General features: G+C 50.3%; 2 protein-coding genes across 9 annotated transcripts in view; both read left to right on the top strand.

The window, feature by feature from the left end:
- Nucleotides 1–3,122: 3,122 nt before the first annotated feature.
- Spocd1 (SPOC domain containing 1) lies at nt 3,123–29,983 on the top strand. Its single transcript, XM_076933510.1, has 13 exons — nt 3,123–4,101; nt 20,060–20,200; nt 20,649–20,706; nt 20,912–20,990; nt 21,680–21,836; nt 21,968–22,084; nt 24,497–24,622; nt 26,310–26,493; nt 26,629–26,779; nt 26,966–27,101; nt 27,501–27,590; nt 28,199–28,385; nt 29,191–29,983. The coding sequence occupies exons 1-13, from the start codon at nt 3,277–3,279 to the stop codon at nt 29,820–29,822; spliced, it is 2,883 nt and encodes a 960-aa protein (XP_076789625.1). The 5' UTR covers nt 3,123–3,276; the 3' UTR covers nt 29,823–29,983.
- Nucleotides 29,984–57,573: 27,590 nt separating this feature from the next.
- Nucleotides 57,574–60,948, top strand: part of Adgrb2 (adhesion G protein-coupled receptor B2) — a 37,256-nt gene continuing 33,881 nt past the window's right edge. For all 8 annotated transcript variants that reach the window (XM_076934128.1, XM_076934127.1, XM_076934126.1 and 5 more), the window contains exon 1: nt 57,574–57,730. The gene's annotated coding sequence lies outside the window, so the exon portion shown is untranslated. The remainder of the gene's footprint in view (nt 57,731–60,948) is intronic.

The following is a 60,948-nucleotide window of genomic DNA, read 5'->3' as shown; positions in this document are numbered from 1 at the left end:
AAATACAGAAAGCAAAGACAGAATGTTAGGAGGAGCCGGTAGCAGGAGCCTTCCGTCCAGGCCCTGCATTTTTTTCCTGTTTGACGTCATAGAATGCCACTTTGAAACAGCCTTTGAAAATACTACCTCTGTCCATCTTAAGACTCTTAAAATAGCAACTTGGCTGTGGCCAAGTCTGGAAAACACTACCCGTGGTGAAGGTTAATGCCACTGGTAGCTGTCACCTGCCCTAGTAGGACGTGACAGAAGACACTTCCCCTCAGTGACACTCTGAAAAAACGCCTGGATGCAGGAGGAAGCCATTAGAGAGACCTCAGCTGGTAAACACTGTACAGGAGTGTGGGTACCCCTCAGAAACTGCCACGGTCATGAGAAACACCCAAGGACTGACTAGGACACTTTAGAACAGGAGATAACAGAGCCAAGGGCACTCTGGTGTCCAAGCTGGAGCCTGAGACCCGAAGGTCATGGGGGATTCAGAGCTTAGCAGACAACCCTCACTGTGGCCGGCAGCTGAGCTGTAAAGAATGTTCCTTGATAACACACAGTGTAAAATAAGCAGGCGAGCAGGCAAGGCGTGCATGGGGCTTCTAGAAATATATACATTTGCACCTTTTTTTTTCCAAGCTGGAAATTACACTGAAATAAATAAGCTTTTAGGACAAACATTATCCTTAGGTTCCATACTTTTTTAAAAAAAGTATTTTTTGAATGCTTCTAAAAGAAATGGTTTTGAAATATCTAAAGCAGGAATTTAGACACATAAATCTACAATAGTAATGTAAAATTTAAAGATACCCCATTGCCGGGCAGTGGTGGTGCACGCCTTTAATCCCAGCACTTGGGAGGCAGAAGCAGGTGGATTTTCTGAGTTCGAAGCCAGCCTGGTCTACAGAGTGAGTTCCAGGACAGCCAGGGCTACACAGAGAAACCCTGTCTCGAAAAAACAAAAACAAAAAACAAACAAACAAAACAAAACAAAACAAAACAAAAAAGATACCCCATTGACATGGGGTATTTTTAACCCATGACAATATTTAAAAACACTGAGGACTGGAGATGTGGCTCAGTGGGCAGAGAGCTTGCCCAGCGTGCCTGAAACCCTAGCTCCATCCCTAGCACTGCATAAACCACAGTGCGGTGATTCATGCCTGTGATCCCAGCACCCTGGAAATTAGAAGATTAAGGTTACCATTGGCTACTTTCTAATTTCTAGGCCAGCCTGAGATTTATGAGGCCCTGTCTCAAAAAAAAACAAAACAAAACAAAACAAGCTAAAATCCATGACAGAGAAAGAAATTGATATATCAAATAGATGAAAGATATTTTCAAATATTGCTTCTATTCTCACATTTCAGTATGCCTTCATGCTTTCTTCAGAAGAGGGGAGGTGGAGGTGGCTTCCCAGAATCCTTTGCAACTGGTATTTTATTTGTTCATATCGATTTAATTTGGGACAGGGTCTTATATATCCAGGCTGGCCTCTTAACTCCAAGGCAGAGGACAATCCTGGTTAGCCTTCACATTTTTCTTTTCTCTTTCTTTCTTTCTTTCTTTCTTTCTTTCTTTCTTTCTTTCTTTCTTTCTTTCTTCCTCCCTCTTCCTCCTCCTCCTCTTTCTCCTTTTCCTCTTCTTCCTCTTCCTCCTCTTCCTCCTCTTCCTCCTCTTCCTCCTCTTCCTCCTCCTCCTCCTCCTTCTCCTCTTCCTCCTTCTCCTCTTCTTTCTCCTCCTCCTCTTTTTCTTCAACCAAGTAGCTTTGGCTGTCTTGGAACCTATTATATAGCCAGGTTGACTTAGAACTCACAGAGATCCACCTGACTCTGCCTCCTGAGTGCTGGGATTAAAGGTGTGGGCCACTATGCCCAATAAATGCAATTTTAAAAAATTAAAAAATATACAAAAACTAAAAACTTATTGGGGGGAAAATAGTAAATAAAGTCATTGCATGTGGGATCAATAACTATTTAACTAATCATAAATTATAATATATAATCAACAACTAATTATACTATTAATAATAAATATAAATAATTATTACTAATAAATTAAAGAATCATTTGGTTTTTAAAATTTAAGAATCAAGGGCTATGGGCATGGAAGTGTTATCCAGTTATGAAATCAGGCAAACTAAATCGACCACAAAGAAAAACCCCAAAGTTTCCCAGAGCAGAGAGTTGAGAAATGAGAGGAACTTTAAACTTTTCTGTTTCTAGACGTTCTATTGGACTAGAAGGCACACATGTGTTTAGATATATTGTATTCCAGACAATACTAAAAATATCTAATTAGGAAAAATAATCAGATTTGAGTTTAACAATCCCCATGGGTTTCAGACACCTCCTCCACTCTGTTTACGTTCTCAGGCAGCTTTCAGCATCCAGGGGGCCTGGGACTGCTTTGCCCACGCACCCCCTCACCACGCCCCGTCTCGTGGAGACAAATAATTGGCACTTCCTCCCAGAAGCCCTCGGCAGGGAGCGAGCGCCTCCTGCTGGACAAGAACGCCAGCACCCCTGGGGAGTCGTTGCTGCGCATCACCAGGCCCCGCCTCCCACCCCCATACGGGTCCGGGATCAAGGACCAGCTCCCCCGCATCACGTGCTCCTTCCCTCACCCTCTATCCCCCAAGAGTAGAAGGAGGAGTTGTAGCATCTCAGGAGTAAGCGATTGGAGTTTTAGGCTTGAGATCCTAGGGCGTTCAGGGACTGGCTTGATTCAGGGTGTGGTCTATAGGAGTGGGGTATTGGGCTGAGGTTTTCTGCTCCGTGTGGCGTAGAGCTGGGCTTTGCATTTCTAAGAAAATCTCCTCTTTTCTGCTCTCTCTGTGCTCTTGGGCAGTCTCTGAATCAGCTAGGATGAAGCGAGATACCTCATTTCACAGTGTCACGGATAAGTAGTGACTTTTACCCTATTCCATTTAACTAGAAAGCTCTGGGAAAGGTCAGAGGCACTGGTGCTATCTGGATAGCTTCCCTTCTGCGGTGGGCGGAGGGGGGGCGGGGCCCGCAAGGGGAGCACTTCTAGGAGGTGAGGTTGCCAGCTAGGGAGGACTGGAGGCCTGTTCAGTCAGGCTTTCCTTGAGACCACCCTCTTTTCCTCTTTTCCTCTTTTCCTTTTGACCAGCTTTTGGCCAGGGCTGGTGGACATAAGGACCTTTTCTAGGTTCCAGGACTCTCTGTGACTTCTTGGCTACCAGAAGCTCCAGAAGTCTTTGTGATAGATACATCACTGGACTTCCCAAATACAGCCCTGGTCTGTACAGAGGGGCCAGCGGGGATGGAAGGGGCCAGCAGCCCTAGTCTTAGACAAGCCACCACTGCCGAAGGAATAGTTTCCCCAAAGGGTGATGGAAGCCTCACCAAAGAGGGGCTCAGTGAGAAGGGCCTGCCCCCCTCTCCAGTCCTGACCCCTCGGAGGAGCCGAAGGAAATGCAGGAAGTGTGGCATCTGTCCCCAGGAGGAGGAAGAGGAGTCAGGCTTTCCCCTGAGGCTTGGTCAGACACCTGATGGGGACTGCAAGCAAACACAGGACCCTCTGGAGAGTGCTTCTCCAGAGGCCTTGGCAGGTCCCCAAAGGCTTCTTCATTCTAAGGACCTTGAGCCTGGAGAGCCAGGCAGCAGTTGGGTGCAATACGCTCCAGAAACTGAGGTTGAAAACATGTTCTTTTCTAAGGATGTGGTTCCACCAGACAGCCTCGATCACCTTTTTGAATTCCCAGGGCTCTTTGGAGGTGACCCCCTTAGTCTGGTCACCCAGGATCCTCCCCAGAGCCCAGCACTGTACCCAGAGTTGCTGACTGGGAATTCTACAGAGCAGCAGGAAGTGCAGCCCGCATTTGTGGTTGGCAGCCTTGGCACTCCACCTGAAATGGAGGGGCCGGACGACAAGGCCCAGCCAGGGTCCAGGATGGAGCTGGGGCAAGAACTTACTGCTCCAGCTGACTCCTGTGCCAGCTCCCCAGAACCTTTGGGCGGGCTCGATGGTGATGCACCCCTGGAGCAGAGAAGACCTACACAGGTGAAGGAGCAGCCTTGGCCAAGTCTAGACGACTCTAGCCAGAATCACCCAGAGGAACCCAGTAAAAATGATTACCCCAGACTGGTAAGTTGAAGCCGAGTTTAGGATAGAATGGGTCCCACGTCTCTCCTCTAGGTCATGGAACTTAACAGAGGTAACCATCAGTGTCTCTTAGTAAGCATCTTCTCTTGTACTTGTTCTGCTTGGAACTGAACCCAAGGCCTCATGCTCACTAAGCAGACACTGAGTAAACTATAGTCCCCAAAGCCCTTTTATTTTGATATAGGGGGTCTCACTAAGTTGCCTAGGCTGGTTTTGAACTCGCAGTAGCCTACAGTAGCTTTGACCTTTGGATTCTAATGCTTCAGGTTCTTAGTCTCTGGGACTACAGACGTGTGCTTACTAAGCCCAGCTTCCCAGATTCTGTAAATTGAAATTCTGGAGTCAGAAAAGGAAAAATAAACTACATTACTGAGTTTCTGTGAAGGCCCATCAACTGTTAGAGGCAGCAAGTCCTGGGTTCAAATCTTGCTACAGCGTACTTCCTAGAGGAATCGCCTCCCACTATTCTCTACTAACTTTTCTCTTAATTAGATATTAATAATATATACAATAAGCTGGGCGAGGCTGTGAATGCCTTTGATTCCAGCAGTCTGAGGTAGAGGCAGGCCAAAGGTATATCTGTGGAATTTGAGATCAGTCTGGACTACAGAGTGAGTTCCAGGCCAGCCAGGACTTCCTAGTGAGATCCTGTCTGAAAAAAAAAGGACACACACATCCTTCTTTAATGGGATAATGAGACAGGACATGAAATAATGTGTCCAGCATAAGAAGGGAAGGAAATCACTCCATTTCTCGTATGTTTGTTTTTTTCATAGTAATAGTCCTGCAAGACAGGAATTAGCCCACTTTACCAGATAGGGAAACTGAGGCTCATCTCCAGGTTCACACGGGGATAGAGTCAGGGCTTAGCCATGTTCTCTCTAGTCACTGTTTCTCCTTGCATTCATTGTAGTTTAATTATGATACTAATTTTGTTAATAATCATATCTAATGTCTACAAGCAGGGTTGGAAGATGATATTATTTCCCACATACTCAATTGTTTTTATATTTATTGAACATGTATTATGTGATAGGTGCTTTTGATATAGTTATCTGAAGCATAAAAAAGGAAATGACAGCCAGGTCCCAAACCCAGGTAGTTTGTCTTGTGTACTTGTGCGTTTGATGTCACCGGCTAGCTTGTTCAATATGCTGGGTGCTGAGTGTGTTATCTGAGATCTTTGTAACAATCTCTGAGGTAGACACTGATGGTATACCCATTGCACTGATTTGGTCACAGAGGCTCTAAGAGGTAAAATGACCAGTCAGGGTCAAAGAGCTCATTAGTAACATTGAGACAAGAGACAATTAGTTGCCTGTGCATTTATCCTTATTTGTGGGATAATTCCATCCCAACTGTATGGTATTATTCTTTTTTTTTTTTTTGGTTTTTCGAGATAGGGTTTCTCTGTGTAGCCCTGGCTGTCCTGGAACTCACTCTGTAGACCAGGCTGGCCTCGAACTCAGAAATCCGCCTGCCTCTGCCTCCCAAGTGCTGGGATTAAAGGCGTGCGCCACCACCGCCCGGCGTATGGTATTATTCTTGCAAGCATCTATATTTGGCTTTTGTCGAGATGGTGAGTCAAGGTCTTAGGTAGCCCAGATAGTCTCAAACTTCCTATGTAGCCAAGTCTGGCCTGAATTCCTGACCCTCTAACCTTCATCTTTGGATGGTGGGATTGCAGGAATGTGTCACTACACCTGGCTCAAAACCATTGCTCTGCTTGGTTGTTGTTTAGACTTGTTCTGTTATTTACTTTGCATATGTGTTTGTGTGTAGGAGTGTGTGTTTGTGAGTGCAGTAGTCAGAGTAAGCCAGAAGAGGGCATTGAATTCTGAAGCTGGAATCACAGGTGGTTGTGAACTTTGAAGTGGGTGCTGGGAACCGAACTTTGGTTCTCTGGAAGAGTAAAAAGCATGCTTAATCTCTGAGCCATCTCTCCAGGCCCCCAACTAGTCATCTTTAATTTCAAAATAATTTTAATTTGTCTTAGAAACTAAAGAGGAGCCAGGGGTGGTTGTGCCTGCCTTTAATCCCAGCACTATGGAGGCAGAGGCAGGCAGATCTCTGGTGAGTTTGAGGCCAGCCTGGTCTACAGAATGAGTTCCAGGACAGTCAGGGCTACACAGAGAAACCCTGTCTCAATAAAGAAACAAACAAACAAACAAACAAAAAACCAACAGCAAAAAACAAAACAACAACCACAACAAAAACGAAGATAAGAAGGAGATGCAATCTTCACGCTGCAGCAGCATCCAGGGCAATCTCTGTCTGTGTTCAGAACAGGTTTTTCAGGAATCTTTTTCCTACACCTGTCTTGTCTTACCCAAAACTGACATCATTGTATCATATTTTATTTTTCCTTTTGATATTTAAAATATTTCCCAGTTAGCTCCATTGGCAGGATACACCATGCACAGGGCTCTAGGCTCGCCACTGGGAGCACTGCATACGTGGGATGCAGTGGGGTACATCTCTGATTCCAGTGCTCAGGAGGTAGAAGGAAGAAGATCAGGAGTTTAAAGTCACCCTTGGCTACAGGGCGAGTTGGAAGCCAGTCTGGGAAATGAGAGAAAGCTTGTCTCAACTAAAGAGAAACAAAACAGAACAAAACAAAACAAAAACAGAAAAAGGCATAAAGCTTTTTGCAACCTACTACTTTTTTTCCTTTGAATATTTTTTTAAAAAGATTTATTTATTTACTTTATGTATATGCGTACATGTTGCTCTCTTAGACACGCCGGAAGAGGAAGAGGGCATTGGATCCTATTACAGATGGTGAGCCACCATGTGGTTGCTGGGAATTGAACTCAGAACCTCTGGGAAAACAGTCAGTGCTCTTAACCACTGAGCCATCTCTCCAGTCCACAACCTACTTTTAATAGGGGTTTAACCTCTCCTCTAGCCCACTACCCAGCAGAGGTAGTGGAAAAGAAAAGTTATTAGGCTCTGGGGGAAGTGGACCTGTTCAGCAATAGATGGAGGTGAGCTCCATCTTGGGCAGCAGTTCAGTCCTGTAGCAAACAGCAAATACCATTCAGCAGCTGCAGACCAGTCTTCTCGGCAGGCTGACACCAGGCATGAACCAGCAGCTGTCGTTCAATTCTGAAGGAACCGTTAAGGATAGGCTCGCCAATCGGCCTGAGGTGAGGCTGTTGAAGCAGCAAACGGTTGCATGAACCTCAGGAGCAGTTCTTTTGTGAGCTTCTCTCGATGGCCGCATAGCAAGGCAGAGCCAACCAAACCAATGCTCAGTGCTTGTCCCCCACTATCTGTGGAGTCATACTTACACTCCTTCATCAAGTGTCTGCTTCAGGAAAACAGTCGTTCACCTGTCTGCTTTAGCAAGACATCCTTTCATCTGTGTGCCCAGCAAAACATCATTTGACGTAACTAACTTTCCAAAGAAACTAGAAGTTTCTACTTCAGAACCCAGAGCTGGAGAAATGGCTCAGCAGGTGAGAGAGGTCCTGCAAAAGCATGAGTCCTGAGTAAGAAGCTGAGCATGGGGGCTGGAGAGATGGCTCAGCAGTTAAGAGCACTGAGGTCCTGAGTTCAATTCCCAGCAACCACATGGTGGCTCACAACCATCTGTAATGGGATCTGATGCCCTCTTCTGGTGTGTCTGAAGACAAGTACAGTGTGTTCATATAAATGAAAATAAATCTTTAGAAGAAGAAGAAGGAGGAAGAGGAGGAGGAGGAGGAAGAAGAGGAAAAGGAAGAGGAGAAGGAGGAGGAGGAAGAAGAAGAGGAGAAGGAGAAGGAGAGGAGAAGGAGGAAGAGGAGGAGGAAGAGAATGAGGAGGAGAGGAAGAGGAGAAGGAGGAGGAGAGGAGGAGAAGGAGGAGAGGAGGAGGAGAAGGAGGAGGAGGAAGAGGAGAGGAGGAGGAAGAGGAGAGGAGGAGGAAGAGGAGGAGGAGGAAGCAGCAGCAGCAGCATTAGCGGCAGCAGCTGAGCATGGACCAGTATGCATGTATCTCCCAACCGCTGTGGGGGATGGAGACAGGAGGCTCACTGGGGCTTGCTTGGAGCAGCCTGTCAACCTACCTCCAAGTTCAGTGAGATACGTTGTCTCAGAAAATAAGGTGGAGGTGTTAGAGGGAGACATTTTGCTCCTTCCTCTGGCCTTTGCAGCTGCATGGAGATGCTCACCCCTGCACAAGTGCGCACCCCCCACACACACACACCACACAAAAAAAAATCATAATTTTTTAGTAAAGCAAGAAGCTTCTTTGAATGCCTTTGAGACTACTGTTCGTTGGGAAGTAACAACTGTTTGAGGCCTGTGGCCTTCAGGCTCCCTTCATGAGTGTCTGTATAAATGTGAGTGTCTCTGCTCCTGGCCTTCATGTGTGTGAATAGGCTGTCAGACTGCACGGCGTGGTGCCGGGCTGCTCTGCCTCTCAGGCTCTGTACCATTTGAAGGTCTTTCCAGGTTGGTGCACATGGCTCTGCAGAAGTTGTGACTCTCCTGACACTGCGTCAGAGCTGCGTCTAGCTGTATCTGTCACAGCCGTGGGCATGTTGATGAGAGGATGAGCAGGGGCTTCCTTTCCTCATTTTTTAGCCACTGGAGGATTCTGAGAGCTGTCACTCAGCCTCGCTTTGCCTGATGACCCAAGCAAGTGCCTTCACCTTCCGGGATGTCACGCGGGTGTTAATAATGCTTACCTCGTGGGGTGGTGGTGAGGAGTCACAGTGCTGACACATTTGCCATTTAACTCAATGCTTGTGACAAGAACTACGCAGTTTTGTTGTGCAGGCTGGGGAGAGGTTTCTGGTACATCTAGCTTCTCCCCACTTCAGACAACTTACTTGGATTGAACGCTAGGGTTGGGGTTCCTAGGGTCACAACGTTTTCGGGGGGTGGGAGGCTTGTTGGAGTGCTGTGTCATAACCAGGTTTCCTGCCTGGCTTGGCTGGATGCAGCCCACGACTGCATGTCGCTCTGAGCATCGTTCTGGATACTGCAGCTCAGCCTACCATCCCACAGCTGCCCAAACAACCCGTTTCCATGGAAACCGGTGCCAGCTGCAGGAAAAGAATTGGGGCTGGGTTGTGACAGGGACGGGCAGTGGGTGGTTGAGGACAAGCTGAGTGGGGTGTAGGCAAGCATGGGCACAGAACCTGGCTAGTCATCTGCCAGAGCCCTTGGGGGACCCCACAACTTTTTGCTGGAGAGCCAGACTGAAGAGTTCAAGGTCAGGCTCTAGGTACACAGAGACTTCAGGCAGAGCTTTTCCTCTCTGAGTCGTAATTGCCTCCTCTGAAATAGAGAGCATCCACTCAGCCCGAGGACCACCCAGCTCTAACAGGAGAGCTTAGCCATGTTGTATTCTGCCTTAAAACTGGGAGTCTTGGAGGGGGAAGGGTGAAGATGCCATCCTTCCTTCCATCTTGAGTTCTGCAGTATCCAGAGAGGTCAGGAGCTGCTCTGGGGATGGAGTGGAAGGAGGGATGGGGAGAGTGGCTCTGCCAGTTTGCCTTCTTCCCTGGGGATGCCTTCATAGCTCCTCTAGCCTGACCCAGACACCCAGGCACAAGGTGCAGCCTACAGCTGCCAAGTGTCAGGAGGCAGGGAGGGAGGAGAGAATGTTCCCAGTGGGTGACCTAAGAATAGCATTTTGTCTGGGAGTGTAGCTCAGGGGTAGAGTACTTGACTAGCATGCACAAGGCCCTGGGTTCAATTCCCTGTGCTGAAAAGAACCAAACAACCGATTTCTTTCTCCTCTCCTCAATTCAGCTGCGTGTGTGTGTGTGTGTGTGTGTGTGTGTGTGTGTGTGTGTCCTGTATTCTAGGCTGGCCGACCTCACTGTGGAGCTAAGGATGACTAAGGATGACTATGCACTTCTGAACCTCCTGTTCCAACTTCCCATGTGCCAAGCTTGCTGACTTGTGCTACCAAGTCTGTCCCATGAGGTGCTGGTGACTGAGCCCAAGGCTTCACAGAAGGAAGGCAAACACTCCATTGGTGAAGCCACACCTCCGTCCATAGCTTTTTTCTTTCTTTCTTTCTTTCTTTCTTTCTTTCTTTCTTTCTTTCTTTTTTTTTTTTTTTTTTTTTTTGACTAGAGAATTTATTTGCTCCAGCAGGAATTTCACACACATCATCTCATTTAATCCCCATAAGAGCATGAAAGTCAACGTTAATATCTCTGTCCAGCCGATATAAGAAAATTGGCTTTCAGAAGTCATTGACTCAGTCAGTTTCACTCGGCTGGGGGGGTTGGGGTGGGGGGAGCTGTGCAAGTCCAGAGGCTGCCAAAGGCCTGGGTAAGAGGGTCAGATGTCTATGGGACTTTGTTGTAATTTGTGGGATGGTTGGAGCAGAGCAGGGGCCGGGGAGGGTTCCTACCTGGATCTCCCAGTCTGGAAGGGGCACAAACAGGGTAATCAGAAAACTGAAGTTCAGAAGACCGTGGATGCCCAGACGGTGGAGTAGGGCAGAGAGCCTGGTTGTCTGAGCTGGGTGGATCTGGACAAGAGAAACAGATGCTCAGCAAACAGAGGAGGAATATGCCGGGAATGGGGGAGGCTGGGGAGGCTGGGCGTGTTACAGGGTTAGAGTGGGATCAGGGAAGATCAACAGAGACAGCATTGGTTGGAGGAAGTGTGGAGGTGTGTGTCAGGAGGGAGACCTGAGGCAGGCACCCATGAGCATTGGTAGAGAGAGCTTGACATGAGGGAGATCTTCTGAGGCAGGAGCCAGCAATGTCTGAGGTGGTGATGCTCACTCTTGATGCCATGGTCCTCAAATCAACACTCTGAGGAGGGTGCCCTTGCAGGAACCTGGATAGAGTTTGGTCAGGGGACACAGTCTTTGTCCCTGGATGTGTTCTCCGTGCAGCTCCTTACAGAAAGTAATTTCTGATTCCTGGGATGAAGTCTCTGTTCTCCCACCCCACTTTAACCACCAAGTGTCACCTTCCTTTCAAGATGGCAGCAATTCCTTGATAGTTTGACAATTAAATACTTATTCAATCCAGATGATGGTGATGTGTGCCTTTAATCCCAGCACTCAGGAGGCAGAGGCAAGCGAATCTCTTTGAAGAGTGTGTGTGTGTGTGTGTGTGTGTGTGTGTGTGTGTAACTTTTTTTTTTTTTTTTTTTTGAGACAGGGTCTCCCTGTATAGACCAGGCTGGCCTCAAACTCATTCTCCACTTGCCTCTGCCTCCCGAGTGCTGGGATAAAGGTATGTGCCTCCATGCCCAACTCTTGATTTATTTTTATAGCTTGCCTTTTAATGTTGGATCCAAATGAAGTCTGCCCATTTTAAGTGGTTGACAAGTCTTTCATGTTTCTCTTAAACCACAGGCTCCCCGTATCTCTTGTGGAGTTTTGTTTCTTTTCCCAGAAGCTGAAGAAAAGAAGTTGTTTATTCTATAATTTATTGCATTCCTGGTCCATAGTTAAACATAGTCCTTCTGTGTGGTGTTTGTTTCCTTTTTGAGACAGGGTTCCTCTGTATACCCCTGGCTGTCCTACAACTTGCTCCTTAGACCAGGATGGCCTCGAACTCAGGCTGCCTCTGCCTCCTGAGTGCTGAGATTAAAGGCCCATACCACCACCACCCAGTCCCCAGTCCTGTGTGTGTTTTTCTACAGTTGTGAAAATCCTGGGGAAGAACCACCCCACGGAGGATTTATTCTGGCAAGTGCTTTCAGAGGTTCGAGTCCATCACCACAGGGAGGACAGGGTGGGGTGGCGTCAGTGACCAAGAAGCTGAGTGGTCTCCCTTGCTACAGACCTTACTCATTTGGTACGTCAAGGCTCCCAGCCAGTGGCATGGTTCTGCTCACATTTAGAGCAGTTCTTCCTGTAACTTGGGAGACCTCAGCATGGGCCTCCAAGAACTGCTCAGAATACACTCCCAGTGTTCCTCAGTACAGTTGGGCTGCAGGTGGGCTAACTCCCTCTCTTTCTGTTCCCTGTAGAACCTCCAAGATGGTGTCTGGGTCAGAGGTTCTGGGACTCATGTCACTTCCGAGGGGATGGGGTGGTCTTCCCATCCAACCACTCATACTACTTGATATTTTCTGTGCCTTTCTAATGTGGTAACTTTAAAAACCGCAGTGTCTGTCTGTTGCTGGCATATTAAAAAAAAAAAAAAAGATTGATTTTTGCTTATTGATTTGTATGTAGGAATCTTGCTGAACTCTTACTAATTCGTATAATTTATCTGGTAGGCAGTTGCTGAGTTCTATAGACACAGTTCCATGTGGACAAATGGCAGTTGTGTTATTTCCTTACAGTCCTTTGTAACACACACACACACACACACAGACAGACACACATACACATACACAGACACACCACACCACACACACACACACACACACACACACACACACACACACACACACACACAGTCCTTACCTGCTACATTAATATAACCCTGGTTAAAGTTGGTTGTGGGAAGCTCTGACTTGCAAGTGTTAACTGACATTGTTGAGGGTTTCACGTCCCGGTGTGTTTTCCGATTGATGTTCTTTAGCATGCTGGGGAAGCATTCTTCTGTCCCCAGATTGCTAAGTATTCTGAACGCACAGTGCATTTGGGGAGATAATCATATGATTTTCACCCCCTAATTTATTAATGTAGTAGAGTTAATGAGTTTTTAAATATTAAGCCAATCTCGCCTTGGTGAAACAAACCCGACTTGATAATGTCCTGGTGGGTTGTTTTTTTTTTTTTTTCTGTGTATTCTTCCTGTTTGCTAAGTTCTTATTAATAATGTGCTCGTAATTTTTTTTTTTTTTTTTTTTTTTTTTTTGCATTTCGGTTGATGAGTTAACTGTCCCGAAATGACTGATCTGTGGGTTGTACTGTCTTCTGGAGTAATTTCTATGAGGTCGGAATTATTTGATTTTTGAACATTGCGGGAATAGAGTATTGGTTTAAGGGAAAAAACCCACACCCCTTGGAATGATATTTCTTCAGGAGAGGTAGCTGTTTCCTCCCTGTGGATTGGGTGTATCTTATGGTTGTAGGTGTGTTATAAGTCAGCTAGCTGGCTGTTCTTTCCTTCTACACAGATAGAAATGGTGGGCCAAGTGCTGGTCCACACTGAAGGAGTCAGTAGGCAGGCGGGAGCCACCTTTTGTCTTGGGTTCTCCTGCAGGCCTCAGGTATTGAAACCCTTTGTCCTTAAGGTGATAATTTGTGGATGGGCCTAAAAACCTGGGATTCCTCAGCCCTTGCTTGCAAATGGCTTTGCAACTTCCAGACAAGCCTAGTTGCAGGCTATAACCCTGGCTGCTGTCAAAGGCTAAGTTCACTGGGATTCTGGTGGTAGCATCGGATAGAGGTTGTGCCTTCAGGGCCTAGGCAGGGAGCTGGTACAGCCTGTAGTTTGTTTTAAAGATTTATTCATTTTCATTTCTTAAGTGCATGGTGTTTTGCTTGCATATGTATCTGTGCACCATGGCCATGCATGGTGTCCACAGAGTCTGGAAGAGACCATCAGATTCCCCGGAACTGAAGTTGCAGGTTGTGAGCCTCTGTGTGGTCCTCTGGAAGAGCATTCAGTGCTTGCTTGCTTGCTTTCTTTCTTTCTTTCTTTCTTTCTTTCTTTCTTTCTTTCTTTCTTTCTTTCTTTCTTTTAGGTTTATTTATTTATTTTATGTAATGAGTACACCACTGCTCTCTTCAGACACACCAGAAGAGGGTATTAGATCCCTCTTCTGCCCATTACAGATGGTTGTGAGCCACCACGTGGTTGCTGGGAATTGAACTCAGGACCTCTGGAAGAGCAGTTGGTGCTGTTAACCACTGAGCCATCTCTCCAGCCCTCAGTGCTCTTTTCTGCTGAGCTTTCTGCAGACCATCCTGCGGTTTGTTTTTTTTTTTTTTTTTTTTAAAGACACTTATAGGGTATTCTGGTCCTGATGTAAGGCTGCTTGTTTGACTGGTTTTTTTTTGCTCAAGGCAGCGAGCCAGAGTCCCAGTAGTTGTTAACTAGAGAGTCAGCTTGTCACAGGTATCTTGTCAACTAGACAATGAACTTCTGAATTTGTGTACTGTTGTTACAGTACGGACTTTTAGGCTATGGGGCCAGTGAGGAGGCTTTGTAAGTCAAGGTGCCTGCTACCAAACCTGAGGGACCTGAATTTGATTTCTGACATCCAAATGGCAGAAGGCAAGAGCACACACAGGTCCACCACATCCACAGCTTGCCCTCCTCACTAAATAAACAGATGTAATAAAATTAAAACAACCCCCTTTAGCATATCACTAACACCAACAGTGACTTGGACAGATTTATTTGTTTGTTTTTCGAGGCAGGGTTTCTCTGTGTAGCCCTGGTTGACCTGGAACTCACTCTGTAGACCAGGCTGGTTTCGAACTCACAAGATCCATCTGCCTCTGCCTGAGTGCTGGGATCAAAGGTGTGTACCACCATGCCTGGCTGACTTGGACAGATTTTAATAACTCCTTACCAGTGCTTTGCCCTGTGCTTCAGGAAGCGGGGAGCCCACTTCTCATATCCATCTCAGTTTATTGCGTTGTTTTTTTTTTGTTTTTTGTTTTTTGTTTTTTGTTTTTTGTTTGTTTGTTTGTTTTTTGTTTTTCGAGACAGGGTTTCTCTGTGTAGTCCTGGCTGTCCTGGAACTCACTTTGTAGACCAGGCTGGCCTCGAACTCAGAAATCTGCCTGCCTCTGCCTCCCAAGTGCTGGGATTAAAGGCGTGTGCCACCACCGCCCAGCAGTTTATAGTGTTTTGAGCCAGTTTTTTGTTTTGTTTTGTTTTTGTTTGGTTTTGGTTTTTTTGAGACAGGGTTTCTCTGTGTTGCCCTGGCTGTCCTGGAACTCACTCTGTAGATCAGGCTGGCCTCGAACTCAAAAATCCACCTGCCTCTGCCTCCCAAGTGCCACCACTGCCCATCTTGAGCCAGTTTTGTTGAGTTGTATTTTTCTAGATATGTTTCCATGTTATCTGCATTTAGAGATTCATTGACTCATTGTCGTGAACATTTCACAATGGCTTCTTGACACTGACAAACCTCCTCCAACAAGACCATGCCTTCTAATCCTTCCAAACATGTCAAACATATGACCCTTGGGTGTGGGGGGTTTCTCATATTAAGAGTAGTTGCTGCTTTTGCAGAGGCTCCAAGTTCAGTTCTCAACACCCACATGAGGGAGGGTTCACAGCTACCTCTTAACTCTAGTTCCAGGGATCCTGCACCCTCTCTGCCCACCTTAAACACCAGGTACACACATTTCCCTTACCAGCCGGCAAACACTCATGAAGTAAAGACTACTAACCTTTTGAAATTTGCTGACCTTTGGTTTATGGCTCAGGTTGTGCGGTATATTCATGTATGTTACATGTATACTTGAAAAGAATGTGTGTTTGGAGGTTGTTGGGGCAGTGTTATCTATCTATGTAGGGTAAAGGGGCTGGTTATTTGTTTTGCCAAATCTCCCCCCCCCCCCCCCGCTGATTGTCTTGTCAGCTTGACTCAGAGACACGGGCCTGTTGTGATAGTGAATTTGTCTTTTTCTTGTAGCTCTGTCAACTTTTGCTTCCTAGCTTTTGAGATTGTGTTATTGGATGCTTCTAAGTTCCGAGCTGTAGCTCTGTGGTAGACCCGAGTCTCGCTGAGTTGTGAGGTCTTTAGGATGATGTTTTTTCTGGCTCTGAAGCCTCTTATTCTTCGCTCCAGTCCTGCATTGCTCTTGGCACACAACCAGTCTCATGTCACCCCACTTTTGTTGTCTCTTCATCTCATTATATCTTAGAAATAGCTTTTATTTGTTCATAACAGGATTTTCTTTTTTTCTGCCCCCTGCAACGCCTTGAAGTGGAGCAAATAAACATTTTTTTCCCCCTAATCAGTGAATAACTAAAAACCAGATCATTTGTGTAATTGTCTGGAATACTAATTCATTTATATATTAGTTCTTTTTATTTGAGACATGACTTTGGTATATAGCCCAAGCAGGCCTCTAACTCATGATCCTCCTGCCTCAGCTTCTGAGACTGCATGCAGAACCGAGTGCATTATTGTAACTGCTGGTTTATCTGCATCTGTTCTATCTTGCTGTGTCTTGCTTGGACCCGTTCGCTGGCTCTCCTGGGAGTTTTAACACGAATAATTCACTTACCCAAGGACATGTCTTCCCCTGAATGGAACAAGGGTCTTGGGATGTTTTAATTCCTAGCACGCTCCTTCCCAATTTGTGTACCATTGTTATCCAGTAAATTGGTCCTTTCTTATGTTTCTAATCCCCCAAATTACACACTGTCGTAATTCTAGACAATATTTAGTTTTAACAGGGTAGTTTTCTTTTTCCTGGCTCAAAGTTTCTCATCACAACTCATCTTTCCTGTGTGGGATAATTTGTTTTTCCTTCCAACTCAGGTTCATCCTTTAGCATTTTTATATATATATATATTTTTTTTTGGTCTTTTTGGTTCATTTTGCCTTAAGTACATTTTGTTTACTGAGTAACATGCAGTTATCAAGAAAGGTAACTTCTGTTTTTCTCTGCCGTGTCTTTTTTCATTGCATTCTCAAAAAAGATTTTGCCCTGATCTACAGTGGCTGGGTATGATTGCTTTATCTGAGCACCTTGAAAATAATATCCCACTGTCTTCTGCTTTTCCTTATAGACACCGGGGAGCCAGCTGTTTGTCTAAGTGCCTGTCCCCTTCACAGGCACGGTGTCATTTAGTGAATGCTGTGTCATGATGGCTGATGGTAGCACCTTCTAGAATCAGGCTGGCTGGGATTAAATGTCAGCTCTTTGGTTTGTGAACTAATTAGCCAATCTCCACGCCTTAGTCTCCTGTTGTGTAAGATGTGTTAAAGACAAGATTGGTTGCCCACCTGGGCATGGTGGAGGGCATTCAGAGAACAGTAGCAGACCATTTTAATGTTCTTGCAGGCCATTATTTTTTCTCTTTGATTTTTAAAATTATATTTTTATTTTTTAAAGATATATTTGTCTATATGTGCACCTGAATGCATCCCATGCGTGCAGGTGTCTGTAGAGCTGAGAAAGGGTGTCAGATCCCCTGGAATCTCAGTTACAGGTGGTTTGGTGAGTTGCTTAATATAGGTACTGGGAACTGAACCCCAGTCCTCAGCAAGAGCACCAATACTTCTAACCCCTGAGCCATCTCACCGGACTCTCCTCCTCTTTAAATTATGAGTCTGTGTGTGTGCACGTGAGTGTGTGTGTATGTGTATACATGGATATGTGTGTGAGTATGTGTGTGTATGTATGTGGGTATGAGTGTGTGTATATGTGTGTGAGTGTGTGTGTGTTTGTGAATATTTATGTATATATGTGTGTAAGTATGTGTGTATGTTTATGTGTGTGTTTGTGTATGTTTATGTGTGTGTGTGTGTGCATACAGTGCACCCATGCGTGTGCATTTAGAGGTCAGAAGAGGACACCCGCTCTGCCTGGAGCTGGAGTTAGCGACAGTCATTGTGAATCATTACACGTGGGTGCTGGGACCAGAACTCAGGGCCTCTGAAAGGGCAGCTGAGCCACCTCTCCAGCCCTTTCTTAATGTTTTTGTGTGTGTGTGTGTGTGTTTTCTTCTTCCTGAGGATTGATGTCTGTAGGTGTGAGGTTCCTTTAATTTCCCCGGCTGGACTCCACAGAACTTTTTAAAACTGTGAATTGCCCTCCTTTATCAGTCGGGGAGAAATCCTTCGCGGTGTGCCTTCAAGAGCAGCTTCTACCGAGCTCTCCTCTCTCTCCTAATTAGTTAGATTAATTAGTCTTGCTCACTCCCATCATTTGCATCTTCTTGACTTTGCTCCACAGTCTCTGTGCTTCGACTATTCTGGATAATTTCTTGAGATCCATCTCCCAGCTCATTAATTGGCTTCAGCTGTGTCTAATATGCTATTAAACTTATACACCGAGGTTTTATTTTATTTTATTTTAATTATGTTTTTATTTCCAGAAGTTGTGTTTGGTTCCCAAATGAATATGATTGTTTTTGTGTTTTCCTTTCTACCCCTGTCTCCCTTTAACTATATCATATGTTCATCCTGTTCTGCGTTGTCTTGTACATCGAAAGACTGGGCCTTGTGTGACTGATAGAAGGACCCTGAATCCAGAGCTGGCCTACTGCGAAGGACAGGCTGGTCTTAATACCTCTCCCACTTCCCTGTCCTGCGTCCTGTTTTCCTTCTTTCTCCCTTGTCACTTTTTTTTTGAAAGGATGATTCATCTCATGGATTGAAAAAGAAACCAAATGCATCGTCTCTCTCCCAGCACCCAGGGCCTTCCCCTCCGGCAGCCAGGACTATTAGGATCTGTAGAGACTTCCAGATATATTTTATGTGTAGCCAAGCAAATACACATTTAAAAATTTATTCTCCCTGTAACACAAACGGTAGCATGCTACATATATTGTTCTGCACTCGCTTTTTAATAAAAAATATGTTTCTGGTTATGAAAGAAATACGTGCTCATTTTGAATAACATCAATTCCCAAGTGTACACATGTAGAAAATGAAAGTCTCCCCGGAATTCATTCCCTAGAGATAACATCTATTTTGCATCTATAAATATATATTTACATAAATGGGCTTATGCAACAGACAATGTTTTCTAACCTATTTTCCCCCTTTCCTCCCAATAACACATCACGACATCATTCCATGAATCTTTCCATAGCTCCACGTAGGGCTGGGGCTGTGGAATCAGGGAGAATTAAGTTCCAACATTAACTGCACAGCTCAGTAGCTTAGGACTCGTTACAGCCGACTGCAGCCTCAGGTTCCTCATCTGTGAAGTGTCGACTTCCTCGTGGTCTGGGATGGCAGTGAGGTCATGCAGACTGTGTGCCCACCCTCCAGGTCCCAGGAAAAGGTCATCTTTTAATGACTCCCTCCCCCGATTACTGCTTACCTAGAATTTATAGTCTGGATGTGTTAGAATGCATTAACAATGCCCTGTTAGTAGATGCTGGTGTCTATTTCCAAATGTTAGCCCTGTAAGCACACTGTTCCTGTGAGTTCTCTGGGCAGGGCTGGGTTACTGGGTCCTCTGGATTCTAATCTCTGGACCCTCTATTTTTTCTCCAAGGAGGAGGTTCGAGTGTCCTGCGGGGTGAAGCGTGTGTACTACGTAGGTGCTTCTTCTTCATTGTCATCCTTCACCTTGCTTTGCTCTGGGCTGTGGGTGGGCCAGTCCCCCCTCAGCAAAGTCTCTCTGAGCCCTCTCTCCTGCCCTCTCCCCTTACCTTAGACTTCCCGTTTCTCTCAGACCTTGCAGCCCACCCCCCACCCCCCAACTCACTTCCAACGTAATTCCTGTGATTTGCTACATATTTAAAAAGAATTAGAATGCACCTTTGAAAAAGAGAGAAGAGTCTAAAGGAAGCAAGGAGAGGAAGGAATTGAAAATCTTATATGACAACCCTTCACCCTCTATCTACCAATCGTGAAACGTCACAGCTTCCGGGCTCCAGAGGAACAGAGGTTCCAGGCAGTAGCGGTGAAAGGGAACACCGTGTTAGCAGCCCTCAAACTACTTGTCATCTTTAAATAGCCATAAAGAACTTTCTCTCAGGGACAATACCTGGGTGATAGGAGCTTTAGCTTCACAGAGAGTCCCCGGAAGAGAGATGTTTGAGCAGGAGGGGGTGGAGTGAGGACAGACAGGTGTTCTTCCTGATGACAGTGCAGGGTCCTTGTGTAGAGCCTTTTGATAGCAAACGGGGCTGGAAGTTAGAGGGCCAGCACAAAGACAGGTGGCTTCATTCCTGGGACAGACACTGGCCAGGCAGCAGACACTTAGTGAGTCCTACTCTGTGCCAGGCCTTTGTGGATACTAGGGGGTATAGTCCCGGCCCTGTGTTTATTAAGGCCACTGACTGGTGGGAGTCAGAGACAGTAAACAACTGAAGCCAAGGCAGGAAGGATTTCGGACAGAGCCTTGACCTGCCCTCTCCTAGCAGGTCTGCTCTGGGCCAGGAATCAAGTTTCTGGGAGCCGTCAGCAGGAGGCATCCAGGACAAATTGAACCTCTGGACGAGTTGGAGGCCAACTCAGCCAGGAAGAAGAGAAGGCCCATGACTGCTCACCCTGCCCCTTGTCAGGTACAAAGCTGGCTTCCTTGCCTAGGGGCTAGTGATTAACCGTGCCTCCATGGGTACCTTCTGTCTGATGTCACTGAGGCCCAGGATGGGATGACTTGGCCAGGGTCACGAAGAGGTAGGTTCTCCCCATTTGGATGCTGGCCTGGGTTCTGTGGATGCTCTTTCTACTAGGTTCCGGAGCTTAGGGAAGTAGGGGAGTGGTCTCCTCCATTATGTATAGAAAGGCTCTATCTACGGTGACCCCAGCTGACCCTGCCACATCAGGGTTTCCAACCATCCACTGGAATGGGACCATAGGGTGCCCTTACATGCTTCCTTTGCTCCAAAGCTCCTTAGGGGTCTCTCCATAGGGGCTGAGTGGCCATAGATGGAGTGCCCCACCCCCATGCACACACAAGGCAGCTTTGGCTGGAGTGGGCTTCCCTACCAAGCTCATCTCTCTCTGCAGACTGACCCTTCAGAAACGGAGAATGTGGAGCCTCTTCAGCAGAGGGCAGAGGACCCAGGTGATGAGCCACAGAGCAGGGGGAGGAGTCTCACCCTGCCCCTCACTTCTGGGATCTTCTTCTTTACTCTATCAGCCCAAAGTTCTTCTCCAAAGGAACGAGGGTCCTAGGGCCATGAAGGGGGATCCCCCGCCCCCACCAATTTGCCTCTCCTCATGTTCCTTGGTGTCCCCTGGGATTGCATGATACATTCTCTCTACCCTAGGTGAACAGGAGATTGTGCCTCTGGATGTTGGAGTGCGATCCACCGTGGTCCGTGCAATGCAGGAGGTACTATGGACTCGGTAAGGCTTTGCGTCCTACCTCCTGGCTGTGTAGCTGAGAGAGAGAGAGAGAGAAAGAGAGAGAGAGAGAGAGAGAGAGAGAGAGAGAGAGAGAGAGAGAGAGAGAATATGACTGAGAATGTGTGTGTCTAAACCTATTTGATATTGGGGTGGTTACTGACACCCACAGCCAGTGGTGAGCTAAAATGTGAACCTGGGTGTCTGTAATACATGGCTTCAGTTACAGCGAGAGTCTAGGCTGGCAGGGTCTCAGAGATCTGAGGGTTCTCACTAAAAGATGGTGAGACCAAGCTCAGAGAAGGCAGAGTCAGCAGTAGATCAGGCTCATGTCTGCCTTTCCCTTGGTTGATCTTTTACTGTACCCACCTCAGCTTGTCTGGTTGATTCCTTAACCCCCAACCCCAGGCTTGATCCTCTCCACACAGAGCCAGCTGTCTGATTTTGACACTTGCTTTGCCACAGGTCCATTGGGTAACCTTAGGGTGAGTCCTGAACTCTGAGCTCTCCCTAGGTAAATGGAAGATATACCTTATCTTCCTTCCAAAGCAGGGGTGGGAGGCAACAGGTCTGTGGGGGGAACACCCATAAAAGAAAGGAGATGGCCCAGCCCCTGTCTTCCGCCCCTGCATCTCCTTCTCAGACAAAGTGAATGGAGAGCTTTTCTGCTCAGGGCTTGCTTATCCCCACAGTGCCCAGGAGCTTCCCAACCTGGCGTTGAGGGAGGAAGAGGTAGAGGGTATTGCAGAGGGCATTGAGGAGGCCCTCTTCCACCTGACCCAAGACACCAATCTCCGCTACAAGAACAAGTACCGCAGCCTGCTCTTCAACCTGCGAGATCCCCGAAATGTTGTGAGCTGGGGGTGTGGGGAGGAAGAGGAGGTTCAGCCCACCCAGCCCTCCCCTGGGGACACCATGAGCAGACAGAAGGTTGGAGTGGGCATTCTCAGGGTCGAATGGTGCATTCTCTTCCCCCACAGGACCTGTTTCTCAAAGTGGCTCACTGTGATGTCACCCCTAAGGACCTGGTGCAGATGAGTTCAATCCAGCTGGCCCCCAAGGAGCTATCCCGCTGGCGGGACCAGGAAGAGAGAAGGGTGAGAACTTTGTAGACAAATCACAGGAAGGGGAAGGGCAGGGGAAGATGGAACGGAGGAAGAAGGACAGAAGGACAATCAGGACTGCAAAGGAGCTGGAAAACAGAACTCAAGCTAGGGAGTCTTTCAGGACAAAGGTAGGAAGAGAGCCCACTCGTGTTTCTCTGTGGAGCTGGGCTGTGTGGGGGTAGGAGGCCTTCTGTGAGGAAGTCCCCAGTGCTCTTCCCTCCATCCCAACCTCAGGTTTGGAAAAGGGGCCCCACAACTCCACCCTCCTCAGTCAGGTCCTCCTGTGCCCTGCCTGTGGGCCTGTGCATGGAACTCCTGAGAGTAGGGAAGGCATAGCATTGAGCTGGCTGTTGGGAACGCTGGCCCAGTGCTTGGTGGCCAGAGGCAGTGAGTGGTCTAGTGCTGAGGCGCTGAGGTGTAGAAGGTGCTAAGGTGCTGTTCTGGGAGAGCTAATAACCCAAGTCCAGCCAGTGTATGCATCCATTCAGCTAAGTTTCTGTCCAGGCACTGCAGGTGTCATAAGATGGGAACAGCTGTGTAGTTTAGGGGTCACTGAAGCCTCTGTGCAACAGCCATTAAGAATTCCAGGGTGGGGGTGAGGTGGTGGAGAGATGGCTCAGTGGTTAAGAGCATTGGTTGGTCAGGCAGTGGTGGCACATGCCTTTAATCCCAGCATTTGGGAGGCAGAGGCAGGCGTATTTCTGAGTTCGAGGCCAGCCTGGTCTACAGAGTGAGTTCCAGGACAGCCAGAGCTACACAGAGAAACCCTGTCTTGAAAAACCAAAAAAAAAAAAAAAAAAAAAAGCATTGGCTGCTCTTCCAGAGGTCCTGAGTTCAATTCCCAGCAACCCCATGGTGGTTCACACCATCTGTAATGGAGTCTGATGCCTTCTTCTGGCACATAGGAGTATATGCAGACAGAGCACTCATATATAATATAAATAAATCTTAAAAAAAAAATAATTCCAGGGTGTCCCCTCAACATATGTAGCAGATGTGCAGCTTGGTCTTCATGTGGGTCCCCCCAACAACTGGAGCAGGGGCTGTCTGTGGATCCTGTTCCCCTAGCTGGCTACCTTGTCTGGCTTCAGTGGGAGAGGATAAAGTTAGCCCTGCAGGGACTTGATGTGTCAGGGTTGGATGATACTGGGGTGGCGGGGAGGGGGGCTCACCCTCTCAGAAGAGATGAGAAGGGGAGGATGGAGGTAGGGACTGTGTGAGGGGCCACTTGAAGAAAGGGGGGCAGTGATCAGGATGTAAAGTGAATGAATGAATGAATGAATGAACAAACAAATGGGAAAACAAGGAATTTCAGAGTGGGAGTTGGGACGGAAGCTCATCAGGCAGAGAGCTCGCCACACCAGCGTGAGTCTGAGCTCCCAAATTGATGTAAAAAGTCAGCGTGGTGGCATGGGTTTGCCATCCCAGTGTTGGCTGGGGAGGTGGAGACAGGCAAGCCTAGCCCAATGAAAGCCCTTGCCTCAGAAAGTAAGGTAGTGACTCCTGGCCATCAAAGATCGATCTCTGGCTCCCACATGCATCTGTACACACAAGTACATGCATCTAGCCATCCATTAATGTGCATACCCACATGTGTGCGTGTGCACACAGCCTGACCAAGTGTGAGCCTTTCTGAGTACAGAGCCCAGTGTGTCATCATCATGGAGTCCATCTGCCTGGGTCTGGGGGGGTGCAGGACCACTGTCTGCCTGCACCATCAGCAAAGTAAGAGTGCTGGCTGCTCTTCCAAAGGACCCAGGTTCAAGTGCCAACTCACACGGTGGCTCACAGCTGTCGCTAATTCCAGTTCCAAGAGATATGGCACCCTCATACAGACATACATGGAGGCAGAATACCCATCTAAATAAAACTTTAAAAAAAAAAAAAGAATTTGCTTTAAAAAACAAAACAGAAAAGAAACAGAGAGACAGGCTTCCAAGTCAGGCGACTTTGCTTGACAAGGAGAATGACAGCTAGCTAGCCACTCCTGTGGACCTCGAGCTAGGCTGAACCCTCCTCATGTGCTGCTTAATACGTAGCTCTTGGTCCCCAGAGAATAGATAAACTGAGGTTTAGGGCAACTGAGTGGTGGCCCAAAGTCATCTAATCCTTAAATATTTATTAATGGCCCATCTGGGACTCAGCTTGCACACGTGTTCCAACACCACAGCCTCCCTGGGGACGGGTGGGTGGGGCAGCCAGAAGCAGAGTTGACTTGGGTGAAGGCCAAGTGCAGTGACATTTCTTGGAGGAGGCAGGACTTCAGTGGAACCTGGAAGGGTAAGTGAAGGGGGCTGGTTTCCTAAGTGAACAGAGAGAGGCTCAAAAATGAGGGGAGCCCCCTAGGGAGGGAAGGGCTCAGTGGTCAGAGGCCCCTGGCTGAGTTTGACTTGGCTGCTGCAGGGCCTGGATATCATTGAGCAACAACAGAAGGAACTGTACAGACTTCCCACCTCCAAACTGACTCACAAGGGCGAGGTGGAGATCTCTCGGGACTCGGACCAGATGCTGACCTTGGAAGACCTGATGGTAAGGGGGACCTGAGTTAGACACAGGTGCTCCTCACCCTGCCAACTATGGGGTCCCAAGCAAGGCCCTGAGCAAGGCCATTGCCTACTCTATGAGACTCGTGTTCAAGGCATTAGGTCTGGCACTGGTCTCCCTTCTTTTACCCAGACTCCAGAACACTTACACCAGTGGCACTAAAGGCTTGTCATTGCAGTCACCCCAGGCCCAGCCACTCTGGCTTCAGGCAAAAGGTTTTTCTAGATGTGAGAGACAGAGACCTGTTTTATCAGAGGGTTTATTTCCTTGCAGTTGCCACAGGCAGGAAACCACCCACCGTCTTGGGCAGTAAAGCCGGAGGCCCTCCTGACCTTGCATTGGAGGAGGCCCAGGATTTAGGTCTCTAACTGATGGGACAGCTGTATCCCCTGATGGAGCACCACCTTCTAGTGGAGCGCCTCCATCTTGCCCAGAGCCTGCTTAGTACGGTGGCTCATCTGTCCCAACTTAGTTAACCAGCACCTCAGTGTCCTGTGGTCAGCAGGACCTTCCCCTTGTCCCCACATCCATCACTCTCAGGAGGCCACTCTGGCTTGGTTGGTGTCTCTGTGGGTCAGCTGTCACCTGGTTCTGATTAGGAGATGGGTGGAGGGCTGCCAAGTCTCTTAGCTCGTGTTCATTCGCTCAGTACAGATTTTTTGAGCCTTTCCTGGGTACCAGGCCCTGGGGGAAATGACAAGGGTTTGACAAGATAATACTTGGGGGTTTGCCACCTCCCAACCCAAGGATTCAAGCCAAGAAGAATCACTGTCTGTGTGGAGAGGAGCCCTCAGGGGGTGCAGCTGCTCCCCAGTCCAAGCCAGGCACATTCCTTCAAGAGGCTGAATGTCAGCATTGGAGAGGTGTCAGGAGAAAGGAAGAGAGGAGATGGCAGAGGAGAAGGGGAAGGTGACAGAGAAGAGCAGTCTTCGCTCTTACTGAGTACCTGTCTCGTGGCCCGTTCACAAACAGCACCTCATTTGAACATGGCGATACTGATACAGTTCATGCTACGGCTAGGATCCAAACCATTGTTGCAGCTCAGCGGAGCGGCTGGAGTGGAGCGGGGACGTGCTCCTGGCAGTTTTGAGATCTTTTCAAACCTTTCAGATGAAAAAGGGGTTTCTGTTGTGAGAGTGAAGGTGGTTAGAATATTTAATCTCCTGGGATCTGTCCTCTGCTTCTGACTTGACCCAAGGAAAAGATGCAAAAGTTAGAAAAACACTTTGTGCACAAAGATGCCTTCGGGGCTTCTTGCTGGTGACAACTGGAGGTGCCCTGAATGTCTAGCAACAGTCTACTGTTGTCTAGTAACTGCCACACAGTCGGCCCACGGGGGTCTAGAGAAAGGGGCAAATGTGTCTACTGCAGTGAATGGGGTACAAAATGAGGATGCAAAGAGCATTTGACCCCAGCTATTATAGGATGCGCCTCAGACCCTCTGCATAGAAAACTATGAAAGAATACCCAGTGTACCAACAGTTGTCTGAACAAATGGTGGGTTTTTTTCTTTTTAAATTGACAATAATTTATTTCCCAAATTTCTTTACAAATGTTTAGTTCTTTTGGAATATAAAAACATATTTAGACAAATAAGCCATGTTCTTGAGGCCTTCTACGTATAGAGGGCCCCTGACTTTCCTGGCCACCTTGCCTTCTATCTCCTTCCCAGGAACCCATGGTACCCAGAGAGTACAGCCTACAGGCCCTGACAACCCCCCTGGAGGACACCACCGATTGGCACCAGCACCACCTCTGTGACTCTAACTGCCAAGTCTGCATGGGTAGGGAGGAAGGCAGGAAGGCTGACGGCTGTAACCAGACAGAGCGACAAGTGGGCATCAGCCAAGACATGGGTGGGTAGCCCAGTGGGAGCACCTGTGCCACAGGTCACCTTGGAATGAAGCTGCTCAAGGCTTGGCTCAAGTCAGGCTGTGGGCTGGCTTCTCCCTTCGAGTACACATTTCAGTTCTTGCCTCTGCTCTTTGCAGATCCGAAATCCTCGACTAAACTGCCAGCCTTCTCCGGGGCCATCATGAACATGGAGGAAAGTGCCATCCAGAGAGCCCCAGGTCCAGCTCCTGTGTCCTCTTCAGAGATGCTCAAAGTTGGGGAGACAGTTGCCAAGGAACCACAGGACAGGTAATGAACTGGTAGCCAATAGGTGAGCATCCTAGCAGCCTGGGTGGGAGAGGCCACTAGCTGGAGTCCACAGGAACTTGTTTCCATTGTCTGTGAGCCTCTGCCTTTCTATCTGAAATGGAACTCACCCAATGAAAGGGTGAGCCCAATGAATGTCTCTGTTTGGTTCTGCCCTGTTCCTTCTAGGCTCCAGATGCCTGCTGAGTCCAAAAATGCCCTGCCCAGCCCTCCACCCTGGGAGGGCTCACTGGACATGTTCTCCATTAAGCACTTCCGGGCCAAGGCACAGCTGATCAAGGGACACAGCTGTCAGCTTGTCCAGGTACCTAACACCCTCCTCAGCCCAGTTGGCTGTGCTCAGCACGTGCAGATGAGATACCCTAGCCTGATTCTGACACACACTCAGGCTAATAACTCTACCCCAAGATATAAGGAAAGAGCGTCTCAGGGGGAGCATCCTGGGGCCCCCCAGTTCACAGGAAGGTTTTAGGAGTGACTGTTGAGTAACTGTTAGTGAGCTAAGGAGTAAGTGAGGACCCATGGGACTTTGTCCAGGACAGGCCGTAGGCCTCCAGGGGGTAGTTAGAGTTCTCTGGGGAGTCTTTGAGGGTTCAGATACACTGCCAGTCCTTCTCCTTCTCTGACTTTGGCCTGAGGTAATGGGAAATGAATCTGCCTAAGAGGGTGGGAAACTGGATATTGACCAACCACCTGCCCCCAGGCTCTGCCAGAGGTCATTCGCTCAGCAGGCCGCCTCCCTCCAAACCACGTCTGGGATCATCTAGATAGTATGGGCCCATCCAGGGCAAAGGTAAGCTGCCTGCTCTTGGGGCACCTTCTCCTCTGCCCCCGCGCCCCTCCCCCTCAGCTCCTTCCCTCCCATCTTGCTCACCAGTGACCCTGGGCAAGACGTCCCCTTCCCTGCTTCTTCCTAAATGGCAGTTCTTTTTTTTTTTTTTTTTAAGATTTATTTATTTATTTATTTATTTATTTATTTATTTATTTGAGTACACTATAGCTATCTTCAGGCACATCAGAAGAGGGTATCAGATCCCACTACAGATGGTTGTGAGCCACCATGTGGTTGCTGGGAATTGAACTCAGGACCTCTGGAAGAGCAGCTACTGCTCTTAACCACTGAGCCATCTCTCCAGCCCTAGATGGCAGTTCTTAACCTGTGGATCACCACGGCTTTTCGGGTTGAATGACTCTTTCACAGGGTCACACACATGAGCTATCCTGCAGAAATATCAGATATTTACACTATGATTCATAACAGCAGCAAAATTAAAGTTATCAAGTAGCAACGGAAATAATGTTTTGGTTGGGGTCACCAGCTCTCATAGGTCTGCTGGTCTGAGTGTGCCCGCAGGCCCAGAGGATGACCTGCTCCTTTGTCACTTCCTCTGTGTCCTCCAGGACATCTGTGTGATCAGACTGTGTCCCCACGGGTCTCGGGACATCCAGAACTACCGTCTGCTTTACTCCTACCTCAACAGCAAGCAGTGCCACTGCCTGGCGACCGTGCAGCTTGTGAAAATGGTCCTGCTGCCCCTCCCTGCCTTTGAGCCTCTGCCAGCCAGGCTGCGCCCTCTGGGGGGCCCAGGTGAGGACCAGTTACATGCCCAAATAGAACTACAAAGCAGCCACGTTTGATCCAAGGAAGTGTAGCAGGGCCGAGAAAGATTCAGATAACTTGCAGCAAAAGTCGTAGCAGCCAAGAGAAATAGACGTGTGTCTGCCCCTGGACCAGATAGGCCTGGCCTCAGGGCAGGGATCTGCCTGGGCATGGCCCCAGGAAATTACCTGTGGAAAAGGACTTTAGGGACTCATAAGCAGCATGTGCCAGCCTTCTCTGAAGCAAAAAGCCTTAAGACCTTGCTGGGATGCAGTTCCCAATACAGGACGCAGGTTGGCATGTTCTCCATTGGGCGGATCTGGACAAAAGCCCAGCTTGTGTTGGGACATAGCTATCAGCTTGTTCGGGCACACCTTTGTTCACAAGGTCTCTCTCAATGATACATTCATCTCTCATTCATTCGTTCGTTCATTCATTCATTCACTCATTGATTCTACAATAAGCCATTGCCTCAATTTGTGGTAAGCTCAAAGACAGATGATACACCAACTCCAGAGATGATGTTGACTGTCTTCTTTAAGTCTTGAGGTCAAACCAGCCATGGCCTTGCCTCTGCCAAATGACCATTGATCACCTAGACAGAGCACTCTGAGATAGGCTCACTTGCCTGCTTGCTTTCTTCCACCTCAGTGTCAGGAAGTTCTCATGACCAAACCTCCAGATCACTGCAGCTTTTGCCTGTGTGTGTGTGTGTGTGTGTGTGTGTATGTGTGTGTGTGTGGTCTACGTTGACTTCCTCCAGGTCTTGGGACCCTCTTCCTCCTCTTTTCAGGTCTTGAAACAACTCACTCGAGCCTGTTACTAGCTGTGCTGTTTCCTAAGGATGAGCTTCCAGACACAGCTTTGTCCAGCCCTGGGTCAAACAAGGCCCCAAAGACCGTGTCCTTCAGCAAAAAAGTGGAAAGGATTTGCTACTCACCAGAGGACAGGAGGTCAGAAGCCATCCCGAGAGGATCATTTCCTCATGAGGAAGTCCCAAAGCAGAGCTTGGCCACGGGCAGCCTGGCTCTAAGGGGTGTTTGTGCTCCACAGAGCCTCCCCAGAGGCAGGGGGAGGCAGGAACCTGGATGGGGACAGTGGTCCCCAGAAGCAGGCTGGCACTACTCCTGGCATCCCAATTCAGAAGGTCTAATGTTCCCTGGCATTGGCCAAGGACAGCACCTCCATAGGGCCTCCTGTTTCCACCATGACCTACTCCAGAACCTCAAGGTCTTAGTGACCATGAGTCACCAGTTTCAGGCCTCACTATGGCCCCAAAGCCAGGATTCCCTCCCACCATCCACTGTAGTATCTGCAGGTCTAGATCCCCCGGGGCCTTCTTTGGGCCCCATGGATGGAGGTGGCTCTGAATGTTCTGTGCCAGAGGGGCCTGACCCTTTAGAGCCACCAGAACAGGAATGTTGATTCCTTTACCAATGCTGAACCCAAGGAACGGCAAGTGAGCTCTCCCACACCTGTCCAGTTTGTATCTGTTCTGCAGTCTGTTTGATGTTGATTTTTGGTTCAATAAAAACTTGGCAAAGTAAGAATTGCATCTGATGGCTGAGAAGGAGTCTCTAGTCCCATCCAGGTGTGGCTTGAAGTATCTTTGAATTTTTTGTGCACAAATGCATGATCTCTTCAGTTGCTGATTAGGAGTGGGGGGTCCTGAACCATCACTTCATCCCAGGACAAAGATCTTGCCATGCAGCTTCTGGAGACATTAAAAAAAACAAAAAACAAAAAACTCTGAGCCAAGTGTGGGCAAGCACACATTTAATACCAATATGCAGGAGGCAGACGGGAGTAGATCTCTGAATCTGAATCTAGACCGCTCTGCATAGCTAATTCCAGATGATCCAGTGCCATACAGTGAAACCCTGCTGTGATGGCTCTTCATGCATGTCAACTTGACTATATCTGGAATTAACTAAAATCTCAATGGCTGGGTACACCTTTGATCGATTGTAATTAAATCCTTTGAAGCAGGAAGACCCACCTTTAATCTGGATCTTTTGAGGTGGGAAGACCCACCTTTAATCTGGATCTTTTGAGGTGGGAAGACCCACCTTTAATCCGGGCCACATCTTATGCTGCTACCTGTGTAAAGAACATGGCGGGAAGAAGCTTGCTTTCTGTTTGCTCTCTCTAGTTTCCCTCACTGGCATTAAAGCCTACTTCTCAGGGATTCTGGTGAATACTGAAGACCAACTGAGACATCCAGCCTTGTGGACCGGACTGGATTCTTGTCTTTACATTAGTAGACAGCCATTGTTAGACTGGCTGGACCACAGCCTGTAAGCCACTCCAACAAATCCCATATATTCATGCTATAAGTTCTGTTCCTCTAGAGAACCCTGACTAATACACTGTCTAAAAAAAAAAAAAATTTGAATTAAGGAGCAGAATCAGTGGTGGGAGAGAAGACAGACTGGGGTTGGAGGCACAGGCAGGTAGAGGTGTGAGGAAAACTAAAGAAGGACTTGCTTTTATCGTTCATTTAGTCATGGTGTGCACGTGCACCTGTGGTGTCAGAGGTCAGAGAAGAGCGCTGGCGTCTTCCTCCTTCACCGTCCACTTGAGTGTTTTGAGAAAGGCTCTCTCCCGGAACCAGAAGCTCACCATTTTTGGCTAGCCAGCAAGTGTTGAGCATTGGCTAGTTGCTATCCCCCTTCCTCTAATGCTGGTGTTAACAGGCTCTTAGCCTCTGGGTTTTCTCTGCAGCTCCAGGAGTGGTTTTAAATTTCTGAAGGCAATGATTTTTCTTCTGGATAGGCCAGGGGTTGGTTCAAAGCACCATAATGTTCCCTAGGAGTCTGTGTCTGTGCGTCTGCGAGGGGCTTCTCTCGGGTCTCTCTCTGTGTGGGGTCTCTGTTGAAGGTGAATGCTTTCTGCAGGTCCTGCCAACTGCTGGAGACCGCAGGGTTTAGGCCTGAGAAGACCTTCGGGTCCGTTGAGTGGTACAGAGGTCTACCACTGCTGCCTTGCTTTGGCTCTGGAGTGAGCGGCTCACAGCAACTTTGAGTCTGGGGACTGACTAGCTTCCCCTGACTGATTCACCCAGGACAACTCCCTCCCCTCCCCCCCCCCCCACTCCTTCCTCCCTACCCTCGCCCCTCCCCTTTGCTGCAGTATCCAAAGCTTGCCTCATTCTGCAACCCCTCTTTCTACCCCAAGAGCTCTGCGGCTGCCCTACCCCCAGCCAACAGCAGAGGGGGCCCTCTACCTTGGGATGGTGGTCGGGGCTGGCAGGACCGAGTCTGAGCTGGGGGCGGATGAGAAAGTGGAAGGGTTGGAAGCGGGGAAGGTGGGCGAGGGTGGGTTGTAAATTGAGCAACCCGAGTATGCTGGACAGGTGAACCGGGGAAAGAAACGGGGCTCCTGAGGGAACTCCTCTGGCTCAGAGGGCGTGGGATTGCCGCAGCCTCAGCGCTGAATGCAAATGATGCAAATTACTATGCAAACCTGCAGCTCCTCTGGGAGCCGGCAACTTGGGTGGCTTTCCTAACACTGCTGGGGTTGGGGAAACGGCAGCTCACGTCTCTCCCTGGCTGAGGCTTTCTCCTGGGGAAACAGCAGAGGCATTGGGGGAAGAGCTAGCCTCTGCCCACTGCCCGGGCCTGCCCTTAGAGGTTCAGTTTGCCTTTCCATAAGCGGGGTGGCAAACGCGGCCTTCTGACAACTCGCCCCGGGGAGCGGGGTATAGATGGACTCCGAAAACCTGTATCCTGCCTCGGGGTGGGGGCTGGGCATATGACCCCCACCCCCACCTTCTGCTCCTAGTTCTCAAGCCCTTTGCTTATCTCTTGATAGGGACCAGGAAGGCAGCTTGGCATGACGTTGCTAGGGGGTGTGATCGGCGGTTGCTAGGTTCTAGGAATGTTGCTATGCAACGCCGGGCAGGGCCCCGGTTGCTAGGCCGAGGAGGAGTCGCCCGCTGCCCAAAGGGTTTTAGCGAACTGCGCCCGCCCCCCACCAGGACCGGCGTCCGCACCCCCAGGCTGGGCGCAGTCTCCGGGGTTCCTTCCGGTTCACACCCTCTGTCACTCCGTGATCCTCTAGGCTCCAGAGCCAGGAACCCTGGGTCTTTGTACACGTGTCTGTGCGCCTGCTGGTGCGGGGGGGGGGGGGGGGGGGGGGGAGCGGGTGAGGGTAGAATGTCTCTTTTGAATTTCCATAGCAACTGCTCCCGAGTCACCCTATTGCTCCCAAAGGTTTAAGCAGTTGCTTTGCAAATTTACATATATCTGCATGTCATTAACATAGAGGCGGAGCCGGAACTTGTTTGGGCAACTATCCCTGGACAGTTCCCCTCGCTTTGCTTTCATCCCGTCCGATGGCCACCTGGACTGTGCATGCGTTAGTGTTTTGCGTCTCCGTGTTCTCGGTTTGAGGTGAGTGGGAGACTTTTGACTGTGGGCATCAGCTCTGGTCCACTCACCTTACAGAAACATCCCAACCGGAGACTTAGTTACTTAAGCAGCACTGAGACTCGTTGGACCCCAGTTCTACCTTCTCTGGCTGTGTTGGCTTAGGTTTGTGCCCTTCTCTGTGACTCAGTTTCCTTCTCTGTAAATAGGCGTCCTATTCTATAACTCACTAGGTTATATGAGGATTCGTGGACTGCAACTTTGGCGCACACTCGTTGATGCACACTAGGCAGTGTATGGTTGTTTTCTGCCTCCCTCCTTAGAGCCCAGTTCCACTCAGAACCCAGACATAAAGCAAATGAACTTCCTTTGCCGCTCCAGACATGGCAGGAGGGACCTCCAGATGTCAGGGCAGACCGGATTCCAGGCATGAGATGAGAACTATTGGCCAGACCAGGTTGGTGCACCATGGACCCTGTCCTCCACTCCACTGCCACTATCAAGGAGTTTACTGCGTCAGAATCCCTTGTATTCTTATCCCGGCACTGGAGTTTAAGGTGGCGGCAGCAGCAGCAACAACTAGCTGAGAGGCTGGACTAAAAGGCCTGTAATGGAGTTGGGGTCAGAGGAATGGAGAGTCCCTGTCCGAGCTTTCACTGAGAGAGGATTGCAGAGCTATGGGACAACTCCTTTATCCTTCTTGGACCTCAGTTTCCCTGAGGACACTTGGGAGTCTCTGCTATAACCTGAGGTGGGGTGAAGGCAGAAAACTGTCTTGCTGCTGCGGCAGTACAGGGAGTGAGTTCCCCATTCTTGGGACTATGCAAGCAGAAGTGTGGCTGGAACGGAGCAAAACTTTGGGCTGCCTCCTTAAAAGATGGGGAGTCCTTCCCGAGTCTGACTTCTGCCCTTCCTGTTCTGGTAGAGGCTCTCTTGCCTTCCTTTCTCCCAGGGACCTTCTGATCTCAACAGCCTTGACTTTGAGAGCCACATGGAGGCAGAAAAGGAATTAAAGGACAAAACCCAGTTCCATTCCCTGCTGGGGATAGCTTTATTAGGCTTAATTAAAATAAATGGGATTGCTTCCTGTCCAGCATTGAATGTGTGGCTGGTGATGAAGAAGGACATAGGAGCTTGGATCTGATGGGTCACTCGGTTTGGGGGAGCAGATAGGGTGGACCATACTCTGTGGTTGTCATTCTGACCGCTTGCTGTATACAGGACTGCTCTCTGCTGGCAGCTGACCAGCCTCTTCCCTGTAGCCACCTGTGCTCCACAGGTGAGAGTTCCAGGGACAGGCTGAGAAGCTGGCAGTGCCCGGCTGGCCTGCCTGTGTCCCACTCTAGGGGCCAATTAAGTCTCTATCCCTAGCTGCGCCGATTAACAGCTAATAAGGCAGCAAACACCTGCAGCTATGAAGGCGAATTAAGAGCAACAGTCGGCATAATACACAACCCGATAAGTGAGCAATTAACAACCGGAGAAAGATTAATAGAAGCAATTATGTCCTACTCTGAGCTCTGTAAATACAACTGTCAACCACTGGGGAATTCAGTCCAGTCTCACCTGGCCCCACCCCAGCCATAGCCTCTGCTGGCAGTGGAGAGAGACACTTGAGCGAGTCTGTAGAGAGTGGACCACGCAGCCATTGACATATAGGGTACACCCAGATATGTTACACATAAGTATATACATCCAGGCATATAGAGAAATGGCCCATAGGATATAGTTACACAGACATACCCCAACCGTAAACCTCACATTCCCACAGATGGATATGGGTAGACACAGACACATAGAAATCCTTCCAGAAATTCACATAGTCCTGCAGAAAAATGCACCCTCCCCTGTGTCACAAAGAGACACTCCCATGCTACACAGAGCTAGAAATATACAGTATGTGCAACGTATAATAACCTGAACATAGACATACAACACACAGCTTCATACACATGGGGTCATATTTGCATATTAAGTTTGCTATCTCCCAGTGGCCACCTTGCTTTAGGGTCATCTTATTGAGAGCTAAAGCATGGGAGACGTGGGTTAAAGGTAGGAAGGGACATGAGGGGACAGAATGTACATGAATATATATGTAAGAATGATGCCTGTTTATGGTTCATTCATACACGCTGACATGTGCGAACATGTCATCAGTTTGTAGATATATTCCAACATGTCAGCATGCATGCACATGTATGTTTATATGTATTAACCTATATTGATGTACCGTGGTGTAAACATGATTGTGTATTCTTCATGTGCTTGGGTCTGATAGATCTCTCTGTGTGTGTGTATGTGTGTGTGTGTGTGTGTGTGCATGTGTGACTTATACTCAGTTCTGCATTATGTACCACTGTACATAAGAGGGGATTTACATGTGGCCTGTCTCTCTATGGGCCTGAGTGAGGGGAGGATGCCTTGAGGAACCTAGGAACTCTGGTGATCCGTGAACCTGTGAAGCTAGAGTCCACCTCCAGAAAGTGGAGCTCAAGGAGAGTTAGGGACTCCTTAGAGGCTCCATGGTTGACTTTCATTTCCTGATAGGATCTTCCATCTGCTCTTACAAAATGGACCTGAAGGTTCTTCTTATCTGAAAGAAGTCCCCATGGAACACCCTCAGACTGGGAAGCTGAGGCAGGAGGATGCTGTCTTAGTATTACCATTTCTGTAATGAAACCTGCATGAGCAAAAGCAAGTTGGGGAAGGAAAGGGTTTCTGTGGGTTACACTTCCTCAGAACTCAGACAGGGCAGGAACCAGGAGGCAGGAGCTGATACAGAGGCCATGGAAGGGAAAGGGTTTCTGTGGGTTACACTTCCTCATGAACTCAGACAGGGAAGGGACTGGGAGGCAGGAGCTGATGCAGAGGCCATGGAAGGGTGCTGCTTACTGGTTTGCTCCCCATGGTTTGCTAAGCCTGCTTTCTTAAAGAACTCAGGACCACCAGCCCAGGGATGGCCCCTCCCACAATGGAATGGCCCCTCCCACAATGGAATGGCCCCTCCCATGTTGATCACTAACTGAGAAAATGACCTATAGCCAGATCTTATGGAGGCACTTTCTCAATTGAAGTTCCGTCCTTTCGGATAACTCTAGTTTGTGTCAAGTTGACCTAAGACTAGCCATCACCGATAGCAAGTTAAAGGCCAGCCTTAACTACAGAATGAGTTCTAGGGCAAAATCATACAAACAAAAACGAATATCCAAGGCCAGGAAGATAGTTCAACTAGTTAGATACTTGGTGTACAAGCAAGGGGAGCCTGAGTTCAACCTTCAGAACCCACAGTGTAAGGGAGGTGGAGCCAGGAGGATCCCTGGCCTCACTGGCCAGCCAGCCTTACATAATCTGCAAGTCCCATGTTCCCTTGAGACACCTGCCTTGTTTAAAAAACAAAACAAGCCAGGCAGTGGTGGCGCACGCCTTTAATCCCAGTTCTTGGGAGGCAGAGGCAGGTGGATTTCTGACTGGCTAGCCTGGTCTACAGAGTGAGTTCCAGGACAGCCAAGGCTACACAGAGAAACCCTGTCTTGGAAAAAAAATTAAAAAACAAAACAAAACAAAGCAAAATGCAAAAACCAAAATGAACAGTTTCTGGGAAACACTGCCAAAGCTTGCCCTCTGGCCTTGATACACACACATATACACACACTACACACCCAACACACAAACTAATACCGCACCCCACCCCCAAAACTATCTACACCAAGTCTCCAATTTGGGACACACACCATCCTACACAAACTCCTACTGCAAAAGGATACAGGCCAACATGTAGGCATAGGAAGTCATGAATGGGGGCTGGAGAGATGGCTCAGTGGTTAAGAGCACCAACTGCTCTTCCAGAGGTCCTGAGTTCAATTCCCAGCAACCACATGGTGGCTCACAACCATCTGTAATGGGATCTGATGCCCTTTTCTGGTGTGTGTCTGAAGACAGCTACAGAGTACTCATATACATAAATAAATCTTTAAAAAAAAAAAAAAAAGGAAGTCATGAATGTAGACATATGGAATACTTCTTGCAGGACCATATACTACGCCAGGACCTAACTGCTACGTCTCGGCTCTCTCACACACAATATCACACCCATAGGCCCACACACTGTCATTGTCTGAAGTGAACCTAGGGCTAGACCTAGGAGCACAGAGGGTGTCCATTGACAGGTTCCCCTCACCTCCTTCAACCTCCGACTGGCCAGATGGTGGAAGCTGCTGGATCCCAAGAGGTCACTGTAGGGACTCTCCATCACCTCTGGCCTGGCTGTGCTGCAGGGGTGGAGTGTAAATAAGAGTAATAAGGCCCGCTGGGCGGTGGTGGCGCACGCCTTTAATCCCAGCACTTGGGAGGCAGAGGCAGGTGGATTTCTGAGTTCGAGGCCAGCCTGGTCTACAGAGTGAGTTCCAGAACAGCCAGGGCTACACAGAGAAACCCTGTCTCGAAAACTCCCCCCCCCAAAAAAAAAAAGAGTAATAAGGCCCACCAGCACCTCCTCCAGCCTCCATGCCCCACCAGGATGGACAGTAAGTTGACTTAGAGCCACCCCTACACTCAGGCCTCTGCAGGATCTGTAGGACAGGAAAGCTCCTCGGGCTTAAATGGAAGAGGGAAGAGCCACCCCTCCCCCCACAAGCCAGGACTGGCTTGCAGAGACCACAGGCAGCCCACTGCTCTCCTGCTGGCCACCGACCAATGAAAATCAACAGAAAGTCAGAAGTGAAGTAGATCTGGGGACCCCACAAATCTATCACAAAATATCTGTCTGTCGGACTCTCCCACTCAGTCCCTCCAGCCTGCTCTCTCTGTGGCTCACTTAGTCTCACATTTATTTGTTCGTTTGTTCATTCATTCATTCATTCATTCACTTGTCTTCTCACTTATCCAATAAAGACAAGAAGGAAACCATGACATTTAGTGACCCTGCTTTTCTGGATGCTGCCCTGGACATACAGAGTAGGTGAGGGGCAGAGGCAGTCTGGACCAGCTTGGACGAGTGGAAGGGATATCCCAGACTCTGCTTCTTCCTCAGTTTCTTGAGATGAAAGAGGAGGGACCCCTTCTGTAGCTGGAGGGAAAAGCACCAAATCCCAGGGTGATGGGTAATAATAGCTGAGGAGATGCGCCCACTCGTACGCGGTACGAGGCATGGTTCTAAGTGCTTTCTGTGAATTAACTGAGTACATCGGTGCAGCAACCACAGAGGCAGCTACTATTATTAACCCCATTTGTGGTCACAGGGAGGTTAAGTAACTTAGCCAAGGTCAAACAGCTTGTCAGAGCCACTCCGAGTGTTTAAAGCATTCCAAAGGAGGCAGCTAGCCCTCCAGCCCCTCCCCTATCCTGCAGCTCCGTGGGAGGGGGGGGCTTCTCTGTATGCCCAGGAACACCTCTGCATTTCAGCTCATTCCTAGGTCCCCAGTCCTGCCTAATACCCCCTCTTTGAGGTGGGGAGATGACCTCACAAGCATTATTGGCTAGTTTTTGAGAGTCTTGGGGGGTGGAAATCTGGGGTCCCAGGTTAAGGTTCAGGCCATTCAAGAGGACTGGAGTCCCAGGTGACACAACCCTTTGATCCTGTGGACCTATGAAACCTTTAACTCTAGCAGAAAAGTAGAGGCATCTAAAGTAGGGGACCCAGAGAAGAGATGTCTGCTGCTTGGGTCTCCGAGTCCTGGAGGTAGTCCAGAGAGTCAATCATGTGCAGGAGTTGCTGGAGGGGGCAGACGTGGCTGAGTATTTCCTCTCCCATCTCAGCCCAGACCCTGCCAGCTTCAAGCTACTTGAACCCAGGAAAATCCTTTGGGTTCAGTTCCATACAGGAAGCCATGGTGGGTCTCTGAAGGGTGACTTAGTTCCTAATCTTGTCACTTCTCCCACTTCTTTCCAACTGCTCCTACCCCAGGGGTTAGGGAGGAAGTGGGGTCCCCAGGGTGGATCAGCTGGAGACCCTCAGTGTCCACAGGCAACAGGCTGCCTCCGCTTCTAAGGGCCCCAGGATTCCTGCTCAGTCTCCAGAGGCTTTTTCACACAATTACTCAGGCCAGGAATTTCGATCCCTGGTGCCAGCGCGGCCCTTGTTATGCAAATGTAGGCAAATGAGATGCAAACAGAGCAGTCCCAGATTAACAGAGAAATCCCCAGCAGCTGGAGGAGTCACCACAAAGTCAGCTTGCTCTAGCTTCCCTGTTACCCCCAAGTCAGGCTTCATCCACCTGGGTAGGCCAGGAACACCACCCTATCCTTCTCCCCTCTAAACCTCAACCTCAAAGGTGGTCCTCAACCTTCCCAGTGCTGCGACCTTTAACACAGCTCCTCACATTGTGGTGACCCCCAACCATAAAATCATTTCATTGCTACTTCATAACTGTATCTTTGCTACTGTTATGAATGGCAATATAAACACCTGTGCATTCTGATGGTTTTAGGCAACCCCCGTAAAAGGGTCAGTCGACCTCCAAAGGGGTCCAGACCTACAGGTTGAGAACTACCTGCTCTAAAAGCTGTCTTCTCAGGCATGGGAAGGGCCTCCACCCTTCCCGCCTCTCTCTTCACATTTACCAGATCATGGTAGGAATGGAAGTTAGTGGCAGTGTTTTCCAATTTTGTTCATGTGGAAGATGGCATCTCTCTCTCTCCCTCACCCACCCTCCTCTCTCTCTCTCTCTCTCTCTCTCTCTCTCTCTCTCTCTCTCTCACACACACACACACACACACACACACACACACACACACACACAGTAGAAGGGTCCCTGCTAAGTACATACAAACACACTCATTCAGACCCAATTACACACAGCCTTGCCCACTGTACTGTATAAATCAGCCCAAGCCTTTGCCTCTTCCCTCCCCTGACACACTATAAATTAAGCCACAGTCATTCACAGGCTACAGTGCAGTGGGTCATCTGCCTGTGTCCTCTCTCTGGGACTACAGAGTGAAAGGTACTCCTGATAGAAGGCCGCTAGGCATGATGAAGACTGGTAAGCTAAAGACTCCTCCCCTGGGCATGACCCTGGAGAAGGAGCCCAATGGGGGCAGTGCCTACCAGAGCCCTTGGAGGTTCTGGCTAGTGTCTGTGCCTGTGGGAACCTGGCCCCTGGCAGGCCCAACCAGTCCAGGCCCAACTTCTAAAAATAAGAGCTGAGGAGCGAAGCCTCTGGTTGGTTCTGTGGGAGCCTGTTGCCGTGGCAACCCTTCTCAGAGGCCTCCCTCCTGGCTGGGCTGCCCCGTTTGGCTTCAGGTCTCTGTGCCAGTCCCCCTGTGCTGGCCCCTCTGCCAACCAACTCTCTGTCCTGTCTTCCTCGATGGGGGGGAGCAGGTGTGGGGCGGGGGTGTGTGCAAGCGGGAGGACTTTGGGAACCCTGACAGAGCACAATGGCCTGTGTGTGAGACCCAGGCTGGATCTGCTTGTGTGGAGGCTGTGTGACTGTGGGGTGTGTGACTGTGTGATGGCCTCTGTTGAGCTGTTCCCTGGGTGTGCATCAAAGCCTGTGACTTGACTGTCAGAGTCCCTGCGGATGACTGTGCCTTATCTCTGAATCTGCTCCCATGTGTGACAGGATGTGTCTGTGTGCTGAGGGAGAGACATGGGCTTGGCTTTCTGGGAATGTCCCTGCCCTGTCCCTTACCTTCTGGAGTTATAGGCGGGTAATATAGAGGAGAAGGGTAGCACAGAGGTACCAGGAGTAAGCCAGAGGTCAGCAGGACATGGCAGGATTAACTCCTAGGACTTGTTATCAAATAGCACCTAAACTCAAGTCTTCTCCATGTGGGAGCACTGGAGGGGGGGTATCCAAGTGTGAAAACTAAGCCTAGGAGTTAACAAATGCGTGTGTGCGTGCGTGTGTGTCTGTCTGTCTGTCTGTCTATCTGTCTGTCTGTCTGCGAATGTGTGCTACTTGCTGTCAGTGGTACAGCTCCCCTCCCCCAGCCTCCCTCTCTTCTCCAATCAATCATTGAGTCTCGTCAAATCTGCGGCAATCACTGTTGCAGCAGTCCCCTCTCATTTTCCTCTTAGCCCACCCGCTCTTATGCAGGCTGTGTGACAGCATCTTCAGGATAGCCTGCTGCTTCAGTGGCTTCTTGTGTTGCCACACCCATACATCCCTGTCCTTTCTGCCCCCCCCCCCCCCAAGACTCACCCTCATTTGACTTTAGACTCGAGGCCAAATGCATCTCAGCCTTGTCTTTGGGCCTTCCCAGGCTAGATTCTTCTCCCAAGTTTTTGCAGCTTGAGCTACTGAGAGCTTCCAGGAGTGGTCAGGATGTCGCTAGTCTTCGTGCCTTTGCACCACGTGACTTTCTTACCTAGAACATGGAATCTTCTTCCTGTGTTGGTCTTACTTTGGGACTCGGGGTAGACATTACTTTTGTTCCCAAAGTGGGCTTGTGATCGCCTGATCACACCCTGCAGCCCTCTTCCCACACACAATGTCTCTGTCTCTTTATGGGGTTGAATCTGGGGCCCTGCACATGCTGCCGCCGAGCTCTACCCCCAGGCCTTTTTAAATTTGAGACCTGGTTTTACTGAATTGCCCAACCTGGTCTTGAAATCACTCTGAACCAAGGCATGACTTGCACTTTGAATCCTCCTACTTCAGCCTCTTGAGTAGCTGAGATTCCAGGCCTGGTGGCACATTGCAGGGGTGTGTGTGTGTGTGTGTGTGTGTGTGTGTGTGTGTGTGTGTGTATGTGAAGGCCAGAGGTGACATCAGGTATATATTTTAAAATTTATTTATTTTTCAGTGTGCATTGGTGTTTTGCCAACATGTTTGTGTAAGGGTGTCAGATCTTGAAGATACAGTTGTGAGCTGCCATAGGTTCTGAGATTTGAACCTGGGTCCTATGGAAGAGCAGTTGGTGCTTTTAACCACTGAGCCATCTCTCCAGCCCTCAGGTGCAGCAGTGGAGCTTCTGACAGTGCGTGCTTTGGTATCGAACTCAGATCTTTGCACTTGCGTACCAAGCACTTTCCTAACCACCATCTCCCCAGCCTGCGTGTATTTCTAGTAACATTTCCCCGAACATCTGTAGATTTGAAGGAAAGATAAAAGTCTAAATTGGAACAAAGAAATCGCCAGTAATCCTCTCAGATCAACTGTGTTTATTTCTCACAGACAGTCTACACATTGATTATCTATTTCTTGTGTACATCCAGTACTCTCCCTTTCCTGAAGTTTTCTTGCCTCATTTCTCCGATACTGTGACCAGTCCCCACCTCAGGTGATTAAAAATTCTTCAAGAACAGGACTTTTAATGTTTGCACAATATTCGTCTATATGGATGGATCATAATTTATTTAACCAACCCTCCACCACTAGACGGTTTTGTCAGCTATAATTTTTCACGGTTATAAATAATAGCTCTGAACATAGCCGTACGTGGTTCTCTTTTATTTATTTATTTTAAACACCTCTGGTTACATCTTAGATGGAGCCCCTTAAAAGTACACCAGTGGGGTGAAAGCTCTTGACTAGCTGCCCAGTAGCCAGCCTTCCAGGGAAGTGGTTCTAACTTCCTTCATCTGCAGAGCCTAGCTTCCTGGGACTTGAGCTGTCATCCACTCTGCAGCTGTCTTTAAACAACAAAACAAAGCAAAACAAAAACCTGGATTAATTTCAGTGAGAGGAAACAGGTATTGTGCAGATGCTCTAATTTGCATTTCTTTGGCTCCCAGTGAGATGAGCCCTTTGTACGCCCCCCTAGCTGGGGAGCACCACAGGAACCATAATTATACCTGTACTCAGCCTCTGCCACACCCTCCTCAGCTCGAGGACTGGAGCAGGAGGGGGGACCGTGTTCCTGGATTACCCGATGGACTGAAGTGATTGAGACTCTGCCATCAGCCTGGGCTTCCGGCTAGCTCAGCTCTGAGGCTTGAACAAAGCTTGAACTTGGGCCTGGGTTTCCTTGTGTGGAGCTGGCTTGAATGTGGCCCAGTGTGATGTGGGATTAGGTGTGTGAACGGAGGCTCAGTCTCCAGGAGGAGGAGACTACTTGCTAGTATTCATGGACACAGGCTACCCCAGTGAAGAACCAAGGTGTAAGAATGGCTAGTTTCTCTCTTCCAGAGGCCGGAAGGTTCTCAGATGCCTTTTGGTTCAGAGATGGGCAGAAGCTTGGGGAAAGGGAAAGGGTGCAAGCCAGACTTGGAAAGGCTGTGGCAGCTGACAGGCCTGGGTTCAAGTTCTGCTGAGACAAGGAGGTCTGTGTATTTGTGTAAATGCAGGCACAGCTCTGTTAAAATCAGCAAGCTTTGTGTGTTGTGTATTTTAGCAAGCTTTGTGTGTTGTGGTTTTCTTTTCTTCTTTCTTTCTTTTTTTTTTTTTTTTTTTTTTTTTTTTTTTTTTTTTTGCCTATGACTTTGGCTGGAATGATTTAATTACTGTCTGTGTGGCCCATGGAACAGAGAAGGAGCACACTTCTCCCTGGGTGGCACAGCATCGCTTCAGGAGTTGGCCCTCTGCCACAGGGAACATCTTGGAGGCAAACCTCGGCCGGGGTGCCCTCACCCATTCTGGCTCAGGACATGTTCCAAGACAGACACGCACAATTTCTCTGCACATTACCAGCCTAATGATACTGTCGTTTGGAGTCTGGGAATGAGGAGAAATCGGCTTTTTCTCGGTAATTAACGTGAGTGATGGGCCCTGAGATGGCGCTGTAGCCCCTTCCCCCCCCAAGTGAGAGAAAGAAGATCTCAGGAAAGTCAGCTGGGTCATCCCCCTGCCTCAAGGAAGGTCTGTGTTCTAGGCCTGACCTCTTCCTGGGCTCCCTGGGACCACTCAGACCCCCCTCGCCCATTCTCCTTGGTTATTGGTCATTCCTCCAAGAATCACTAAACACTAAGCACTAAGATAGTCAAGAGTTTTCTCTCTATGGCTGTTACCCACAGTCCTCACACTGCAGTCTACATTCTGCCATTGCCTTCAGGGGGGACTGCCATTACTTTTAGGAGATCCTCAACTGTATGGATCGTGTGTGTGTGTGTGTGTGTGTGTGTGTGTGTGTGTGTGTGTGTGTGCGCGCGTGCACGTGCGCGCGCCTGTCTGTCTGTCTGTCTGTCTTTGGGTACTCACAGTCCTCACAGTTCCAAGGTAAGTACTTTATCTGCTGAGCCTCCTCCCCAGGCCTTTCCTGTAGGGATTTTTTTTCCTTCTGTATTTATTGAGGGCTGAAGCGAAAATGCCTGGGTGGGAGTGAGTGGAAGTGGCTCCTGCAGGCTTTGTGAGAATGTTCAGGGATAAGTCGGGAGGGGCCGATGGCAGGGGTGGGGAGGGGGCAGGGATGAGCAGAGCCAGGGACAGAGGTTGGGAGAGGGGTGGGCAGAGGGCTGAATGCTGACCTGGCTCTGGTTCCTAAGAGAAACTTGACTTATGACACTCTCTCTGGATCTCTGTCTCAGTGTCCCCACTGTCCTCAGGGGACACTCTGAGACTCACTCATTGTCCTCTTCAGTCACCCTCTGTCCTCAATGCTTGGTCATTCAGGGGTGAAAATGTCAGCTCCACACTTTGTTTTGAACAACTCAACTCCAGGGACCCAGGGAGCCAGATGCACACAGCTCAGCTACCGGTGACCAGGGTCCAGAAGAAGGCTTCTACAGGGAACCCAGAGGAGAGAAGAGTGGAGCTTGGGGAGGATATGGGGGAGCTGGAGGAGGGGCCAGGAAGCTGCACTTGCTGACAAGCAAGTGCTATTGGCAAGTAGCCTGGGCACAGGGAGCAGCAGGGACCCTGAGAGGGGCTTGCGCCTGGCCCAATTTGTATGGCATTCCTGGAGCACAAGGGAGGGTGGGAGGAAGAATAAAGGGGATGCTGGAAGTCCTCAGGGATCAGACGGTGGAGGTCAGCCATGCAGAGGGCAAAAGCTTGAACCGTATCCTGACAGCACTAGGGAGCCATGGAGCCTTTAAACCAAAGAATATGGTTGGGTTTGGGACCAAAATGATGGCTCAGAAGAGACATGGGTAAGAATTGGCATGAGAGGGAAGGGCAGGGAAATGGCTTGGCAAAAGTGCTTGCCACCACCTGAGTCTGGATTCCCAGAACCTACCTAAAAAGCCTGATGCCATAGTCCACTTTTGTGATCCCAGCACTCTGATAGGTAAATGAGAGGTGGAGACAGGGGGATTTTCTGGAAGCTCACTGGCCAGCTAGCCTGGAGTACACAGCACAGCAACAGAAACGAAATGAGAGAGACCCTGCCTTGATGAGGTGGACAAGGGAGAATCGACTTTTGAAAGTTGTCCTCTGACCTCCACATGCCACGTGCATATTGTGATATATGTGTGGGCGCACATGAACACACACACACACATGCATGCACATGTGCACACGCACCCACTCAGACTCATTCCAGTGTGTAGTTGGAAGCACATATATGGTCTGGGGGCTGGAAGAGGAGTGAGAAACTTAGGGATGGGAAGAAGGGAGACTGGCCCGTGCTCTGTGCATCTCAAGATGGGCTACATAATTGCTGGTGATCCAAGATGAGTCTCAGCCGCCTCTTCCTCCCTCTTTGAACCCTCAGTGGCTCCCATAGGCCTCCAAGAAGGTGTCCTGTAACAATGGTCCCCATCTGTGTCTTTGTCCTTCTCAAGTCTTGTCCCACCCCATCCTGTACTCTGCCAACTGTGCTCCAAGGTTGGCTCATTTCAGCCAACTAGGCTTCTGTTTATATTAATTATTGTCTCCTCCCTCATCCCACCTAGGCCATCTTTCCTCCTGCCTCCCTACCTCCTCCATGAAGCCCTCCGTAACTGTTTAGTTCTTTTCTCTCGGTGCAGGTCTGGGTGGACCATGTAACCACCGTGAACAGTTGCTTAAGGATCCTAAAAGAAGATCCGAGTCATTGGTTTGGGTTGGGGTGGAAAGCTCCATCCTCTCGGGGTCCCCTAGGGCCAGGGCGGGGTGAACAGTCTCCTCGCAGCTATCTTTCTCCCCAGCCAATGGAGCTGCTGTTATTGCTCCAAATTAGGCACCAATTTGCCCGTGTAATTGTTTGCTAATTGGCATGAAATCCTAATGTAATTAGTTGGGCCCCTTATCGGGGAGCCTGGGGAGCCAGAGGCAGTGGGGGGCCGCTATAGCATGGAGGGTCTGAGAGGCTGGGGACATGTTTGAGAAAGGAGCTGCCACTGAAGCCGAGACAAAGAGTGATAGAAATGTCAGAATCTCATAGGTGAAAGGGCTTTGAGGCTTTGACAAGGCTAGCACTTGCTGCCCATCTCACAGATGGGGAGACTGAGGATGAGGGAACCTCGTGGGAGGTAGTGGGAGATCTGGGTATGACATCTGGTCTATAGCAACCATTGCTGAGGTGGGTGTGTCAGGATGGTAAGGGCCTTGGATTTCTAGAATCTATTTCCAAAGGCAGAGGAAGTGGGTCGGGGGAGGGGACTCCACCCACTTTAATGTGTGGGGTGCAGATCTGGGGCAAGATGTTAAGCAGCTAGAGCTGGAGAGACAGTTGGACCCACAAAGCTCAGAGAGTCTCTCACTGGGGTGTTGGCAAGAGACAGGTATTAAGAAGATGGGGCTGGAAGCCTGGCTTTCCTCCCTCCCCTGCCAACTAGTGGATTCCCCCTGAGCTCCTTGCCTCTCCCCATCTCTCTGGAAAGCATCTTGGAGAAAGTACTGAGGCTTACTCCTGTTGGCCTGACAATGCTGCTTTCCAGCTTTTCTGGAACAGTGTGGACAGCTAGCTCACTTCTCATTGGTAGTTTAGATTGTCTATCCTGGGAGCATTGATGCCAGGAGAACTGGCAAATGTGACAGAGCAGTGCTCCCCAGCTCTGTCTGTGCCAGTCCCTGGACAGGTACCAGCATCCTACAGAACCCATCTCTTCCCAGAGATCCAGTATCACCCCAGATCCCAATAGCAGGGGAAGCAGGTTCAGAGGCCACTTGGGAAATCTGGTCAGACCTCTTAGCTCTCAACTGTGCTCCCACACTCCAAGGTTTGCTAACAGCTCTGCAGAGACCGTAGAGAGAGGATCCTGCTTCAGCTGGTGGGCAGATGGGTTCTGATGGCCAGAGTGGGAGCAGCAGGCCCCTAGAAGGCCATCTAGAAAGGAGCCTGCTGTCAACAGCCTGGCCTCTCCCTCTCCCTCTCCCTCTCCCTCTCCCTCTCCCTCTCCCTCTCCCTCTCCCTCTCCCTCTCCCTCTCCCTCGCCCTCTCCCTCTCCCTCTCCCTCTCCCTCTCCCTCTCCTCTCTCTCTTTCTCTCACTGTCCCTTCCCTCCCCTCTCTCTCCCCACCCCCCCAAGCAGACAGACAGACAGACAGACAGACAGACAGACAGAGGCAGAGCTGGTCCTAGCATTTTGGTTACATCATTCCCACCCGATCAGCCAGTCTCCCCACAGTTGACTCTCCTGCCCCCAGTGTCCAAAGCTCTCTGCATCAGTGCCCAGGACTCCTTCCTCTTTAACTGTTATCTTTCCTGGTCACTGTCTCTTCGATGTCCTGAAGGCGCCTCAATGCAGCAAGTCCAAAATAGAAAGATCGACTTCCCACAGCCTTTCCCCATTTGAGTAAATGGCACACTCTTCCCCAGGGCCTTTGCACCTGCAGTCTCCCCTATTTGGACAGTGCTTCCTCCCTCTCCTCCCTCAGGTGTCTGCTTAGATGTCACCTTCTCAGAGACAGCTTTCTTAGAAACCTTCCCCAAGCAGGCCCCTGTGCTCCGTCACCCCTGCCCCCTCAACCTGCAGTATTCTTTTCCTTTGTCCTTATCTCACAGGCTCCCTCCATGAGCCAACTCTTCACTGAGCCAACTCTCAGCCCCCTTTGGTGTTTTGTTTTGAGACAGAGTCTCACTATGTTGCTCTGTATGGCTTAGACTCTCTGTGTAGACCAGCCAAGCACAGAACTCAGAGAGCTCCACCTGCCTCTGCCTTCTGGATGCTGGGATTAAAGGAGGTGCCACCACGCTCAGCTCCTTCTTGTTTCTTAACACATTTTTGTTTTACTTTTTTTTTTTCACGTGTCTGTGTGTGTGATGTATGTGTGTGCATGCTTATGTATGTGTGGGAGGACATGCACTGTGGATACATGTTTACTCATAAGCAGGGAGAAGCCCGAGGGTGACATTGGTATCTTTTTTAACCACTCTCCCCCTTAGTCACTGAAGCAAGGTCTCTCAACCAAACCCAGAGCTGACTGGAGGCTAGTCTGCTTAGCTAGCTTACTCTGGGGAGCCTGTGTCTCTGTCTTCCCCAAGCTGTAATCTCAGGCAGACTCCCTTGCCCACTGGATGATGGAGATCTGAATTCTAGCCCTCATATTTGCAAGTGTTTTGTTTACTGAGTCATTGCTTAAACAGATTTGACTTCGATTCTGTCCTGTCTAAAACCATTCACAGCTCTCCTTTGGTTTTGCTCACAAGGCTCTCCCTGATGTATTTCCAGCTGAACCTTGCTTCATATATATTCTTAAAATGTGTGTTCTCGTTCTCTCTCTCTCTCTCTCTCTCTCTCTCTCTCTCTCTCTCTCTCTCTCTCTTTCACACACACACACACACACACACACACACACACACACACACACACACCCTTTTGGTCAGTGCTCCCTCACTTCCATGGCCCTGCATTTTCAAGTCTTTCCTTCATTTATCCCAGCTGGTTCTCAACCTTCCTAATGCTGTGACCCTTTAGGACAGTTCGTCATGTTTTGGTGACCCCTAACCATAGACTTATTTTTGTTGCTACTTTGTAACTGTAATTTTGCTACTGTTATGAATTGTAATGTGAATATTTTCTGGAGATAAATGCTTGCCAAAGGAGTCACAACCCACAGGTTGAGAGCAATCAATGTTTCTAGAGAGCCTCAGGGCCAGCCCTGTGCTGAACCCTCCTGGGAGCAATGGCTCCCTCTACTCAAAATGCTGCCGATTTGTCAGGGGAAGAGCTTTGAAGCTAGGTTCCATCTCTAGGACCTCCCTTCTCGTACCTGGTCATACTGATGTCCTTTCTTTGGGTCCAGCCAAGTCTCATGGGGGCTCCTATATAGAGGTGGGAGGCAGCCCCTGTCCTTAGCCTATGACTAGCTGTGGATTGGAGTGCTATAGAAATGGCTAGATACGGAATCTCCTCTTGCATTTGGAGTCCTCAAGGTTCAGCACAGCGCATGACTGAATAGAGGGGCCATCAAGTCACTAAGGGCTGCCCTATTCCCTGGGACTTTGAGCCTTGGTTCTCTTCTTCCCCAGAGACTCCGACCTGGGATGGGGAGGGTCAAATGATTAGAGTGTATACATAGATTGGCCTGAGTCTTCCGGGGTGTGTGTGTGTGTGTGTGTGTGTGTGTGTGTTGTTTGCACTCTTGGGTAGCTTAGATTTCTGTGAAGATAACCCAAGCTGTCAGAGAGAGGTGCTTGGGGGGGGGGGTGCTGTGTATTCTCTAGGTACATGTATGCAGGTGTTCAGGGACACTGCTGCTTCTGGCCTGAGTGGTCCTTCCTGTGTTCTTCTCAATGTAGTCTCCAGCATAGCCATAGTCAGCTCAGCAAAGATGTCACAGCAGCAAAGGCCCATTGCCTAAGATAGATGATCTGCCCTCACGCCCTCAGCCAGTAAGGTAGAGAAACTAGCTTCAGGTGCCCCTCCCACTAACAGCCCATCCTCTCCGGCTGTTGCCTCCCAAAAGCCTATTGAGTACACACAGGTCGTCGCCCAGCTCCTGGAGGAAGGGTGGGCCCAGGGTTGGTTTCCATTCAGTATCCAGAGAGGGCAGTGGGGAGTGTGGTACTGGCTGCTTCTCTCTCTTGTTCTACTACTTCCATGGCCTTTGACCCCACCACGCACTCACACACTCACCGGCACAAACACTTAAAGATATACTCTGTGACACAGAGTCCAAACACACTGGAATAGGGACACATTCACACACACCCATGTCTACAGATACGGGCCAACATGAACTCAGGACCTGAAAATAGAAACATATAAAGACTGACACAGTCATATAGAGTAAATGCCCAGGAATACCACTGACAGGAGCATTAATCTGACAACAGTCACAAGCTCTAAATCTTACTGCATTGACACACTGCCCCATGAAAACACTGACATAGGGTCACAGAGGAACAACAAAGCATGTTTTCATCCAAACACATAGCACATCTGCAGGTGCATGTTTGTGAGAACACCAGTGGAGAAGCTAACAGTCATGACCACCCAGCTGTGCTTGGAGCCCAGGCTGCCTTTAAAATTCGAATCCCCACTTCCAGTCTCCACCCCATGGCCTTACTGGCAGCCCCAGCACCCTGCTGCCAACCCAACTAGCAGCTCAGAGCTCACTGTGTCTGACCTCCCTGAGCAAGTGGAAATTAAAATTTATTTCATGGGGTGCTGGTAGCCTCAGGGGTGGGCACCTTTCTAAGCAGGAAGAGGTGCGGGACACAAGAGGAGAAGGTGTCAATCTTCTTCAAGATATGACCTTGACCCAATCTGGTGGCCAGTTGTCTCAGAGCTCCCACAGAAAAGGGACCTCTGGGTAAGGCAGGTGCAGAGCTAGCAATGGTGGCTGGCAATGCCAGGCATAGTGGTTTCAGCCCCAGGGGGAGGGTGTTGTCCAGAGAATTGTTTCCACAGGTCCCTGAAGATGCCAATCACAGTTCTGCTCTGAATGTCTGCAGACACAGACACTTACTTACATCCCAAAACTAGGCACCTGCAGGCACATACCAAATAGTGACATATAGGGACCCCACTGGAAGCTGGAGACTCGCTGGCACCTTAAAGCACACACAACTAGGCAGCAAAAGACACATTGCACACATCAGATCCCTGCCACACCCTGAATCACCTAAGGCCAAACACACAAAGACCTGATAACACTTCTCATACAAGAGAGCAAGTGTGCATGTGCACACAAACACACACACACACAAACACACACACACACACACACAAACAAACAAACACACAAACATGAGAGAGAGAGGAGAGAGAGAGAGAGAGAGAGAGAGAGAGAGAGAGAGAGAGAGAGAGAGAGAAAGCACAGGAAGGCAGAAAGGGGCTGTGAGCATTGGAGGAGATAAAGATGCTTGTGAAGAGGCTCCCAGATTCCGGTCCAGGGAGGATCAGAGACTTCTTCCAGAAGGATGAGGACTCTAGACAGTCCTGGAGCACTGGTGCATCTATTCATCTTGGCTGCCCTGGGTTTTTCCCCCTGAGCTTTGTACCACCTGGATCCTGCCAAATGGCCTTGTGCCAAGCAGGGCGGAGTGGGCAGAACAGGGAGTGTGGGGACACCTAGGGAGGTGGGAGCACCAGCTCATGGTGCTCAGCCCCTTTGAGGTCAGACACTATGACAGATGCTTTTCATTTATTGTTAAAAAGAACCCTCAGGCCTTCCCCAAAATCTCCATGGCCACCCCATTTCACAGATGAGCGACTGACAGAGTGAGACAAGACCCATGCCTCTGCCTCATCCAGGGTTCCTGCAAGACCAAGCTTCAGCCCTGCCCTGTCCTCATCCTCCTTGTCACTTCCCCGAGAGGACAGACCAAGCACCAGCTGTGGAAAACGATTTATTTCGGGATTAGAGCTGATCTTCCCAAGAAGACCTGCTCCCTCAGGGTGACAGACTTGGAGAGCGTGACTCCTGGCCCTGGACCCTGCAAGAAGAAGCTGGCCACTGGAGTTTAGGACAGGTGATTAGAGTTGGTGAGGACTGCTGAGAACGCATCCACCCACACACCCCAGGAGGACAGCCATCCCTTGGAGTATAGCTGTCACTGCTGGGTGAAGGACTGAGCCTTCTGCCTCACCACCTTTGATGGTATAGTCTGCTCCAAGCTGGGGGGGTAAGGCCTACAGAAGGGGTGGGGAGGAAAACGAGGTTCCTGAAGGTTATGGTCAGAGGGGGTGGGGCTCAGAGTGCCTGGCTAATCTGCATATCAGAGTGGGAGTGGGGCTTCGGGTACAGGAGTGGGTGGTTGTGTGCGTCAGTGTGTGTGGGGGAGAGTCTCTGTGTGTATGGAATGCCTGGGTGCAGTCTTTGTGTGTGTCTGCCTAGGCTTTGTACGTCAGGAGCTTGAATCTTGTTCTGAGATCTCTGCTCTGTGTGTGTGTGTTCTGCACAGTGTATTTCCATGTATAACTCTTTTTCTGTTTGTGATTATATATGGTATAGAAAGCGTATGTGTACAGCGCCAGGGTTTGTGTATCTACTCAGTGTCTGGGTGAATTCAATCTATGTGGACAGGGCAGGCTTGTGTGTAACTGGTGCTGTGTACAGATGGACACGGTATTTCCTTGTACTCAGCACATGCCTGAAACAGCTGCCAGGGCCAATCCTTAAGGCTTGAAGCAGGTAATTGTGGGATTAGACTAGGGGGGAAATCATCAAGAGAATGTTTGTGCTGTCTCCTTTGAGGAACTGTGTCTTATCCCTGACCCCAGTCTAGAGCTATGGGTGGGGGCATAAATAGATAGGTGCCCTCTAGACCAGAAAAATGAGGGTGGGGGATTGCATCCTGAGTTGCATGTTTAATTGCATATGCAACTGTGAATCCCTGACTGTGGCAGTGTGTGAATGAGGGTCACCTGCCTATGTAGTCATAGGCATGTATGTTAACGCAGGGAGGGGTGTTCTGCATGGAAGAGGATCCAGATTTAGAGACACTCCCCCTATAGTCCAGATACACCCACACTGACAGCAACCACATGACATGGGTTTCACTGGGCCCTTCTCTCTCTAGTCTCAGCCAATAGAGGTCCAGTTGATAGGTCTTCCAATGTGGAGGGTACTGGGAAGGGGTCATATTCAGGACTCGAATTCTGAATCATCTTCATGTCCCCAGAACCTAGGCCAGCCCTGGGCCTTGAGTAAATCTGAAAGGAGTCTTCAATCACCTGGATGAGCCCACCGGGGCACAACAACATGCTAGACACCTTGTCCCTGTCATCTCTATGGCTCTGGTAAGTCCAAGTAATTATTTCTACTTTACAGAAGAAGAATGAGCCTTAGAGAGGCTGTAAAATCTAAACTCTGTCTCAAACCACCAGTTTGTGATGGATGGAGGCTTCTTATGACCCCAGACTCTTCTATTTTATCCTACGAGAAAGGGAGATGTTGTATGTCTGGTGAGCATGGGTCAAGGGTCATAGCTCAAAAGCTCTGGTGGAGCCAGTTGCCTTGGCTCTCTTATCATTCACCCACTCAGTAAGTATTTACTGAGGACCCACCTGTGCCTGTTGTAGTGCCGGGTGCCAGGGGACCAGCTGTGACTAGACAGACAAGGTCCTGTCTTCATGGAATTCACAGCTCCCAGTTGGTATGCAGGGAGATAGGGGGTGTGCTTACATAGGGAAAAGAAAGCTCATTTTCAGAGTGATGAGTGCCACCCAGGAAGTTCCACTGAGGCGTGGCTTGAAGCAGTGGGGGAGGGGTGACTTTAGAGGTGTGGCCAGGAGGATAACATGGAAGCTCTTTAGAAGTGGTGAACCATGGGGACATCTAAGAAATAGTCTGGAGGTTTTCATGAACAGTGAGGAGATCATGGGACTAGTTGGGGCCCAGGGCATCTGGGGGGAGGGGATGAGACAGGTCTGGAGAAGCTGACAGGGAGGGAGACATGCATAGCTTGGGACTATAAGAAGAGGCGAGATTGTGTTTACATAGAAGAAATGGTTCAGTGGTCCCAGGAGAGTGTCCCGGCGTCAGAGACGTAGGAGTAGGAAGCCAGAGATGAGGTCTGAGAGGTTGCACACTTGGACTTTGCTGGGGTGTGGTGAAGAGTGGGTACATCGGGGATACTGAACTTGCTGATAGACTGGGCCCCAGTGTCTAGAAGATAGCAGACACTCAAAACGTACTTGTTGAAAGAAGACTTAAAAAAAAAAAAAAAAAAAAAAGGCATCCTTGGTACCAGGCTTTGCAGTTACTCACATGTACTGTCTAGTATGAGGCATGCATGTGTGATGACCACCCTAACGGACTTCTCTACCCTTGGGACCAGAGAAGGTACACACTGCTCAAATGCACTGCATAGAACCAGGAATCGATCCCCTGGGAGGATTTGGTGAAGGAATATCTAATTCCCACTTTTCTCCCCAACACCAAGAAAATGGAAAACACCCATCCCAGATTACCCAAGGCCCCTCAACCTGTTTAGACACATAGGACTTCCTGCGCGCACCTTTTGCAGCAGAGGCCTCCAGGACCTATGACCCCACCCCACCCCCACAGCATGGGCGTGTTATATGCATGGGGGCACTGGAGCAGACCTTGGTGAGGAGATTGTCGAATGGATTTGGGCATTTTGGGGGACATGATGTGAACTCCTTTTGGTGATGGGATTGGAAAGACTTTGGTACCCTGGACACAGGTGGCCCTGGAATGCCCGGCTGGACGGCAGTGGTGAGCAGGAGCTGAGTGGGGGGCACTCTAGGTCTCATCGGCTGAAAGGAAACCTGCCTAGGCTCTGGGCCAAATAAATCATTGGGAAGGGAAGAAGAACATTTTCTCATCTGTTTAAAGGGCAACGAAGCATAGCAGCTCTGGCCCAGCGGGAGGCGAGGCTGAGGCCAGGCGGGTGAGGTCAGGAAGCTCCCTTGCTTGACCCTCATCCTCTCATGAGCTGCCCTGCTGGCCTTGTCTTTGACGGTATGCTGCCTCCCAGCTGGGATATTGGTGGTAGTAATTCTTAACAAAAATATTAATTAGTTGCAAATAAGATCATTATTGTAAAAGGTGCCTCCTCAGGGCCTAGCACTCGCTAATCCATACCTTGGACCTTCCTGGACCCCAGGCTGAGACTGTTTGTGCTTTACAGCATTCCATAAGTGAGAAAGCAGAGGCCCAGGAAGCAGAAGGGACTTTTCTCAAGGTCACCCAGCATAGCAGTAGGTCAGGGTAGGAGGCCCCTGACTGCCTACAGGAACGCATTTGGTCCCTTTCATCTCAGAGGTTCCAGAGCAGACTCTCATGGGACACAGAGCTGAGGTCACTGGCCTTTACCCAGAGTGTAAGGATGCAGGGGGTGGCCCTTTCCTCTGCTCAAGCCTTCTGTGATTGGGCCCTGGATGATGTCTCTTCCCAGGTTGTTTCAGCCTCAGGCTCCCTGGAGGGGGATGGGGGTCCCTCCTGGGGCTAAGATGCATTTTTCTCACCCCCGCCTGGGCTGTTCAGAGAAGTAATTTCTCTTCAACCAGCTGGATTTGAATATGGAAACAATTTGTAATTACTCCAAGTCCTCCTGGGCGGGCAAGCAAGCAGGCAGGCAGGCAGGCGGGTGGCATTATCACCAGAGTGAGTCTGGAAGGGCAGGGGCTCCTGGGAAAGCAGGTGGGGGAAGCCCTCATATAGGGAGGGCCTTCCCAACATCTGCACTCGTCCAGACAGCTCCTGAACAACCCCTGACAACTCCTGCTGTCTCTACCCAGTTTACCTAGCTTCTCCTTCCAAGGCTGCCCTGTGAGCCGCTCATCACGGCCCACTACCATTTCCGTAGGGCACGAGGTCAAGAAGTCAAAAGACCACCAAGGAACAGAGAAACAGAAAAATAACTTCCCTGTCTCTCTGGAGGCGGCCCCTCCCATCACCCCTTACCCAGCTGGATCTCTCAGAGCAGAGGAAGAGGGTGGCTTTAGAGATCCAGCTGCATCACATCTGTAAGAGACCTGCCAGTGTTTCTCTTGGTGCTAGGTCTCTAGCATGCAAATGATCATGAATATTCATAAAGAGGGAGGCAGGCTCCCTACAGGAGAGGAAGGGGCTGGAGCTCTGGAGCACAACTTTGTAGGGACTTCAAGGATTGGTCCTTGCATCCTTGTGAGCTGTCCATGTCCTGATCACGTTCTTCACTTTTTTGCTACCTCCTCAAGGCTCCCAACTCTGGCAGCTCTGTTGCTTTTCACAATAGGCAAGTAAGGAAGGAACCCAGGACTTCCCACTGTGTCTGGTGGCTGTCAATGTGGCTCAACTCTCACACTGGTAGCTGAGCCTTCTAACTATGCCAAGGTATGTTTGAAGATGCCTATGAAGAATCCAGGAGCTCTGTCTGCCAGTGCTGAGGCCAAGACATTGGCCTTCTCAGGGCTAGCACAGGAAAAGAGAAGGTGTGAGCCCAGATCTCTCCCCCCCCCCCCGCCCCGCCTCACATTGCTTCATAAATTCCCTTAAGGTGACAGGTGAGATTCCTTCATCGCCCCTTATTACCTCCTTCCATTAAAGTCGATAATCTCTTCCAATCACTCACAACAAATGTCACCAGGACTGCTTTAGGGGGAGGGACAGAGGGAAGGAACAAGAGAAGTTCTCTGTGCCTCTTTTTTGGTAACTCCTCTGGGAAGAGGTGGGCTTTTCTCATGCCACAGTCTGTAGGTGACAAAAGTCGAGTTATCAGGCGGAAAGGTGAAGTTAGCAATGAATGGGGTGTGGACCACATTGTCCTTACAGGACTGGCCCCTCCACGTGTGTGAGCCTTCCCAAGTATGTCCCAAAGTCATTCCACCCTCGTTGCAAAGCTGCCCCCTGCTGGCTCCTCTGCCCAGAGTCATCGGATTAACCTACTTGTTTTGGCTGCTGTGGTGTGTCCCCAGTCGGCCCACCTTCCTGGTGGCAACATGCCCAGGCCACAAACAGCCTGACCAGAGCCCTGAGCCATGGACATCTCTCCGGGTACCGCCTGAGCCATGTGGGCTTAGGCTCCACCCAACTGTTCCCGGGCACAGTGCCAGGATGGGGTGGGTCTGTGCATCTCTGTGGCTTCTACACAAACAGATGCAACATGGGGGCGCCCCTGGCACAGAGAAAGGCACTTGTGGGAGAAGAGACTTGGGAAAACATGTAACATACTGCACACGTGTAGCATCCCCGTGCCTAGGGACATACAATATCACAATGATGAACACCAGAATATGCAGTAAACATGCCACGCTGCGGGGATACGTGTGTTGCTTCTACATACGAGTTACCCACAGCATTCCACACACATGTGGCACCTGTGAGCCTCTACACATACAGTATTCTTAAGGCCCATGGAAAAAGCAGCATGCATTCAGGATCTGAGCGCATGGCAATGCATACGTGCAGCATTTACATGCACCCAGCAAGGCAATATTGCAGTGCACACGCAGGGCACCTGTATGCATATGTAAAGTTCAGGGCTCGAGTGGCACCTGCATGCACGGGGTCACGCAATATACACTGCATATTGGGGAGGGGGAAGAAAAACGGTTTAGCCTCCATAGCCCGGGAGACCCTGGTTGCGCTAGACGCCACTGGCCTGGGGTATCGCTGGAGGGGTATCACCGATAGGCTCACTCTGCAGTCCAGGCGGTCACAGCAGGGTGGGGGCTTACCCCCGGCTTCTCCCGCGCCGGCGCCTGGGGCCCAGGGTGGGGAAGGGGAGGGCGCGCTTGGCTCGGCTGGCGCTGCTCCCCCTTTAACAGGAGGCGGCGCGCGTCGCCCCCGCCCCCCCGCCCCTTCTCCCGCGGCTCCTCGCGCCCGGCCCGGCGCGCGCCCCCTCCCGGGCCCGGCCCGCGCAGGCGCCGCGTCCCGCCTCGGCCGTCACTCGGCCCGGCGCGCGCTGCGGGCAGCGGCCGGAGCGGCCGGAGGAATCCGGTTCGGTGGCAGCGGCGGCTCTGGGAGGCAGCGAGGAGGATGCGGCACCGGCGATCAGAGGCTGGGGCTGCGGCCGCCGCCCGCGAATAGGAGGCGGCGCGCGGCGCGGGCGGTGCTCGGGGCGGGGAGCGGGGGGCGGCGCGGCGAGGAGGCGGCGGCGGCGGCAGGAGCCCGCGCCCGGCCCGGCGCCCGCCCGCCCGCCCCGTGCAGCTCCGCGGCGCTTGCTCTGCACCCGCCGCTCGGCGGAGCGGGAGCCTCGGGCCTCGGCGCGGCTGCGGCGAGCTGCCCTGCGCCCGGCCCGGCCCCCGCCTTAGGGATGGCAAACTTGCGCCCCGCGGCCGCCTCCACCAGCGCCGGCCCCCGCTCCTGCTGCTGACGGCGCCCAGGTGAGTGCTCGGCCCCAGACCCCGGCCGGCTCCTCACCGAACCCTCGCGCGCGGTCCCGAGTGTCCGCACTCGGGGTGCTCCCTGAGCCCGTCTTGCTTAATTCTCCTCCGGCCCAAGCAGAGTCTGTCCAGCGCTCACCCAACCCCCGTCTTAGGAGGGACTCCCAAGCCCCGGGCCGAAGCCCCCTTAGTCTCCCGCGAACCCCTTTGCTGCCCCCTCCCCCAGCCTGGACCGACCCCTTGCTGTCTATGTCAAAGTCCCCCACCTTTAGAATCCTGACTCAGACTGCCACACCGCTGTCGCGAGTCTTGCCCTGTCTCGGCCAAGATCCCAGCAGTGCGTCCCGGTCTTGATTTGAACCCCCTCTCCAACCTGCAGCTCGACTGTCCCCCTCCCCCATCTCCCCTCTTAGTCTGGCCGCGGGACTCTGGACCTCTCCTCTACTCTGCCCGGAGTCGTTCCGGTCCCCAACCGTGTCTGCTACTGCCCTCCCCCGCGCCTGCACGGCGACCATGCTTCCCCTCTATTTCTGCCCCGAGTGCCCCTTCCCCCATATCTGCCCAGAGTCCCGCCTTCCCTTTCCAATCTCTGCTGCAAGTCCCCTCCCCCTCAGCCTGGAATTGGGGCCGTGTCCCCCTTGCTCCTCCAAGCCCCCTTTCCCAGGCCGAGATCTCCATCCGACCCGCATCCGACTCCCGCGTTCGTCTTTGGCCGGACACCCGCCTCCCCCCCTCCCATCCCTATTCTCCCACCACCGGTCTCAGAGCCAGGCACCAGACGCACTCTCCTGCAACCCTGGGGGCTGGCATGATTTGGGGGGCTGGAGACTGTGAAGTTGGCTGCCACTCCTGCAGTCGGCTTGGTCCGAGGGCACAGCCGCGGGAAATCCTCCGCGCCACGGCTAGTGCAGAACGGGCGACCAGTCTGTTGCCCGCGGGGGGAGGGGCGCCCGGACCAAGAGATGCCGCCCGCCTGCCCGCCTTGCCAGCTGCCTGCCCGGCCCCTGGGCGTCCTCTGGCGCCCCCTGCCCGCAGCCCGGGACCCACCGCCCCTTCTCTCGCGGACAACCCCGGGTTTCCGCAACCCAAGCGTTCGTTAGGTGTCTGCGGGACTGACGCTGGGAAGTCCCTGGGGAGATGAGGTTGGTGGGCGAGGCCAGGTGCCCAAACACTCCAGGTTGTAAGGCTATGTGCTTTGGAGAGGGAGAGGGGTGGTGTACGATGGAAGGCTCATCCCAGCAGCAAGTCAGGAACCCTTTCAGCACCAAGCACGGCTCGACTGAACCTGCTTTTCAGAATGGTCTGGTTGCTTCTTGGGATTGAGTAGGTGTCCCTAGGGAGCTTCTATCTGTCTACCCCCATTACGTTCCTCACAAGACAGGGGCAAAGGTGGACTCTATCTGGCTTGGGCATAGAGAAGGCTGTGAACAAACCCACCTGACCCAGGGACAAAGCAGACATCTGGAAAGTGGGGGTCAGCAATGACACCCTGGTGCTGTTTTGGGGAGGGCAGAAAGCAAGACTGACAGAGGTGATCTTCCTCTCGGTTTCCCTTCTGCCTCCCTCACTACCTTCGGAAAGGGACAGGTCTCATTTAGGGTGTGTGTCAGTGGTGCGTATTTCTGTGACACAAAGGGAGGTTTTAGTTGGTCTCTCTTCCCACCTCCCAACCCTCAGCTTTTGAAGGTAAGTAGCTGAGACTCAGCTTTTGATCTGGTGATCTGTGTTCAAAACCTGTGCGATCTGGCCACACTACTTAACCGTTCCGAGCCTCAGTTGACCCCCTATAAAATGGGTCAGTGACCACTGCCCCATATAGTTGTTGGGAAGTGGAATCAGATTGTGCTGCGAAGTGTCTGACACCTATCAGTACGCATGATGATTCCTTGTGCTGTTTCCCATCAAAGCCAAGGTCAGGTCCCTCCTGACTGCTAATTCCAAGGAGGAACATAAAACGAGTTCTATTTTCTTCATGCTAACCTTCAGAATAATAAAGACAGAAAGTACCTTCACCCCTCTAACCCCCAAAGGGTCCAGGAAGCCTGTAACTATTAGTTTCTGACTCTTCCTCCCTGGTTCTGCAACATCTGGATCCGCCCTGGCCACAGGGGCAACAGTGAAGGCCAAGCCAAGGGCTCCGAGGTCCAGATTAAAGTATACAGTCTAGGGGAGTAGATTCAGTATAGAGGCTTGAGTCAAGGTGCCCAAAGTCAGGCAGCCCGTTAGAGGTGGCCCACATGGAAAACCAGCCACTCCGACATACAGAGCCTTTCCCTCTTCCCAACCCTTGGGGATCAGACATCCTCAGGAACTTTCCAGGTTTCTTAGCGCTGCAGGTCAGAGTTAGGGGCAACCTGGCCTGAGAGCTGTGGAGAATGGAGAAGCCTAGCCTTGACATGGGCGCTTCAATGAAGGGCTGATAGGGGGAGGAAAGAGACACGAACCCGTGGTGCTCTCTGGACGGTTATTGGTCTTCTGGCGGTGTGGCTGGACCTGGGTTCTAGCGGGGAGTGGCAGCCTCTGAGCTATCCTCCCGCCGGGGCAGCCCTGACACTGGGGAACAAAAGCTTTCGGTTCCTGTAGCAACCGCTCCAGCTGCTGCAAAGTTCCGGGGAGGCGGGCGGAGGGCGGCTGAGTCACCGCCCCCTCCCCTGCCACCCGCACGCCCCCGCCCCCGGGGGCCGCCCCTCATCCCAGTCTGCTCGGCCAGCCTTTCTCTCGGTGTCTGCGGCAGGCCTCCGGAGCGACCCTCTCTGTCATCGGTCGGGGAAGGCCTCACCCGGGTCGCCTGCTCCATCGGTCCCGCCCCCTAGCTTGGGAGACTGGATGGAGGGTGTGCGCCTCCCTGGGTGCCAGAGCTCTTGGAGAGGGGTCCCCGAGCACCCTGCCCCCAGCTCGAAGCCCGGGCGGGAGACCCGGAGGCCCCGTGGCAGGCACCGATGAGGCTGAGGATGAGTGACGGGCGCGTGAATTGGAGCTGCCAGGTGGATAAACGCGACGGATGTGCGCGTCACCGCGCCCCCTTCCCCGCTAGTCTCCCCTCCCCCGCCCAAGGCCAGGGCTTTCCACTCCCTGCCCAGTGTCCAAGCTTACATCTGATCTCCCTGTAGACTAGAGTCGATCTGATCCAGGGGACACCCCCGGAGAGCCGGCCCGGAGGTGCCCCACCCCCTCTGCTCTTCACTTTTCACTCCAGCTGCCTTAGGGTCTTTTTTTGG

Source organism: Arvicanthis niloticus, chromosome 5 (genome assembly GCF_011762505.2).
Source record: "Arvicanthis niloticus isolate mArvNil1 chromosome 5, mArvNil1.pat.X, whole genome shotgun sequence".
Lineage (NCBI taxonomy): Eukaryota > Metazoa > Chordata > Mammalia > Rodentia > Muridae > Arvicanthis > Arvicanthis niloticus.
Note: the sequence above shows the minus strand (reverse complement) of the source record. Positions and strands in the feature narration are given on the sequence as shown.

Coding starts and splice junctions, on each gene's coding strand:
- Spocd1 (XM_076933510.1), top strand. CDS start 3,277: ATGGAAGGGGCCAGCAGCCCTAGTCTTAGACAAGCCACCACTGCCGAA. Junction 22,085..24,496: donor GGGACCAGGAAGAGAGAAGG/GTGAGAACTTTG, acceptor TGGCTGCTGCAG/GGCCTGGATATCATTGAGCA. Junction 27,102..27,500: donor ACAGCTGTCAGCTTGTCCAG/GTACCTAACACC, acceptor ACCTGCCCCCAG/GCTCTGCCAGAGGTCATTCG.